The sequence below is a fragment of the Papaver somniferum genome, chromosome 2, assembly GCF_003573695.1.
Source record: "Papaver somniferum cultivar HN1 chromosome 2, ASM357369v1, whole genome shotgun sequence".
Lineage (NCBI taxonomy): Eukaryota > Viridiplantae > Streptophyta > Magnoliopsida > Ranunculales > Papaveraceae > Papaver > Papaver somniferum.
Genome location: NC_039359.1, coordinates 16,787,275 through 16,859,363, shown reverse-complemented (window position 1 = coordinate 16,859,363; position 72,089 = coordinate 16,787,275). Strand labels below are relative to the sequence as shown.

The 72,089-nt window shown below is 39.8% G+C and overlaps 3 protein-coding genes, 1 long non-coding RNA gene and 1 pseudogene across 5 annotated transcripts; 3 read left to right on the top strand and 2 right to left on the bottom strand.

The window, feature by feature from the left end:
* Positions 1-17,144: 17,144 nt before the first annotated feature.
* Positions 17,145-17,244, bottom strand: LOC113354760 (annotated as a pseudogene).
* A 12,841-nt stretch (positions 17,245-30,085) lies between these two features.
* Positions 30,086-34,089, top strand: LOC113347024 (novel plant SNARE 13-like). The gene is made up of 10 exons (XM_026590598.1): positions 30,086-30,410; positions 31,941-32,033; positions 32,147-32,240; positions 32,355-32,392; positions 32,634-32,731; positions 32,882-32,961; positions 33,045-33,101; positions 33,180-33,272; positions 33,491-33,565; positions 33,682-34,089. Exons 1-10 carry the CDS (start codon positions 30,334-30,336, stop codon positions 33,787-33,789), a joined length of 813 nt encoding a protein of 270 aa, XP_026446383.1. The 5' UTR covers positions 30,086-30,333; the 3' UTR covers positions 33,790-34,089.
* A 19,280-nt stretch (positions 34,090-53,369) lies between these two features.
* On the top strand, positions 53,370-54,396 carry LOC113353000. Its single transcript, XR_003361026.1, has 3 exons — positions 53,370-53,709; positions 53,822-53,886; positions 54,045-54,396. It is a non-coding gene; the product is annotated as an uncharacterized LOC113353000 (long non-coding RNA).
* A 3,462-nt stretch (positions 54,397-57,858) lies between these two features.
* On the top strand, positions 57,859-61,345 carry LOC113347023 (nuclear envelope-associated protein 2-like). Of its 2 annotated transcripts, XM_026590596.1 has the most exons (6): positions 57,859-58,203; positions 58,561-58,863; positions 58,957-59,064; positions 60,054-60,515; positions 60,625-60,726; positions 60,830-61,345. In XM_026590596.1, the coding sequence occupies exons 2-6, from the start codon at positions 58,681-58,683 to the stop codon at positions 60,995-60,997; spliced, it is 1,023 nt and encodes a 340-aa protein (XP_026446381.1). In that variant the 5' UTR covers positions 57,859-58,203; positions 58,561-58,680; the 3' UTR covers positions 60,998-61,345. The 2 variants fall into 2 exon arrangements, with proteins under 2 accessions (XP_026446381.1, XP_026446382.1); XM_026590597.1 differs by lacking the exon at positions 57,859-58,203 and having other exon boundaries at positions 58,723-58,863; positions 58,946-59,064.
* A 402-nt stretch (positions 61,346-61,747) lies between these two features.
* On the bottom strand, positions 61,748-64,567 carry LOC113347022 (anti-sigma-I factor RsgI2-like). The gene is made up of 4 exons (XM_026590595.1): positions 64,333-64,567; positions 62,644-64,128; positions 62,301-62,487; positions 61,748-62,194 (listed from the first exon to the last, which is right to left on the bottom strand). Exons 1-4 carry the CDS (start codon positions 64,418-64,420, stop codon positions 62,008-62,010), a joined length of 1,947 nt encoding a protein of 648 aa, XP_026446380.1. The 5' UTR covers positions 64,421-64,567; the 3' UTR covers positions 61,748-62,007.
* Positions 64,568-72,089: the final 7,522 nt, after the last annotated feature.

Genomic DNA, 72,089 nt, shown 5'->3' with positions numbered 1-72,089 from the left:
CAATCAAGTGAAGATGGATCCCTCAGACGCCAAAAAGACTTCCTTCCAAACTCCTTATGGCAACTTCTATTATGTGGTAATGCCATTTGGCCTGAAGAATGCTGGCGCCACGTACCAACGCGCCATGACGTCCATATTCCATGACTTGCTTCACCAAATGGTGGAAGTATACATCAATGACATCGTGGTCAAGACACAAGAAGCCGAGGATCATATCTTTCACTTGAAAACAACTTTTGAAAGGTGCGGAAAATTCAAACTCAAGATGAACCCACTCAAGTACGCCTTTGGAGTGACATCCGGGAATTTCCTAGGCTTCATAGTAACTAACGAAGGAATCCAAGTGGGTCCAAGCAAAGTGGAGGCGACCACAACGATGGCATCGCCATCCATCACCAAAGAGATGCAAGCTTTCATAGGGAGGATATCATATTTGCGACGTTTTGTTCCTGGTTTAGCGCAGCTAATGACTGTGTTCCTTCCTCTCCTAAAGAATGGTACTCCCTTTGTGTGGGGAAAAATACAATGCACCGCGTTCGAAAGGTTAAAAGAATGCCTCGTCAGCCCCATAATCCTCAGGCTCCCAATACGAGGAGTCCCTCTCTATCTATACACGACCTTCACTGCTTCAGCAATAGGCGCGTTCCTTGCACAGGACATGGGAGGAGAAGAGTTGTCGCCTATCTATTATGTTATCCGAGTTCTGCGAGATGCAGAATTAAGGTACCCACGTGTAGAACATGCGTGTCTAGCTTTCATGTATGCGACGCAGAAGTTGAGGCCCTATCTCTTGACACACGAGACTATCGTGGTGGCGGCGGCGAACCCCATAGCCTACCTAGCCTCGAAACCTGTTTTAACAAGAAGAACCGCCCGATTCCTGCTACATCTATCAGAATTCGATCTCAAATACCAACGCCTGAACGTGGTGAGGGGACAATCAATAACCGATGGCAATGTTCCCAGGAGAAGGCGACGATGAGGTACACGAATACATACCCGTAGAAGTGGAAACCGCAGATATTGATAAACGTTGGACAATGTTCTTTGACGGGTCATCATATGGTACTGTCGGAGAAGTCGGGTTGGTATTTGAAGCACCACAAGGAGAACTGCTCTCGTATTCGTTTAAATTGGACTTCCCGTGCAGTAACAATGTCGCGGAATATGAAGCCTTGATTTTAGGACTTCGAATGGCAAATGAGCTCAATCTGGGAATCTTGGAAATCATAGGTGATTCAAGACTCGTGACAAACCAAGTGAATGGCGACTTTCATGTCAAAGAGCCGCATTTATCGCCCTATCTGGCAGAGTCCCAAAGATTGATGAACCAAACGGGGTCGACCCTGGATAATACAGGAAGGGGTGGAAACAAGCACGCAGATGCTCTGGCAACCCTGGCAAGCAAAGTGCAATTGAATGGCGAGGAAGAGGGTACTGTCACAATAAAGAGAAATGAGTTACCTAGCACTTGGAAAGAAGACTTGACCTTCGAGGAAGCGGACGACTGGAGACGAGTGTATATTGAAGACCTGACTCGTATGGATGAAGAATGAGTGATACCCACCCAAGCTATCAAGCAGTTCATTGTGATACAAGGAGCTTTGTATTACAGGGCGACCGGAGGATCTTTCCCGAGGTGTGTAAATAAAAGAGAAGCCGAGAAGTTGCTCCAGGAATTACACGTGGAAACATGTGGACAAACTGGTGCCGTTCACCTTTACAGGAAACTTCAGAGGAATGGCGTGTACTGTCCAAGTATGTCAGCGCAAGCATCAACACTCCAAGATAGCTACACCGATTGCCAAGCACCACCGCAACCCGCGGAAGTCTGCACCATGGAAGAAGTATGTTGGAGGCAACCCTACTTCGATTTTATCCAGCACGGGAAGTTACCAAGTGAAAGACAGGCGGCCCTCAAAATCCAAAGGAAAGCGACGCGTTTTTTCATACACGGGGGTGTTCTTTATCGCAGAAGCTATGGTAACGCTACGTTATGATGTCCGTCAAACCAGGAAGCGGTAGAAGTCATGACCCGATCCCATGATGCTGAACATCAAGAAATGCGGAAACTGTTCCTACAGTTATACGAAGGAGGCTTCTACTGGCCAACCATGGAGAGTGATACCGCGGAACACGTCCGAAAATGCTTACACTGCCAAACATACGGAAATATGATCCAAGCGCCTCATGCCCTACTACATAATAAAATAACACCCTTACCATTCCATAGTTGGGGACTTAACCTCATAGGACCGATCAACCCAACGTCCTCAAAGCGTCATAAATATATAATAACAACAACGGAATATGCGTCCAAATGGGTCGAAGCAATACCCCTCAAAGATTACTCTGGAGCCACAATAGCCGCGCTCATCAAGGAACACATCATTTGAAGGTTCGGCGCGCCCATGATAATTAGGGCAGACAACGCTAAGTCGTTCGTGATTAAAGACGTGATCGACTTGCTCTGTCAGTACAACACAAGGCTTCACACGTCAACCCCTTATTATCCCAAAGGGAATGGGCAGGCGGAAGCAACAAACAAAATACTTATCCGCATCCTTAGCAGAATAATGCATGATCATCACAGAGAATGGCACGAACTACTACCATTAGCGCTTTGGGCATATAGGATTTCAAAACGCAGCTCTACAGGAGCATCACCTTATTCACTGGTTTATGGGGAGGATGCAACACTACCTGCAGAGATAGCGATCCCGTCTGCAAGAATAGCAATGGCTAGCCACACCATACCCGACGAGATAAGCCGCTTCGCTCATTTAGACACACTAGAGGAAAGGAGAACACGAGCAGAGAGATTTGCAGAATCTTATAGAAAGCGCACAGCTAATTACTACAACCAGAGCGTTAAGGAAAGAACATTCAAGATGGATGAGCTGGTTTTAAAAATCTCCGCGTGTGCAAAGGAACGCCAGCGCCGATAAGTTCGCTACCAATGGGAAGGCCCGTTCATGATAAGGAGAGTGGAAGAAAGCGGGTACTATAAGCTCAAGCGTATGAACAGAACCAAAGTCAAAACGCCTACCAATGGAAAGTGGTTGAAAAAATTCTACGCATAAGTCACACCATGTAAACATCCGTCCAGAGCAATAAAAGTAAGTTTGTGAAAACGCTGCACCCGCAAAAGGTCTCAGGGCAGCCAAAGGCGCCTGATCGACTGACAAATTCACAAAAGGTCTCAGGTAGCCAAAGGTGCCTGATCGACTAACAAATTCATAAAAGGTCTCAGGCAGCCAAAGGCGCCTGATTGACTGACAAATCCACAAAAGGTCTCAGGCAGCCAAAGGCGCCTGATTGGGTGACAAATCCACAAAAGGTCTCAGGCAGCCAAAGGTGCCCGATCGACTGACAAATTCACAAATGGTCTCGGAACCAAAGGCGCCCGATTGACTAATGCCCAAAGGGGGGGTGAGTAGATGTGTTTCACTAACGCCCACTCCACCCAACCCCCTTTTTAACAAAAGAGGGGGTAGGCGTGTTTCACTAACTTCCACTCCACCCAACAGCCTTTCAACAAAAAGAGGGGGGAGTAGGCGCGTTTCACCAACGCTCACCCCACCCAACACCCTTTCAACAGAAAGAGGGGGTAGTAGGCGCGTTCCACTAAACGCCCATCCCACCCAATACCTTTTCAACAAAAAGAGGGGGGAGTAGGCGCGTTTCACTAACGCCCACCCCACCCAACCCCCTTTTTTAACAAAATAGGGGGAATAGGCATGTTTCACTAAACGCCCACCCCACCCAACACCCTTTCAACAGAAAGAGTGGCGAATAGGCGCGTTTCACTAACACTCACCCCACCCAACCCCTTTTAAATAAAAGAGAGGGGAGTAGGCGCGTTTCACCAATGCTTACCCCACCCAACACCCTTTCAACAAAAAGAGGGGGGAGTAGGCGTGTTTCACCAACGACACCATCTCAATAAATAAATAAAAGAGGGGGAGGGGAGAGTAGGAGCATTCCACAAGACGATAACCCTCTTTTATCAGTGGTACCCCCCTCATAAAAGGAGGAAGCGCGCACACCCTTCTCATAAAGAAAAACATGAGAGGGAGGGAGTGAACACATTCAAAAAAAGGGGAAGGGGGAAGAAAACAACACTCCAACTTAAAAAGCAAAAACTATTCATACTGATTGAGAATAAACACAAAAGGGAAACCAAGCATCAAAATAAAAATACAACCCTGCAGAGGGACACGCAACCTAATCATCCGTTAACGCCTGACAACGAGCAATATCCGCATCCAAAACTTCCACTATCAAACGCCCTTCATCAGCTTCATGCACCAAATGATGGATGCCTTGAATAACGTCACCCCCAGCCCCGGCTTCACGAGCAAGTGAAAGAGTGTCCTCATGATCATCGTACTCTTTACGAGCTTTAATCCGACGAATTAACCAAAGCGTCCACAACAAACCCACTTCTTCTTTTAAAACTAATAAGCGCGCCAACTCATCCTCAATATAGGGTTAAGGTACGAGTGTAGACACAGCCGCCAAGGTCAGTGTATGTCCAAGAAGCGGTAAGGCTATCTGATCAGAAATCCAGAGATGGCAATCAGAGATGGCGCGATCTATAGTAGCCATCAACATCACAGAATCTGAGAATAACTGATTGGACGCGTCGCGAGCGGTAGTGGCCTCATCCAGTGCTCCCTGGATCTCTAATGGCACGCGACCTGACGGTTCAGCTTGCCGAGCAGTCTGGTATGCCTCATGTTGTAACCTGAAGTTCCCTCGCTTGGCATCTCTATTTACCTTCCTCTGCCTTTGAAGCTCCTCGATTTCAGACTTCACAAGCAGAAGTCGCTTCAATTCACAACGTCTGAATCTTTCTGAAACCAACATGGGAATAAGCGCCAAAGATAACACATATCCATGAAGAGAGTTGGTCATACATGCAATACAATTGACCAAGAGAAGGATAAAATGAAACCAAAAACTAGTAAGAGTACTAGGGAGAAGAACCATATATAAAGGTAAGGGGCGTGACCCACGATGCAGTTACCATCCATACATGTAGAAGACACGTGTTGATCCATATTGAAAATGAAGTACAGGAGACAATGCCTCCCCAGACAGCACTGGGATACCTCCTAGAGGGAAGGCAAACTTGAAATGAGTCCTGGGGACTCAGAGACCAAAGACTAATAGAGCAATACCCGCAACACAAGAAAGGCAGGGAAAGAAGCATAGAGACAAGAAATAAATAGTATTAATATCAAAAAGAAGTCCGCAAGAGACGGAATCCCAAAATAAGTGTATGAAAAGAAAAGCTAGCAAAGTAAGTCGCCTCAAAACGACACACAACATTGACCGACTATCATCTCACGACAACGAGCAATGTCCATATCCACGGCTTCCGCCATTAAACGCCCCTCGTCACACTGAATGACGGCCTGAGATAGTTCCCAGTTAGCCTCGCTTACCAACCTGCGGATGTCCCGCATAACTTTGCCCCTGCCTCTTGCATTACGTGCGAACGTGAGAGTGCCTTCATGTTCATCATGCTCCCTACGTGATTTGTCTAAACGAGCCTTCCTAAGAACCCACAGTACCTCCACCTCCGCTCTTAACGCCAGTAGACGCGCGAGCTCATCTTTGGGATAGAGCAAATTTACGATCGCTGAGACAGCCGCTAAGGACAGAGTGTACCCAGGGAGCCGCGGAGTCACTTGATCAGAGGTACATGAACGACAATCAGCGATGGCTTGGTCTATAGTCGATGCCATTAGTGAGGACTCCATGGGAAGCGAATCAGCAGCATACCGAGTTGTGACAGCGTCATTTAAAGCATGTTGAAGTGTAGATGTCATGCGTCCGACCCTCTGAGCCGCCTGATGCACCTCATGGCATTCCGAAAATTGAACACGCATGGAGTCCCTCCTCGCTAATCTGTGATTACGAAGCGCCTCAACTTCGGCCTTTACTAACAACAGGCGCTCCAGTTCCGCCTATTTGAACATCGAGACCAGTGCAGGAATAAACGCTAAGGTTAAAACTTATCCATGAAGGAAATGAACCATCTAAATAAAGTGTCCTGCAGAGAGAAGCAAAAATGGAAAATAATCGAATATAAGGAACAACATCTATATTTAGAGGAAGCGTCATCATAAGCGACATAGCAACCGTCCCGATGTTTGTGACGCGTGGTGATCGAGAGTAAAGGATGATTTGACTATTGGGTAATTTAACAATTGACTCAATAGTCAGGGGACTAATATTGATATATGAAAAATATCAACCCTTTAGTCGGGTTAGTGTGCCCTCAAAGAGGACGCAAGTCCAACATGAGACATGGGGACTTAGGGGCTAAATCCCAAGTCCAACAAGAAAGTGTCTATTAGATGGAAAGGACAAGGGAGGAATTAATAGGAAAGAAGGAGGTTTCATTAGAGAAGGAATGACATTAGTAGTAATTAAAGAAGTTCAGGACACATGGCATGATGTCATAAAAGGAAGGGGCTTTTGGAAAGTCTATATAAAGAAGGACAAGGTACAATGGAAAGGAAACTCTCTCTCTCTCTTACTATTATTAACAAAGGTGAGGTCGTTTGACTAGCTAGGATGGGTAGAACCTAACGAGAATTTGGGTATTAACAGTAGTTACTTTCCTTTTCGTTTTCTTTTGGATATTCTGCGCAGGTGATAAATCTTCATTGGAATCATGGATGTTCCGACATGAGTATGGAGCAATCTTTTTCCAAGAGAGATTATCAAATCTCCACGTATGATAAAACCGCAATCTTTTCGATATCAACCTATGCAAGGCACACCTTGTGTAATCTAGTACAGACACGAATTTCCAATAAGATTACTTAAACAACATGCAGATTTGGTATATAGCTGTTTGAGAGTGAAAACGGTTTCTGCTGGTTTCGGAAATTTCGTGTGTTGTGGGTGGGAAACGAGTCTAAAACCTAAACAATGTACTGAAAGGGAGTACTTCAGATTCGAGAGATCAATCTGTACAAATCCGGTATAAACCAAGAAATGGTCGTTCCAGACTTGCTTCGGTCACAAAGTGAAGGAGAAGGGTTGATTTTGGGGAGGGAAGCGAAGAGAGTGTTGAAACCAGAATAGTTGATTCTAGAAGAGCAGTTGTTTTGACTTGTATCAGAAAGCGTAAGCTAACAGATGGGAAAGCTAACAGGTGATTTCTGAGTGTTGTATGCTCCTGACCAAAACTTGTTGTTCGGTGGTAATAGGTAAGACCTATTTATACAAGTCGAAGTGAAACGTACTCTGGTCTCATAAGAAATGGAAACAGATGAGTAAATAGGAGGAGGTGGTAACCGGTAATGCCTGGAATTGATGTTCCATAATGAAGGAAAGTGTTTCACCATTACTCCCTGTATTTACTAACCGCCTCATTCTTATGACACTGTCTTGTAACGGGCGTAGTGTACGCCGCACGCTGTAAACCGCCAAACGAATACCCTAATGAGCATCCCCCAGTTTGTGATATGTGTTGATGTCTCGAGTGTTTTCATGGAAAACATGTAGCATGTTGCTGCTGTTTGGAAAGTTGAGCTTGGGAGACTTGCCGTCTCGGAGGTGACTCTCGACGGTCGAGATTTGCATCTTGAGAGGAAGGGTAGCCGTTAATTATTGCAACCCTTCGTTTGGTATCCAGCGGCATGAAAGCATGGACGGCATGGCTTTGACATGGTTAGGCGTGTCCAAGCTTGGATTTTGGCATAGTTTAGGCGCGGCCAAGAACTAGGGTCTTGGCATAGTTTGGGTGCGGCCAAAATTAGGGCTTGGCGTTGGGCCAAAGGTCGCCACACGTTAGCTGGTGACCTTGGACGGCTAAGAGCTGCATCTTAAATGGAAGGTGACCATTGATTGTCGCAACCCTTCGTTTTGGAAGCCAACAACACGGAGACGTGGCTGGCATGCCTTGGCGCGGAGACGTAGCTGGCATGGTTTTCCATTGGCACGGAGGCGCGGCTGGCATGGTTGGCATGCCTTGGCGCGGAGACGTGGATGGCATGGTTTTCCATTGGCATGGAGGCGTGGATGGCATGGTTGGCATGCCTTGGCGCAGAGACGTGGCTGGCATGGTTTGCCATTGGCACGGAGGCGCGACTGGCATGGTTGGCATGCCTTGGCGCGGAGACGTGGCTGGCATGGTTTGCCATTGGCACGGAGGAGCGGCTGGCATGGTTGGCATGCCTTGGCGCGGAGACGTCGCTGGCATGGTTTGCCATTGGCACGTGTGGTGTGATAATTAGGGTTTGGTATGAAGATGATGTCGGTCAATACTAACGGTTCTGTCGTGGAACATGACAAAAAAAAGGTACCCTGGTAATTCTTACGTAGGCATGTTGAATGATTCAATAAATGCGCTATGGGCCGTAGTGACGTCATGTCAGATGTAAGGTTTTACGATTTTAACCCTAAACTAAAAACCACCATCAACATTAAGTCCCCTACTTAGCTCGGAACAGGAGCACTGTTACGAGGTAAGCATAAGATGGTGACAGGCAAGGACAAAATCGAAACGGAAAGTCATGAAAAGATGGTCAGGAAGACCCGACTAACCTTTTTCGAGAGGTAAGGAGAATTCATGATTCTTTTGTTGGCGGCCTTGTGTAAATTCTACTCGTGGTGTTGTTGGCTAGACCGTGAAGTGGTGAGATGTAGACTGTCAACTTGGATTGGTCCCACGTCATCTGTGCTGGGCTAGGGAACGCGGAGGTATTGTCTTAGCGATTTGTTGGCGTTGCTTGGCTCGGAATAGGAGCCGTCAGCGTAGTATTGGCTTGGAATGGAGCCGCCAGCGTAGTATTGGCTTGGAATGGAGCCGACAGCGTAGTATTGGCTTGGAATGGAGCCGCCAGCGTAGTATTAGCTTGGAATGGGGGCGTTAGCGTAGACTTGGCGTGGGCGTTGGCTTGGGCTCGGGCTTGGGCGCTGGCTCGGTGTGGCGTGGGCGTTGGCGCGGACTTGGCATGGTGCGGATTGCATGACAAGGTGTTGGCTTGGCATGGCGCGGGTTGTTGGAACGGTGAGGCAAGGCATGGCGCAGACTGTTTGAACGTGGTGGCTTGTCTCAAATAGGAAGTCCTTTCCTTATTCAAACTCCAAATTGTCACGCCTATAAAAGGGGTCGGCCTCTCCCTTTTATTTCACACCTTTGTTCTTACGTCCTGGCCGCGCGGTAACAATAAAGTGAGCAAGTGTATCCCGGGTATGTCTTCCAGCGTTTCCTCTTCAATTTGTTTTTATTGTTTTCTTGTGTTGGTGCAAACCCTAGCCATAAGTGTACCTTTCATGAACTTGTAGAAATATTGTTCTTCTGTATTGGTGTGACCCTAGCCGTAGATATACTTTCCATGAATTTGTAGAAATATTTTGGCGTGAATACCGTAGTAATGTTGGCCATCTTAATTATTACGCAAAGTAGGCATGCATGGGCAGGTAACTGCCACCCATTCCTTCCCCACGAAAACCTAGTTTTTAGGGTTTCCTCCCCTTCCTTGGTGTGGCCGTGCGTATAGTTTCCGCGGTGGAGCATGCTTTCTTGGTCGAGTGCGTACTTTCTGTTGCAAGGTACGGCTTCGCAGGGAGTGTGCTTTCCGTGGCTTCGTAGGGTTTGGTAGTCTCCATTTCTTCGGTTATGCATGTTATGACTTTGAAACCAAAACAAGTTGGTTCGCGTCTACAATGGATTATCCATTGCTGACAAAATAGCTTTTATGCACCTTGTAGTAACTTCCCTTTGTTTTGTTTTCAGTGTATTTACCTCGATAGCGAAAGCGTAAGAAACTTTCGTTAGGATGTCGCCTGAGAAAAGTCTTGTTGTACCAAAAGACGTTGGCAACTCCAAACCAAACATGGATGATGAATTCTTCACGATGTCTTCTGCCACAGCTAGGATAAATCATCCCAAGTATGTGCCGATTCTTATGACCGGTTCAGAAGATAAAAGCATGACACGGTCGTTCGACCAGAGGATGTAATACAGTTCCGTCTCCACAGAGGAGAGTACTCTGCTTCCCATATTGACTTTAAAATCAGTGTGAGTCCATTGTGTTCTTTCGGCAAATGGATGCGATTCATGATAAGACAAGACTGCGTAAGAGCCAGCTTGACCGGGGAGCAAATCATTGATGCTGTCGTGACCTCTGCAACGCTTCAAGTTAGGAAAGATATCCCGGGTCTGGTTGCTTTCATCTCTAGGTGGTGTCCAGGTACTCACACGGCTGCATGTAGGTGGGGATAAATGACTATCTCCTTAGAAAGTATGGCCGTTTTGCTGAATCTTCCCATAAAAGGAAACCTCGATATCAAGTTATCAGAAGATGAAGAAGAGACACGCACCGCTCTGGTTGCGAAGTCAAAAGGGTTCGTTCGGAAAGAAAATGAGACGAGGTGTTTCTACAGCTGTTGGGTGTCTCAATGGTTTCCCGATGAGTTGGATCCGTATCAAAAGAATAGTACACTTCATGTTGCGGCATTCTTGGCTTTTTGGTTATCCAGAGATATTTTCGATGATGGCTCTGGTAGGAAGGAGATAAGACCGGAACTTATCAAGATTGCCATAAAATTAGCGAAAGGCATCGTTCTCCCCATTGGCGGCTTGTTTCTTGGTTCTCTGTACACACACTTAGATTATCTGGTTACAGACATGCGCGCTTCAAATGGCTACATGAAAGTGGACTCATATGTCCACGCTTCTTTCCTCCAGGCATGGTTATGGGAGCATATCGAGAGATACGCTCCTAAACCGTTGGCTTCACTTTTCGAGGCTTGCAGCGGATCGAGGATACTGCGCTGCTCGAATAGGCGCCCAAGAGCCGGTTCAAACCTGGTTGATTTTCTCGACAATTCGTACGCGGTCAACTTTCACCCGTGGGCCCCGGTGTGCGCATCCATAGTTCAGGTTAACACTTTTGCTTCTGCTCCGAACATATCTTTGCTCTCTGACGAAAGGTATGTGAGTGTTCGAGAGGTTGTATTCATGCGAAGTTGCGTGCCTGGTTGTATACCGTCTTTCTTTCGAGGATCGTTCCAGGTAGTCTCCTGCAATATTGATCGGGCAGCTCGACACATGGCTTTGACCAAGGAGTCCCTCTTGCTCGTCAGCCGGTTGCTTCAGAGAATCCGTTGCCCGCCGTTCTCGATCCAGTGCCCTTGCACCGGGTAAAAGTCTCCCCTTCTTGTCCTTGGAAAGAAACCCATCGATAACTTCCAAGTATAATGCGTTATGGCAGGATGAGTTCCTTGCTATCCAAGGTTTCGTGAATAATACAGTGGAGAATACCCGCGGTAAACCCTCTCCTGAGGTTTTGGCAAAGCACCCGCTGTTGAGGGATCCTTCTTCAACTAAGCGAAAGTTCCCTAGTCGGGATGCAGACATTCCCCAAGTGAAGGAACGAAGGTCAAAGAATCGTGCAGGTGGATTTCGGTCAGGTCCGGCAGATCCCGCGGCTCTCGTGACTTTCAGCTCTTTCAATATCCGGGTATGCGTCATATTCTCCCCGGCTTAGATGTATTGTATAAATCTTCATTTCATTTCTGAATTTCCGTCTTGGCGCTTTGTTCAGGGTCTCAGCAATGTGAACGCCTTTACCGGAATTGCGCGTCGTCAGAAAGCGGCACCTCTTGAGGCGGAGGGTGGCAATGCTGAACTTGCACGTCGTCAGAAGGCGGCACTTCTTGAGGCAGGGGATGGCAATGTTGAACCTTCCCACGCTGAAGAGGAATTCGAAAAGGAGGAAAGCTCTAATCTGAATCTCGTGATGACGAGAATAGCTCTTCCGACGGCAGTGCTGAGTCTTCTCCTGAAAGCGGATCAGTGAGTCTTCTGTGCATCTTTCTTTCTTCCTATTCTTTTTTTTTGAAAGTTTCTAACTCGTGACATTACAGGAAGGATCCGCTTCTGGAAATGGCCCTGAAGTGGAGGCTCGTGGAGATACAGTTTTACCTCTAACCGCGGAAGCTACATATGGAAATCTGGAAACGGAGGTTAATCAAGCTGAAAGTGTTGTTGCGACTCAAATAACAGAGAGCATTCCCGTGTCTACAGGCACAATTGTAGTTGGGAATCCCTTGCAGGTCACTGGTCCAGTTGCTGGCGCCACTTTTGCTCATCCATACTTGGTTCCTTATCCGGATCATGTGTTGATCGGGGGCATAAGCGTGACAGCCAAATATGAAACGTTATATGCCAAGATATGGGAAAGGTACGGACACATTGCCACAACCAAAAAGGTCACTAGTTAGTTTGCGCTAGCCAAACGTGTGGAGGAAGCTTTATCTTCGATTGATGATATGTGCAAAGTGACTGGCCGCACCGTTTCTGAGGACGTGATTACAAGTTGGAATTTTTATCGTGATATGTGCGTAGACCATGAGTTCAACGTCTCCTGGTTTGTCGAAGGCTTGCTGAGATTGAAAAGTTGAAAGTCATAGCGGTCGAAGGCCCTTCTGTGGATGAAATCACACGGCAGGAGGCGGAAATCGAAAAGCTGTCCAGGAAGCTAAATCTGAAAAGGGAGGCTCTCGAAAGCGCGAGGGAAGATTTCTCCAAGAAGAGCAAGCCGTCACTGGATAGTTTTCCTTAAATGCACTCATGTCTTCTGAACTTCTTTATTTAGGTTTTTTTTTTTTGAAAGGCAGATGAAACGCCTGGTTTATGGTTTTGGTTTGAATTGATAGATAACTGTTATCTATGAGGGTTTTGAATTGCTCTTTTTGAATGAATTATTTTAGAATAATGTTGTCTTGGTTACGATTGCAAGTGACGCAAACATCCCAGGAAAACCATAAACTGTGAGCGTTGCATGTCGGTAGGGAGCATGAGATGAGACATAACATGGCTATCGGTTTTATCATTCCCGCGAAAACTTGAAGTAGTAAACCATGTATTTTGTATAGGAAAGACTTACTCGAGTTTTTCGGAACTCTTGACGAAAAATGAATCTTCCAGGTGTAATTCCAAGTTTTGTGTGAAACACCGCCGTGATTGTGGAAAGTAGCCAGTCGTACCTGAGTCACCTGATAACCGAGTCGTCGATCCCTGGGCGAATCGTTTGCTTCTACCATCTTGGAAGTCCACCGTCACCTCTTGTCGTGTCATGACTGGTAACTGAGTCTTCGATGCCTGAGCGGATCGTTTGCTTCTACCACCTTGATGTCTGGGTTGAAGTATGGGATTGTGAGTTGGAAATCGATATTGTAACCGAGAGATTAATCTCCCACTGTGGTCGCCAATTGTTTGAGGGTGAAAACAGTTTCTGCTGGTTCCGGTAATTTCGTGTGTTGTGGGTTGAGAAACGAGTCTAAACCCTAAACAATGTACTTCAAGGGAGTACTTTAGATTCAAGAGATCAATCTGTACAAATCCGGCCTAAACCAATAAATGGTCGCTCCAGACTTGCTTCAGTCACAAACTGAAGAAGAAGGGTTGGTTTTCGGAAGGGAAGCGAAGAGAGTGTTGAGACCAGAATAGTTGATTCTGGAAGAGTAGTTGTTTTGACTTGTATCAGAAAGCGTAAGCTAACAGATGGGAAAGCTAACATGTGATTTCTGAGTGTTGTATGCTCCTGACCAAAACTTGTTGTTCGGTGGTAATAGGTAACACCTATTTATACAAGTCGAAGTGAAACGTACTCTGGTCTCGTAAGAAATGCAAACGGATGAGTAAATGGGAGGAGGTGGTAACCGGTAACGCCTGGAATTGATGTTCCATAATGAAGGAAAACGTTTCACCATTACTCACTGTATTTACTAACCGCCTCATTCTTATGACACTGTCTTGTAACGGGCGTAGTGTACGCCGCACGCTGTAAACCGCCAAACCAATACCCTAATGAGCATCCCCCAGTTTGTGACATGTGTTGATGTCTCGAGTGGTTTCGTGGAAAACATGTAGCATGTTGCTGCTGTTTGGCAAGTTGAGCTTGGGAGACTTGTGATAGACACATTTTTGTGTCCGATTTGTCTCGATTCTATATATTGTTAGGGCTCATTTTTGTACTTATTATGGTGTTTTATTTATTTGTAGGTATTTTTGGCCAATAAACATTTTTGGAAAAATTTGGCTCGAAAAGTTGTCGGAAAGCACCCAGAGGACATTTGCTATTCGGACTCTCACTTTGGATAAGGGGTAACCTAATTACTAAAGGGCATCCCATTTCCAGGCAGTTGCTAATCGCACCCCTACCCTGGATAAGGGGAAACCATCTTCAACATTTCAAAAACCAGGTTTTGGCGGGAAAATAGGTGCAGTGAAGAACAATTTTGGCAATCGTGATTTGAAGGAGTTTGAGGTCGATTAAACCTCTGATTTTCACAGGATAGACTCCTTATGGGTCTAGGAATCTGATATGGGTGTTTAAATCGATTAGACTGGGCTCAATCGACGGATTTTTCTCACAACAGAAAATATGGAAAGTCACGTGTGTGACTTGTTTTAGGGAATTTTAGTGAGATTAAAGTGCTGAAAACTTTCCCAAAGATTTGTATCTATCTAAGGAAGAGTTTAGAATAAAAAGGAAATCTCAGAAACGCGTAGAAATTCAAAACAAGAAATTGCCGCAACTTGGCCGTGAAGAGAAGGAAAGAGATTTTGGAAGATTTGGGAGAGATTTAATCGGTATTTTTGATATAAATATATGTCTTGGGTCATATAGAAGAGGTGTCGAGAGTTTGGGAACATAAGGAGAGCCAGAGAAGAAGAAATCAGAGCTTTACCAAACTCTGTTTCTGCTGCTGCTGTTGCTGAAGAGGAAGAACGCGAAGAAGATTGACGCACAAGAGACAGTCGCAGAACAGTGTCGTTGTTTAACAGCTGAAGAACATTAAGCTGTGCAGGACAGTCGTATTCTAGGTTCTTAAAATCAGCGACAAAGCAACAGTATTTACAACAGTTTTCTGTAACAGTTCCATTGTAGCAGTTGTTTTGCAACACCAATGAACTGTTGCAAACAGTCTGCGTTATTACATTTCACTCTTTTAATCATCTTTTGAGCAACAAACACATATTTTGAGATCATGATTAATATGAGGAGCTAAACCCCATTGCTGAGGCGATAGAGGAAGTTATTTTTCCAACAAAAAGTGGTTTATTCTATTTTATCTTTTTCTTTGCAATAATTATATGATTATTTGCTTTGAACTATTATTGAATATGATTTTTATTTGAGTGATTGTGATCTATTTTGATGGAGTATGCTTAGTTTTAAGATTTTTGATGCTTCATACTTGGTATTTACAATTATTACTTTTGAAAATCTACTTGTTGCAATATTTTAGAATCAAATTAAACGAGAAAATTGCATAAATATAAATATTGGTTTAATCACTTTGAACTTGGAAAATAGTGGAATCTTAGCCTCAGTGTTTCTTTTAGTATTGATATCATCTTTGATTGAGTTTGCTATAATTTTTAGTGAGTTTTCTATTTTAATATTATAATTTAAGTCTAATTAATATCCTTCACAAGTCTGAGAATCGAACCACTTTTACCACTATCTACAAATCACATCAATTTTTGGCGCCGCCGACGCGGACTTGTTTTTAGGGTTTTAGATTTATTTTATTTTATTTTTTATTTATTTTATTTTATTATTTTTGTCCTTTTTTATGTTTTTGGGTATTTATCTTGTGTCTACAGGTTCTGGATCATAAAGAAAATTGAGCCCAGGAGTTTGGTGATTTCATAAAGACTTGGAGCTAAAGATTAAAGCAAAAAGAACAGAAAAGAAGACAATTTTATTTTAGGGTTTGTTTATTTTATTTAAAAAAAAAAAACTGTATTAGGATTTATTATTTTTGTAATTTTTCTTTATTTTTTTTTGGACTTTTGGACTTTGGGACATTATTTTTTTTATTACCCTACGGAAGGATACTTTAAATATAAATTGTTTGCAGAGAAGGAGGACAATTACGATATTGTCTCTGCACCTTGGGTTCGTACACTAGACATCGGAGTCAGTGGCCCGAGTCGACTACAACCGATTCATCCCCCGTCTGGAATGGGAGGTAAGATTCTAAGCACTCGTGAATCCCCTGTCAGCGAGTTACTGGACTCCTTCGTATGCATATATGTTGAGGACTGAATACGGACATTTATTTTTCTAGTAAAGGGCAAGGCCTGGCCATACAAGATAAGGGTTCGGATTTCATCACCGTTCTCTTCTTGCCCGCTTTAGGAACACGTAACCTACGCGAACCTAAGCCTAAAATTTTGACTAGAACGAGACTGATAGGGTAACGAGCTTAATAGGAAAGTCATTCGAAAAATATTGGTTACTCTTTTAAGCATACTTCGAAGTTCTTGACGGTTTCTGTAAGTTGAATGTGTGACTGCGCCGCCTTGTAATACCGGTGAGGCCTTGGATATCAAAGCTCCACCGAGCTTCCCTCGCCTCTATTCAACTTACGTTAACTCGGATTGATTCCAGAGGGGTTTGCTTAAATTGTAACGAATTCCCGTTCGAAGGATTAGAAGCTGGTCTAGAAACAATCTAAGTGGAGCCATCATGCTTTTTGTTTGCTAGAAATCAATAGGTTTGATTTGGTTGAGTCGGCCTTGATCTGTGTTTGCTTACCCTTCCAATTTAGAAAATTCTATTGTATGCCTGAACGTAAAAGAGATGCACTGGGTAGATTTGTTAAAGAGAAACTTAGTAGTTCGAAGCGTCTCGATTACCTTAATCTAGAAAGTCCGACTTTTGAAGAGTTTGTTTTTGAACGTCCTTTGACTGAGGAGAGAATCCTTGTTGCTCCGATAGCGCCAGAAATGGCAACTTTGAAAACTTTGTTGAATCCAACTAGGACTACCGGTCCTTCGTGTGTTAAGTTAGCTGAAACGGAGGCACCCTATGAAATGAAACCTGGGACCTTACAGATGTTCCCAATCTTTTTAGGGAAAGAAAATGAAAACCCTTATTACCATGTTTGGGATTTTGAGGAAATTTGTAGTACTCTAAGAATTAGAGGCTTAGATGATGATGCTTTGAAACTTAGGTTATTCCCATTTTCCCTGAAAGATAAGGCCAAGTCGTGGTTGTATAGTTTGGACTCCGAGTCAATTGAGACATATGAACAACTTACATCTGCCTTTTTCAATAAGTTTTTCCCTAGGCACAAAACATCGTGTATTAGGACGCAAATATGCACGTTTTCACAACAAGAGGGAGAATCTTTATATAGGTATTTGGAAAGGTTCAATGATTTATTATCTCAGTGTCCTCATCATGGTTTAGAAAAGGTTAGGCTAGTTCAGATCCTTTATGAGGGTTTAGATTATTCCACAACGGCCATGGTTGAGTCTCTATGCACTGGTGGATTTGAAAACCAAACTGTTGATGAGGCGATGGAATTTGTTAATGAAATCGCCGAAAAAACCCAGCAATGGGAAAATAGTAGGGCACCCCAGAAAACAATTCTTTTAAGTAGAGGAAACGTTAATAGGGTAGAAGGAGGCTATGAATCAGATGCCAAAATTGCTGCTATAGCAAAAAGGTTAGAAGCCTTAGAAGTGGGCCAGACTAGTGGTAGAGTGGAGCCTTTTTGGGAAGGCCAGAATATTGAAGAGCAGGCCAATGCTCTTTATAATAACACTAGATTTGATAACCGTCAAAAGATTGACCCATATTCAGAAACCTATAATCCTGGTTGGAGAAACCATCCGAACCTTTCGTGGTCTAAGGGCCAAAGTCAAGGTCAGTTTAGTAATTCTAATGCTCCCCCAGGTTTTGGCTATACTAAGAATCCTTCAGGACTAGCTCAGTTTCAGAATCAGTCAGATAAGAAAATCCTAAGTTTAGAGGAATCTCTCGCCTTGTTAACTCAGCAAACTGCAAAATTCCAGTTATCCGTAGAACAGAGTCTACAAGCTAGTAACAGGATAGGACAAGAAAATAGTCAGGCTATTTCCGAGTTAAAAACCCAGGTTGGTCTGATAAGTGATTCTTTGAGAGAAAAAGGTAAGTTTCCTAGTCAAACACAACCCAACCCTAGAGGAGTTCATGAATTAGGTGCAAAACCATCGAATCAATTGAATGTTGTTAGAACCCTTAGAAGTGGTAGAGTTGTAGACAATAAGGTAACCATGCCCGATAGTGAACATACTGTAGTTCACCCCTCAGGATCTCACCTCTCAGGACCAGTAGCTGAAGAGACTGATAAAGTTTCTGATGATGTGAATTCGGTTCCTGAAAGGTCTGATTTTAGGCCTAGAGCCCCATTTCCTCAGCTATTAGTACCAACAAAGAAGGAATCGAACTTTAATGACATAGTGGAGGTTTTTAAGCAAGTTACCATAAACCTTCCCTTATTAGATGCAATTAGGCAAATTCCTGCTTATGCCAAGTTCCTTAAGGATATGTGTACGCGAAAGCGAAAACTTAGCGTCCATAAGAAAGCCTTTTTAGCTAGTCACGTAAGTTCAATCATTCAGAACACCACAACTCCAAAGTACAAAGACCCAGGTTCTCCTACCATTGCTTGCACAATAGGTAACTTCCGGGTAGAAAAAGCTTTACTTGACTTAGGAGCCAGTGTGAACTTACTGCCATTCCATGTATACTTACAGCTAGGACTTGGTGAAATGAAACCTACTCAGATGACACTGCAGTTAGCTGATAGGTCTGTTAAAATCCCTCGAGGTGTTATCGAGGATGTTCTTATTGAGGTCGACAAGTTTATTTATCCAGTGGATTTCGTGGTCCTAGATACCCAACCTGTCCCTGACCCAGAGAACCAGATACCTGTGATTTTAGGTCGCCCATTTTTAGCTACGTCTAATGCGATCATTAACTGTCGAAATGGTGTGATGAGTTTATCTTTTGGTAATATGACTATGGAGATGAACATTTTTAATGTCAGTAAGCAACCTCATGAGCTAGATGACACATGTGTTGAGGAGGTGAACATGATAGAAGCCTTAGTTCAGGAGTCATTACCAAACATCTTGTCTGAAGACCCATTAGAAAGTTGTCTATCCCATTTTGGTTTAGATTTTGACGACGATAGCACTATTGAACAGGTGAATGCTCTATTAGATTCTACCCCTGTGTTAGACACTGATAGATGGAAAGCTAGGTTCGAACCGTTACCAGTTTCTGAGACTACCCTAATTCCTTCTTTAGAAGAGCCCCCAAAGTTGGACCTTAAACCACTACCCGATACTCTAAAGTATGTGTTTTTAGGCCCATCTGAGACTTTACCTGTGATTGTAGCTTCCAATTTGGATAGTGATCAGGAAAGTAGGCTAGTAAATGTACTTCAAGACAATAAGGAAGCTTTAGGGTGGACTATAGCAGACATTAAGGGTATAAGTCCTACTGTGTGTATGCATCAGATTCATTTAGAGGAAGACTCCAAACCTTCTAGGGAGATGCAACGTCGACTGAACCCTAACATGAAAGAGGTAGTTCGAAAAGAGGTGCTTAAGTTGTTAGATGCGGGTATTATTTACCCAATTTCAGACAGTAAGTGGGTCAGCCCTGTTCAGGTTGTCCCCAAGAAATCAGGTATCACTGTAGTCCAGAATGATAATAATGAATTAATCCCAACCCGAGTGACCACGGGATGGCGTGTGTGTATTGACTATAGGAAATTGAACAAGGTCACAAGGAAGGATCACTTTCCCCTTCCTTTTATCGACCAAATGCTAGAGCGATTAGCTGGACATAGTCACTATTGCTTCTTAGATGGCTACTCCGGTTATAATCAGATCGTTATTGCCCCAGAAGACCAAGAGAAAACCACTTTTACCTGTCCCTTTGGTACCTTTGCGTATAGACGCATGCCTTTCGGGCTATGTAATGCCCCTGCAACTTTTCAGCGTTGTATGATGAGCATATTTTCTGATATGGTAGAACGGTTCTTAGAGGTCTTTATGGATGATTTTTCAGTGTTTGGTTCATCTTTCGATGAGTGCTTGCATCATTTGACATTAGTGTTGACTAGGTGTAAGGAAAAAAATTTAGTGCTTAATTGGGAAAAATGCCATTTCATGGTTAAATCAGGAATTGTATTAGGGCACATCGTCTCTTCAAAGGGTATAGAGGTAGACAAAGCCAAAGTTGACCTTATTAAGACTTTACAGGTCCCAAAAACCGTAAAATATTAGGTCATTCCTAGGGCATGCAGGTTTTTACCGTCGATTCATTAAGGATTTTAGCTTGATTTCTAGACCTCTTTGCAATTTGCTTGCAAAAGATGTTAAGTTTGTCTTTGATGATGCTTGTTTAGAGGCTTTTGAGAAGCTTAAAACTTTACTCACTACTGCCCCGATAGTCCAGGCACCTAACTGGAACCTACCCTTTGAGATTATGTGTGATTCTTCAGATTATGCTATAGGCGTCGTTTTAGGACAACGAGAAAACAAATTACTTCATGTGATTTATTATGCTAGCAAAACTCTGAATGATGCCCAAATGAACTACACAACTACCGAGAAGGAACTTTTAGCCATCGTGTTTGCCTTGGATAAGTTTAGGTCCTACCTATTAGGTTCTAAGATCATAATCTATACAGATCATGCTGCTTTGAAATACCTTTTATCTAAGAAGGATACCAAACCTAGATTGATTAGATGGATCCTATTGTTACAGGAATTTTCCCCAGACATTAGAGACAAAAAGGGTGCAGAAAATGTAGTAGCAGACACTTGTCTAGGCTAGTTGTTAGTTCCCCTAGTGATTCCCTTCCTATAAGGGATAGCTTTCCTGATGAACAATTGTTCTCTGTTTCCCAATCACCTTGGTATGCAAATATAGTGAATTATCTTGTTACTGGTCGAACCCCTCAACATTGGGGTAAGCAAGATCGTTCTAGGTTTTTAGCCGAGGTTAAGCATTTCTTTTGGGACGATCCTTATCTGTTTAAGTATTGTCCGGACCAGATTATTAGGAGATGTGTATCTGAGAGTGACCAGTCTAGTATTATCTCCTTTTGTCATGAACATGCATGTGGGGGTCATTTTAGTGCTAAGAAGACTGCTGCTAAGATTTTGCAGTGTGGATTTTACTGGCCTTCGTTGTTTAAAGATTCCCATAGTCATTGTGTTTCTTGTGAGCGTTGCCAGAAGTTAGGAACCATTTCCCGTAGAAATATGATGCCTTTGAACCCTATTTTAGTGATTGAGGTCTTTGATGTGTGGGGCATTGATTTTATGGGTCCATTTCCTATTTCGTTTGGTTATCTTTACATACTTGTCGTGTAGACTATGTGTCTAAGTGGGTTGAGGCGGTTCCGTGTAAACGAATGACCACAGGGTCGTAGTCCAGTTTTTGAAAGAGAATATACTTACACGTTTTGGTACGCCGCGAGCTATAATTAGTGATGGAGGTTCACACTTTTGTAATAGACCGTTTTCTCTTTTAATGAAACAATACGGTATTACCCATAAAGTAGCAACCCCATATCACCCTCAGACTAGTGGTCAGGTAGAGGTTTCCAATAGGGAAATTAAACGTATTCTAGAGAAAACAGTTAATCCAAATAGGAAAGACTGGTCGTCGAGGCTTACTGATGCCTTATGGGCTTACCGTACTGCGTTTAAGACACCCATTGGAATGTCACCTTATCGTTTAGTGTTTGGCAAGGCATGTCACCTGCCTGTTGAGTTAGAGCATCGAGCCTATTGGGCTATTAAGAACTTAAACTTTTCACTTGACAAGGCAGGAGCTCAAAGAAAGCTCCAGCTCAATGAGTTGGACGAGATTCGTAGAGATGCATACGATAGTGCTAAGGAGTATAAGAACAAAATGAAACTTGTGCATGATAGGAATATTTTACGAAAGTCATTTTCTCCAGGTCAAAAAGTTCTTCTGTATGACACTCGTTTGCATCTATTCCCCGGGAAGTTGCGCTCTCGGTGGACCGGTCCTTTTGTGGTCCGTACTGTTTTTCCTCATGGCGTGTTGAGATTGAGACACCAGATGGTAGTAGTTCTTCGAAGGTTAACGGTCAGCGATTGAAGCCCTTTTTAGAGCCTTTTCCTACAGGTGATGTTGAGGAGGTCCCTCTGGAGGACCCTGTTTACCTTGATTGACCATCGAGGCGATTTTGTATGTTGTATAATATTTTTGTAGGTTTTTGGTTACACTTCACCCAGGTACTATCTTTCCGACTTCTCTCTTTACTATTTCCTCATGTTACTTATATTTTTGGTACTGTTCTTTGATTAGAAACATTGAGGACAATGTTAGATTTAAGTTTGGGGGTGGGGTAGAACTTTTTGTTACCTTTTCGTTGCAATAAATAAACTCCAGAGCCTAGAAATTTATCCCTATTAAGGATGGCACTAACCAATCTAAGTGGATGGAAGCATTTTGGTTGTAGGAGTTGAGGAACCAATCTGACTAGATGGCAACATCTAAAGAGTCTATTCATAAAAGCACAGAGCTCAGGTGTTAGAAATAACATGATAGTTTCACCATATCTCGTTGAGTCCTTTTCACTTCTGTTTTTTTTTGTTTTGTTTTTAAACTATGTTTCTCTAAGTGATTAGGTGGGGCTCACGATTCAAGTTGTTACCAATGCTAGGGTGAATTAGAGTGATTGAGATACAAAAAAAAAAAAAAAAAAAGAGACCAGACCATCAGACCAACTGGAATAAATTCAATAAAGTCGACCACTGGAACCCTTGTATATGCCAGTTGTGTTGACCTAGAGTTAGGATTATCACACTGGTTCCCTTGTATATGCCAGTGTGTTGATATTAGTCAGACCGTATCTCAGTCCATTAGGATAGGTTCATTTTGGCGGAGGCCTTCAGACAGATATGAGAAACACCGTTCACCTAGTAAACATCAAAACCATCTATGTTTTTTATATCCATCTTCTTGATCTATCCATGTGATTAGTTTTGACTCCGGATATTGCGACTATCTGAGTAGAGCTCTGTCACTTCATATGAATTTTAGTATGCTTGAGTGCAAACTCGTGTACAACAATTGGAATTTCGCATCAGGGTACTTCCTCCTGTAGTCAATAAGTATGCCAACCAAGGAGATTCTTTAGTGCCTTCCAAGGTTCTGTGTAGATAGCTAGGGTCTGGAGTATAAAGGTTTTGTGGGTATACCTCTGGTAAGCCCTCCGGAGACAACACTCCGCCACTAGGGACACCTAGGGGTTTAAAGGCTTATTGCATACGCTAAATGCAATCGACGATGCCTGCGACAGTGAGTTAGGATTTTATTTCTATTTTATTTTTGCTCGAGGACTAGCAAAATAGGTTTGGGGGTATTTGATAGACACATTTTTGTGTCCGATTTGTCTCGATTCTATATATTGTTAGGGCTCATTTTTGTACTTATTATGGTGTTTTATTTATTTGTAGGTATTTTTGGCCAATAAACATTTTTGGAAAAATTGGCTCGAAAAGTTGTCGGAAAGCACCCGGAGGACATTTGCTATTCGGACTCTCACTTTGGATAAGGGGTAACCTAATTACTAAGGGGCATCCCATTTCCAGGCAGTTGCTAATCGCACCCCTACTCTGGATAAGGGGCAACCATCTTCAACATTCAAAAACCAGGTTTTGGCGGGAAAATAGTGCAGTGAAAACAGTTTTGGCAATCGTGATTTGGAGGAGTTTGAGGTCGATTAAACCTCTGATTTTCATAGGATAGACTCCTTATGGGTCTAGGAATCTGATATGGGTGTTTAAATCGATTAGACTGGGCTCAATCGACGGATTTTTCTCACAACAAAAATATGGAAAGTCACGTGTGTGACCTGTTTTAGGGAATTTTAGAGAGATTAAAGCTGTAAACCTTCCCAAAGATTTGTATCTATCTAAGGAAGAGTTTAGAATAAAAAGGAAAGCTCAGAAACGCGTAGAAATCTAAAAAAGAAATTGCCGCAACTTGGCCGTGAAGAGAAGGAAAGAGATTTTGGAAGATTTGGGAGAGATTTAATCGGTATTTTTGATATAAATAGATGTCTTGGGTCATATAGAAGAGGTGTCGAGAGTTTGGGAACCTAAGGAGAGCCAGAGAAGAAGAAATCAGAGCTTTACCAAACTCTGTTTCTGCTCTGCTGCTGCTGAAGAGGAAGAACGCGAAGAACATTGACGCACGGAAACAGTCGCAGAACAGTGTCGTTGTTTAACAGCTGAAGAACATTAAGCTGTTCAGGGCAGTCTATTCTAGGGTCTTAAAATCAGCGACAAAGCAACAATTTCGTTTTGTAACAGTTCCATTGTAACTGTTTTGCAACACCAATACACTGTTGCAAACAGTCTGTGTTATTACTTTTCACTCTTTTAATCATCTTTTGAGCAACAAACACATATTTTGAGATCATGATTAATATGAGGAGCTAAACCCCATTGCTGAGGCGATAGAGGAAGCTATTTTTCCAACAAAAAGTGGTATATTCTATTTTATCTTTTTATTTGCAATAATTATATGATTATTTGCCTTGAACTATTATTGAATATGATTTTTATTTGAGTGATTGTGATCTATTTTGATGGAGTATGCTTAGTTTTAAGACTTTTGATGCTTCATACTTGGTATTTACAATTATTACTTTTGAAAATCTACTTGTTGCAATATTTTAGAATCAAATTAAACGAGAAAATTGCATAAATATAAGTATTGGTTTAATCACTTTGAACTTGAAAAATAGTGGAATCTTAGCCTCGGTGTTTCTTTTAGTATTTTTTATCATCTTTGATTGAGTTTGCTATAATTTTTAGTGAGTTTTCTATTTTAATATTAGAATTTAAGTCTAATTAATATCCTTCACAAGTCTGAGAATCGAACCACTTTTACAACTATCTACAAATCACATCAACTTTCCGGCTCGGAGGTGACTCTCGACAGTCGAGATTTTCATCTTGAGAGGAAGGGTAGTCGTTGATTATTGCAACCCCTCATTTGGCAGCCAGCGGCATGAAAGCATGGCCAAGCTTGGATTTTGGCATAGTTTAGGCGCAGCCAAGAACTAGAGTTTTGGCATAGTTTGGGCGCGGCCAAAATTAGGGCTTGGCGTTGGGCCAAAGGTCGCCAGGCGTTAGCTGGTGACCTTGGACGGCTAAGATCTGCATCTTAAATGGAAGGGTGGCCATTGATTGTCGCAACCCTTCGTTTTGGCAGCCAACGACATGGAGAAAGTCTGGCATGGCTTTGGCACAACGGTGGGCTGACATGGTTGGCATTCCTTGGCGCGGAGATGTGCCTGGCATGCCATTTTCACATGTGGAGCGCCGACATGGTTGGTATGCTTGTCCGCGGAGATGTGGCGCGGCATGTCGTTGGCACATGCGACATGGTTGGCATGCCTTGGCGCGGAAAGGTTGCACTGCATGCCATTGGCACATGTGGCATGGTTGGCATGCCTTGGCGTGGAGATGCAGCTGACACGGCATGCCATTGGCACATGTGGAACGGTTGGCATGCCTTGGCGTGCAAAGGTTGCACGGCATGCCATTGGCACATGTGGTGCGGATGGCATGCCTTGGCGTGGAGATGCGGCTGACACGGCGTGCCATTGGCACATGTGGCACGGTTGGCATGCCTTGGCGCGGAAAGGTTGCACGGAATGCCATTGGCACATGTGGTGCGGCTGGCATGGTTTAGGCGTGGCCAAGCTAGGATTTTGGCATAGTTTAGGCGCGGCCAAAAACTAGGGTTTTGGCATAGTTTGGGCGCGACCAAAATTGGGGCTTGGCGTTGGACCAAAGGTTACCACGCGTTAGCTGGCGACCTTGGACGGCTAAGATTTTCATCTTAGATGGAAGGGTAGCCGTTGATTATTGCAACCCTTCGTTTTGGCAGTCGTGAAGGAAAGGCCGGTCATGGCATGATTTAGGCGTGGACAAGCTAGGATTTTGGCATAGTTTAGGTGCGGCCAAAAACTAGGGTTTTGGCATAGTTTGGGCGCGGCCAAAATTATGGCTTGAAGTTGGGCCAAAGGTTATCACGCGTTAGCTGGCGACCTTGAACGGCTAAGATTTTCATCTTATATGGAAGGGTGGACATTGATTGTTGCAACCCTTCGTTTTGGCAGCCAGCGGCATGTAGTAGGGCCAACATGGTCTTGCCATGGAGACGTAGCTGGCATGGTTTGCCATTGGCACGGTGGCGCGGCTGGCATGGTTGGAATTACTTGGCGTGAAGACGTGGATGGCATGGTTGGCATGCCTTGGCGCGGAGACGTGGCTGGCATGGTTTGGCATGGTTTGCATGCCTTGGCGCGGAGACGCGGCTGGCATGGTTGGCATGCCTTGGCGCAGAGACGTGGCTGGCATGGTTTTCCATTGGCACGGAGGCGCGACTGGCATGGTTGGCATGCCTTGGCGCGAAGACGTGGCTGGCATAGTTTGCCATTAGCATGGTGGCGCGACTGGCATGGTTGGCATGCCTTGACGCGGAGACGTGGATGGCATGGTTTTCCATTGGAACGGAGGCGCGCCTGGCATGGTTGGCATACCTTGGCGCGGAGACGAGCTGGCATGGTTGGCATGCTTTGGCGCGGAGACGTGGCTGGCATGGTTTGCCATTGGCACGGAGGCGCGGCTGGCATGGTTGGCATGCCTTGGCGCGGAGACGTAGCTGGCATGGTTTGCCATTGGCACGGAGGCGCGGCTGGCATGGTTTGCCATTGGCATATGTGGTGTGAGAATTAGGGTTTGGTATGAAGATAATGTCGGTCAATACTAAGGGTTATGTCGTGGAACATGACAAAAAAAGGTACCCTGGTAATTCTTACGTAGGCATGTTGAATGATTCAATCAATGCGCTAGTGGTCGTAGTGACGTCATGTCAGATGTAAGGTTTTACGATTTTAACCCTAAGCTAAAAACCACCCTCAACAATAGCATAAGTTCGAATCCGAACCAATCTATGAGATCGAACCAAGGGTTGATTAACGTACAACGATGTTACTTTAATTATAACTATAAAAATAACTATAATGCGGAAAGTAAAGTAAAGGGACATGTTCAAATAACATATATATATCTAGCTTATGAACTTTCCGTATTGAACAAACTACATTTTCGACAGCTATGCAAACCGTAAGATAATAGCCAAACCAAAAATTGTCTATTTTGGTTAACCTAAAGATCTGTCCTGCTAGGAAAATAAGGGATTAATTGGTCCTAGTAGTAATCCTTGCAACTGATCCTAGTAGATATCCTTGGTGAGGGATCAGTCCTACTAGAGATCATTGGTAAGGTGTCGGTCCTACTAGATCCTTGTTTAAGAGATCGTTAGTATAATAGATTCTTTGATGCTTTTCAACAACGAAACTAGTTTCGGATGTCTACTTCCTTAAACTCATGAAATCAAACATAGTCTTCGAGGTATGGAATCAATCTGAAAGTTCAACAAACTAAATAACAAGTTATCAATTAGTGTTATGTCGAATATGCCAAGTTCAAATAACTAAACTATAGTTTGTAATCCAATATACTAAAGTTGTGTAAAATAACTAGTATCTGCTTCCTTGACACTTTGACCATAATGAAATTATAAAGTCACCAATACTAGAGATTCATAAATAAACTTTGCATGTTAAGTTTTCAATATAAATGACTTGAAAGAAACGAAGATAAAAAAAAGTAAGAGTCAAGTCTGTGTTACTAACCTCGAACGAAAGGATGATGTGTATGTTGATGGTCTTCGGGTTCTTCAGAGTAACACGAGCGAGTCTCGACATTTCTATCGTTACTAGTCTAACCTAACGAAGTTGGCCCTAGTAATCAAATCAAGCAGCCTCAAGTTTGGGAACTAAAATACCACAACCAAGCTGGACATACCAACGCTTGGTGGGTTCAGTTGCTCTAACATATACAAACAGAAAAGGTTTATCCATTATGTTATATGGATGATCATAGTTTGATGCAATGCTACCAGATGTATTTTTAGCGTCCACAAATAGGTTGTTCCGGCATCAAAATGGTCAAGGAATCACAACAGGAAAATATTAGGTATTTGCAATTTCGACATCCTAACTGTCTTGAAGAATCACAGTTTATAGATGATGTTGTGAAAGCTAAAGAAGATGCAAAGGTGGTAGCATTGTACAAAAACTTTGAACTGAAAGACAAATTGAAGAAGTTACATTGCGACCATTGTGGAGAAGATTATTACTAAAACAAAACAAAAAAAAATTGTCCGCGCAGAAAATGCAATGCTTACATGCATATACACACTTTTACAAGAAAATATACAAATTGAGTGGACTCATTAAGTGTGTGAACTGATTAAGTACCATTTTATGTTTTAGTTAAGTGTTATGATATGATATGTTTAATCAATGAAAATGTGTCATTTTATGTTTTAGTTTAATGTTATCTTATGTTGTGTTTAATCAATGAGAATATCCTTGTATTTACCATCAATGTACTTTAAAACTATTTTATTTTAAAGCCAACTACAAATATTTAATCTACTTCACTACTTTTGGTTAAAATTATATGAAAAAAACATCATAATAATCCATTACATTCAATTAAAACTAACTTATATCTCGTTAATCAACGTCCTCATTCATCTAGAGGTGGGGTACCTTCTTGCAACCAAAAAGGGTTGAATTTGTGGAGCCTTGTAAAATGGTTTTGATACAAGCAATGTTAATGAAAGGTTTGTCGTTAGATAACCATCATACCTATAGAGTTCTCCGTACCTGTAATTTCACGATAAATAAATAAATAAATTAAGTATCGAGGTAAGTTAAAGTTGGTTGAGAATTTCAGTAAAAAGGGTTAATTTTTACATACCACTTCCTTATCGGTTTCACCATTCTATTTATAGCGGTTAGTGTGTATTATTAGAGCTACAAATTGCATGACTTCCTTACTAATCGTGTGAAAATGATTCGACAATCCTCGAGCATCATGTCTTCTCGGGTTTCACGTTTCTTTAGGGAACATTGCCAAAATATTGTGCCAAAAACGCAAATTTGTCGTTGTTTCATCATTTCGGGTAGCTTCTCTTGATTGAAAAATTTAAGCTCTACAAATAGATAAATCCTCTTCTTGAGTATACTTAGGACCACAAACTTTAGGAGGCATTTTTCGTGATAAGATTGAAATTAACAAAAAATAAAAGTGAAATTAGAGTATACTAGAGTATACCCGTCTTAAGTATACTTCCTCAAAAGTTTGATTTGATGTGCTCCAGGAGCTCTCAGGTTCGAATCCCCGATGGCGCAATATTGCAGAATTTGACATGGAAGGTAGAGTTAGGTTGTCCCTAGCGACATAATCTGCCCTCCTATCCGCTTCGACTCCCTTGACTGGTTTCTCACGAGGCTCGCTGGAATGCTAGCACGACAACATGTTCAACTAATGTAATAGTATGCTGTTAGAACTTAGCTTATTAGGCTTCCAACTAGTTTCTTGTAATTATACTCCTTAAAGTGAAATTAAAAAAAAAACTATAGATGTAAAGTGTATTGGAAGGTCTTATTTTGGAAGCGAAAATAATTGAACTTATGGATGAAAAACTTAGAGTCGTCCGATAAACAAGTCGTTATCGGCCCAGTCTAGGGGCCGATCATCGGCATAACCTTGAGCGATCGGCTAAGATTCAACTGCTCGTCTCAAATTGAACGAATGGAGTCAACTTGAAACGAGATGGGCAAAATGCTCCAATTTCCCACTTTCTCGGTCCAGTTCGTTACTTTGCTTCTCCGGTGTGAGATGAGAACGGACTTGCCCTGAGACGTGAGAGGATAATATTTGAAAAAATTTGGGGTACAAATGCACGGAGGGAGAGACTAGAGAGAGAGCAAAAAGACAATCTTTGTTCTAGTTTTTGTACGACGGGACCCAGTCATCTTGACCGGACAGCGCATTCCAACTCACCCGCCAATCATCTTTTCAAATGTGGTCTACTTTCCTAAATGATGCCGATGCATATCCAATTTGACACAGTCCAATTACTCCTTAACCGAGATACAGAAGTGACGAGTTCCCATAATATATCAAACATTAAAACGTCAGTTCAGGGTTTGTACATATTTTTTCGGTCAGAGATGTGAGTAGAATTGTTGCGGAACCTGCAGGCAAATTCACGCGATAATATGACTCCTCAAATATGTACAAGAACTGGCATTGTGTCCCACCAGCGTATTTTAGCAAAAAGTTCCCAACCAACAACTCATAACATGATCAACATCATCAACTGCTTCTCTTTTTCTCTTCTTCTTCTTCCTCCAAAATCAACTCTTTCTTAGTACATTTTTAGGGTTAGGGTTTACATTTTTCACCTAATATAACGTTCCAGTAATCAAATTTGGGGGGGTTTTGAAGTTGAAGCTTGATTATGATTTAAGGTCTGAAAAATCATTTGCCGGGTTAAGAAATAATTCCGGCTAAAAATGGCTAACGATTTACAAATGTCTCCTCAATTGGAACAGATCGATGGTGAAATTCAGGATCATTTTCGAGCTCTTGCGTAAGATTCATTACAATTTAACCTTTAAACCTCTTCGATTTGTCTAAAACACATGTGTGTTTTTCTTTTCGTGTGAATTTAGGTTTTTTTACTTTTGTAAGGTTGTGCAAAGATTTCCCTTCATTTGCTAGTATTTTTGCTTGTTGATGCAGTATGTAACTAATTCAAACATAAACATGAAAATGTGTTTCCATTGACACATTATCAGGAAAGCCCATTAGGAAATTTTGATTCATTGAAGAAAGCGTATAGCAACCATTATCCTAAGACTAACTAGGCACTGTTAGATTTTCAGATTTAACCCTAGTATTAACATGTACGACAGCTCACTGAAACTCCATATATACCTAGCATAATCATTTCATTAAACAACATACACAACATCATGTTCCGTGGCTTCATCACAATTAGTATGAACTGAGCTAGAAGAAGAAGTTGATAGATACTTTCTCTAGTAATTAGTTAATGACTTGAACATATACTTCTATTTTCTCGTGCTTGAAGGATGGATACAACTGGTTCTTTTTTTCTTATTGCAAGAGGCTAAAACAGGGTCTTTTTAATGCTTGCCACATGTCTGTCCAACCTTTCTATCACGAGTTAGGGAGACACACCTCATGGCTACACGGGACAGTTCACTAGTTAGCTTCAACTCATCAATCATTCACCTTAAGCTAGTGTTAAACACACCTTACTGCAGATAACTATTAATCCGGCATAACTTAATCTCATAGAGGATTAGCTTAGACTAATTTTCATTTGTTACACAAACCATGAAAAACCAACAGGCAGCTGATAGAACCGTATCGTTGTTTTATGCAACTCATTGTCATGAATATGCGGTTAATCTAATTTGATTCATTTACCATTCAAACCACATATTTTCTTTATGCAGTACTCTAGACTTGTCATTGTATATAGGTCAGACTTCCTTTGGTAGGCCTGAATTGGTCTTTGAGCATTTTACACTGCACCTGAGTTGTTTGCCTTCCTTTGATAAGTTGTACTGGATAGTCATGTGAGGGACCTTACTCTAATGTATTCCATCACTCTAATTCTTCCGTATCTGAATACATTTTAGTTTTAATGTTATGATTACTGAATGTGGTTAAAGTTAGCTTAAGATGATTCTAGTGTTTATAAGTTAACTTTTAATTGTTTGTATGATGTGGTAAGCTGTTATAGAATTAAGAGGTTTTTCTGTAAGTTTTCTCTCGTGTTGATTTAAGAGGAGTGTTGTATTTGTATAAAATGAGCCATCTAATTGGATAAACGTCCCCTTGAAACTGCACATTTGCTTTGTGCATTACTCTAGACTTGTTATTTATTTTATAGGTCAACCTTCCTTTGGGGAACATGGATTAATGTCAAGCCTTTTGTATAGGACATGAGTTATATGCCTCCTTTACTAAGCTGTTCCAATGAGGAATTTTGGTCGGATATGTGGGGTTATAGTTAGCATATAAGATAAAATAATAAAACCCTTGAATCCGTTATTAACTATAATGGTATTTTGCTATGCATTTGCAGAAATGGATTTCAGAAGCTGGGTAAGGTTAAAGATCCAAATAGACAAAGTAAGCAGTTGGAGGATCTTACAGGAAAGATGAGGGAGTGTAAGAGGTGAGTCGAATAACCATCTGGACAGTCCAGTATCTTCTAGTGATTGCAATACCGAACACCTTCCTTTGAATGCTAGGAATTTCACTTATCACTTACTTGGATGCTTTTGGCAGGCTGATCAAAGACTTCGATCGGGAAGTGAAAGATGAGGAGAGTCGAAATCCTCCTGAGGTCAATAAACAACTGAATGACAGAAAGCAATCCCTGGTTAGTTATTTGACATACTTTCTCATATTAGTTATTTACTATGTACAAATTGCAGTTATTTTAGCTTTTGCTAAATAGTCTCTTTGATTAACAGAATAAAGTACATTGTTTCAGATTAAAGAATTGAACTCGTATGTGGGTTTGAGAAAAACGTAAGATTCACAACCTCTTGAAATCTTTATAAATTCTTCATGAGAATGAATATTTTTTCTATAGATCAGTATTTTTTCTACTTGCGAGTGGGCACAGTGTCTAAATTCATCAAAAGCTCATTGTTATCTCAATTAGTAAGCCAGACTTATCGTCTGACACCTTTAACTTTCCACATGGTTCTCTTTGAGTCACCCCTGCTTATACGACGTCCATTAATGATGTGTCACTGGCACCCTGCAGGTTCATGAGTACCCTTGGCAATAAAAGAGTCGAGCTCTTTGATATGGGAGCTGGAGGTAGCGACCCTGTAGCTGAGGACAATGTACTAATGGCATCGGGTGAGATTTGACTACCCCAATTCTCTAAATGCAATGTCAATCTTTGCACTTCTAATGTCAATTTCCAATATTTAGTAACGTTGCGCCTTAGATTTTTTAATATTCAAGATGAATGATATGCTGATGTTTGCTGAACTGGCTACGCTCTAGAAATGTCCAATCAAGAGCTCATTGACGCTGGAAAGAAGCGAATGGATGAAACTGATCAGGCTATCGAGCGCTCAAAACAGGTGAAAATTTACCGCAAAGCTATTATTTTTCGTCGCACTCGGGGAGTACCGGTTTTTTCTTGACTTCAATGACCTATGTTTAGGTTGTGGAGCAAACAATTGAAGTTGGAGCTCAAACTGCAGGAACATTGAAGGGCCAAGTGAGTTGACAGAAAAAGAAAAGATTTCCTGTTGTCATTTCGTTTTTCCCTTGGCTCACTTTGACATCAAACTTACAGACTGAACAAATGGGTCGCATTGTGAACGAGCTGGACACCATTCACTTCTCAATCAAGAAGGCTTCTCAGCTGGTCAAGGAGATCGGTAGACAGGTTAGTGCTTAATTTTTATGATTTTCTTCTGTTATTATTTTTCTGATTTAAATTGGACGAGAAATCTTACGATGAAATCACTCTAATGGAAACTTGATGTGGTGACGAGCTTGGTCCAAATATGCCTCGAATGTCCGGTTTTTAACCACTCCAGTGTTCTATATTCAGTTCACCTATATCTTTCTAGTTAATTAATATAACGAAAATCTGTATTTTAGGTTGCTACGGATAAATGCATTATGATGTTCTTATTCCTCGTTGTGTGTGGTGTAATCGCAATTATTATTGTCAAGGTACTTTCTGTCTTTAGTGATGTGTAGACTCACATACATATCCACGTTTTCTTTCTTCTCCCTTCCGTTTCAAAAAATTTATCGTGCTCTAAGCACTGCCTTTCATATGTTTTTAGGTTGTTAACCCAAACAACAAAAACATCAGAGACATTCCAGGATTAGCACCCCCGGCCCCAGCATCCAGAAGATTACTTTCTCGGTCGACAATGGGACCTCTTTATTAGTATTTATCTCTCCTACTCTTGAACTGCTAATGAAAAGGATACAAATACAACTATTAAGGTCGCGGAAGAACATGGTGTGGAAGTTGGTTTGATGCTATGCTGGGATATCGACGTTTGGGTTTGGGGTGGCAGCTTTTGTGCAATTGTGTAATTATTGTTTTGCTGTGATGTGCATATACAACCCAATTGGTGATTCGTTCTTTTTTTCTTCTGCTTGTTGTAAATCATTAATCATGTTCCCCATTTTATTGTTTCCCATTTTATTTTATTTTATTTGGAAATTACTGGTCAAGGGTGTTCCATTTGCGTGCCGGACTGCCAGGGTACCTTTCTCTGGCAAACTGTTCTACTGCTTAAGAGATTATATACTCATCCTCTTTATTTACAGGCATAGCATTGTATCCAAGTTAAACCCCCTGTATGTGATATATGTACACATTGAGTTGCCCTTTAACCCACATAGTGGAGTAGGGGTTCACCAAGTGGATACTCTTATCCAAAAGGCTCTGTATTTGTCCAGAACCATTGTCTTCGGCCCTTGGCTGGTTATGACCCAGCACTTCCTCAAAGGCCAGGTATGGAGTCTACGGACAATTGTTTACAATTAAATATGAGTGTCCATGAAAACCATCTCCCAGTGGAGTGATATACCGTACTGACGTCCAAGTTGGAGCCTGGGAGGTGATGGCAAACCCTCGTACCCTCTTAAAAAGGCGCCAAATCCCAAAAGATCATATAGTATGAGTGTGTGTGAGAGAGAGGTATTCTAGTACTAATAATTCAGAACTTCCGAGATTGTAATAATTACTTCCTAGGAGGAAGAAGATGGCCTCATGGTACTTGGAGTATATTCTCTGTATATGTTTTTGGAGAGCTAAATCGGGCAACATCGTCAGGCCACCAGCCTAGTAACCCACCACCAACGCCAACTTCAACGGAAAATATAATTAAGACTTGCCCTAAAGGGAAATAATTGTCCTCACCTATCTGATCGGTCAGAATTCCAATGTCATTATGTTAGCTTAGCCCATATAATAGAGTCGGAGAGGATTAGATTAGACATCAAACTAACGATCAAGTACTAGTTTTCGAGGTGTCTATCTTCCAAGTTGTAGATTGGTTAGCATTTCCACATTTGGACGGGCCAATAGGGGAAGCAGGGAAAGCCCCACTTTTGGGGCAACAAGGTACGGGAGCAACAAATAGTTGTTCTGCTATTTGGTTTTTGTTAAAAACAAAAATATTTCAGGGGATTATTCATAATTGTGTTGTATACCAGACATAATATTGAATAATCAGTGCTAAAATGGAAGTGTTTTACCCATTCCATTGTATAATCATTACCGACGGATTATAAAAGAAAAGAAAAAAACAATCAGAACTTTTAGGATTCAGGAGTGTGAAGTTGTAAAGGTTTTCTAATTCTCATCTTCAATCTCTCATTTTTCATTTGTATGGTTGTATATGTTCATTCTCTTGATAGTTCACTATTATTATTGTTCGATCATTGTAGAAAAAAATGATCATTGATGTAATTATGGGGGCAACATAAAAATTGTACGCTTCAAGGCAAAAACAACTCAGGACAGGACCTGCATTTGGTATGGACCACGGAAGGGTTAGTTTTGTGGTTCAGACTTCAGATTTCAGACTAGTCAAAGCATCAAGTTATCCGACTCTGAGAGGCAAGTTAGTTGTAGCTCTTTCATTTTGTCTCTGTATAAGTCACTTGACGCTCCTAAAATGTCTGAAGTATGTGTATGTTTGCGTTGTCACCTTATAATAGTTCAATTACAGTTGAAATTCGTCGAAATCGAAAATATACATTAATTGATTATCTCAAGGATTTTCGGATTTGGTAATTCCTTATTGTCCAAGCAAGTTTTGGTCATAATAATATAAGTAGTGGAGCTTGTATTCTTATAAACTCATATCCCTTGACACATTGTTCAATCAGAATAAATTTTTGATGGGGCACAATATTGGTGAGGACGTGAGGAACAAACAAAAATATGCCTTTTTTCAATACAATTTATGGTGTCTAACGAAGTATTTCGGTGATTCTAAAAAAATTCTGGTAAAACACATTTATTATCACTCAAATATTAAAATTGTTGTGTTCTTCTCTAAATATATCGCCAGCTTTCATTCTTCTTCCTCTTTTCTCTCTAAATATATAATCCTCTTTCCTCCTACACCCAAAGATTGCTTGAACAACCTGTTTTTAATAACAAAAATTAAACAAATGAATAAAAAAAACTCTCTGATTTTTCCCCATCAATCAAATTCGTATAGAAAAAAAGGCAACACCCATAATTCTGATCATCTAATGAGATTATCTGATAGAGATGGAGAGCTTTTTCGAATCTCTTTAAAACCCTAAGTTTAAAGACGTTATCTTTCAAATTCATTTTACTCTCATCATCAATAATTTTCAAATCTATATATGCTAATATGCTAATCCTTGTCCAAATAGTGATATATATGACCATGAGTATGGTTAGCAATCAAAAGAATGAAGAAAGAGGAAAATTTGGGTGTGTGTATCTTCTTCAGAACTATGAAAATAAAAATTATTTTTGTTGATATGGGTTTCATTTATAATGGTGTTTAGCACTGTGGTTTTCTTTTAATTGAAAACTTTATAATTTTTTATATCGCAATGTGTTTGAGGTTTGGGAGTTGTGAAATCTTGGTTGCCATGGTTGTTGGGTGCTTAAGTTGTGTTTTAGGGTTAACTAAGATTTACAACTATGTAAAACAATATTCTGTTTCTTTCGACTATTTTTCCTTCCGCTCAGGATTAATAAGGAGATGATATGATTGAATATTGATAATGGGGAATTTAAGTCACTGAACCGACGATATTTAGAGAAGAAAAAGAAAAAGGTATAATCGAGGCCATAATTGATTTACACCGTAAATACCCTCCTCGTAAAATAACGAGAACTTTAATTCATTAGGTACCGTAGACTTAATTGAAAAAATGACAGCCCATATTTGTACCTTACTCCCCCATCCAATATTGCGCCCCATCAAAAACTTATTTGTTTAGTGGTCTGTGTGAGAAGCCAACTCGTAAATTAGGTGAAATCTCTTGCTTTGCCTTCATTTAAATTCTTCTTAGGGATCAAAAAGATTTTAGTAGTACTGCTAATGGAATACTAAATCGTATTTTCATTCTAGTTTTTAATTATTGATCTAATTGACTAACGGTGTAGTTATCCTTGATAGATCAAACTTGAGTATTTCATGGTCATTCTCTTTTGATATAAGGCCACTCAAGTTTGTTTGAGGATTGACTATTTCAGATACATATAAAGATAAAACTAATGATCATCCAATGTTAGCAGACTGATACTTTTAAGATTGAAGATTGAAAACTATAATTTTATTTTTGGTATTTTGAACTTTGTGATACTTCGTGCATATTTGATTCTAACAAGCAGTTTATTTCGATAACATCAAATTTGTGGAAAGATCGGGAAAATTGGTTAGTTGTTTTTCCTTATTGAATTGCTTGACTAGAGCTTACTGTTTGAGATAAATTATTTCTATAATATTTGTATTGGTATTGATCTTTGACAAAAGGAATTTATAATTGATAAACTGAAAAATCCGTTATACTCAATAGTCTTAATTTATCTCTAATCATTGTCGGGTATGAGAGGTACACGTTGAGGTGGTCACTGAAACAGGTTAGTCCTTTTACCTTTTCGGTTCACGATCCAAAGGAGTTTAGATACCAGAAGTATTCACAGCAGGTGAAGCAACTTGATATAATAGACTCTATCTTGGAATTCATGTACGTATATCGGATTGGTTGTAGGCGCAGGGATATACTAAAGGAAATGAGTAATTAGGAGTAGTTTCCTCGGTTTCAACTATACGAAGTTGGGGTAGTCAATTTGTGTAGATGTTTATTCTGAGAGTATTCAAAACTAGATTAGGTCCCAAGATTTTTCTGCCTTGTAATTTTTTTCGTTAACAAGATCTTGTGTGTTGTATTATTTACTTTAATTTCACATTATAGTTGTTATAGTTATAATTAAATTAAATATACCCCTACGTTAAATCCACTTGGTATCAATCCCATCATTAGTTCTGAACATACAACTATATATCAAGCTAACAACTTGTTGAAGTAATCTTTTGGCGATAATTATATCGATAAGATTACATAAGGTGTGTTTATAGTAATTTGATATAAAAGATTGTGGTACACTTGGTTCTCTCCTCGTTTCAACAACATTTGTTTGGATGACGGTCTTTTTTTATTATGGTACAAACTATTTATGGTATAATGAATTTATGGTTTTCAATTATGGTTTGCAATGGCGGTTCATGGTATAATTGATATATGCATGATTGGACTTATATTTTGTAATTACAAGCTTACAATTAATCGGTCGATAAGGCATTACATGTCAACTGATTCTACTGATTTCATCCCATAATTGGTTGATATAAATATTCATATATAACGATTATGTATAAGCCTAAAAAAACGTCAAATCTATGTTGATTTTGTAGACTACAACCAGTAGACGTGTGCAACCTTATCAACCGATTCTCACTAGTGGAATTTCAACTTTTTTGCTAATTTTAAGGCTATAATCCGTCGATATGCACATTCACGAGCGCTGTTTGTGCCAATAATTTCACCATCTTTCAATTTTTTCCGAATAAACTAGCCGTTGGGTCTTCCTCCAAGTAAGAATATCCTCTTTCTCAGCCCCATTTTGGCCTAAACTTACATTTGTTATTTACTCCTACTCCATCCACTTTAAACAACACACACCTAGTTTCGTGGACTCTACAAATTTCATTTCATTATCTACTTTATCATTATCATTCAATACCTTTACAAAAATGACATAATATGATTCAGTTAAAGATTTAGCCATAATCAAAACATGGTACAATGAAATCTGACGTGAAGATATCCAAGCCGAAAAAGTTATACCTGAAACCTTTTTCGGGGAGGGTGTATACCCGATATGTGACATGATTACGAAGGGAAGACCTCTGCGACAAATGTACCATAGGTATTAACTTATCCAAAAAAAGGGATAGTTAATTATATAGCCATACAACAACGTATAGTTTGCCGCATCATTTAGGCTTGTCGATCCAACAATTTGTAAGTATTTTTCAAGTTTTCTTTACATAACAAAGTATTGGTTGTGTTTTTTTGTAAGAACACGGTAAATTTGTTTGTGTTTTGTTTATGCTTGTGTAGGACAGAATCGCAAAAATGCACTGCTTTGAGGAAAATGGAAAAAAATTACAAATTCAAAGAAAAATTCCAGAGTATGCCCCGCACAATATTCATTCAATGATCTGGACGACGATTCCTCCGATAAATATCGAGACTGATAGAAGTTTTTAGTAGATTTTGTGGGTAGTCTCTATATATGTAAACGCTCAAAAAAGTATAACTCATCCACTAGAACCGCATAGGGTTAAAAAGTTTGTTGCACGTGCTAAGTGCAACCGTGATACATGCCTACTAAAGTAAGTTAGATTTATTTGAAATGAACGAATTTTTCTTTATGAAATTGTATTATAATCGGTTGATATGCGCTTATATATTCGTCGATTATTGAATGACAATTCTTCTACACATAAAAAAATATCTACCGATTTTTGGAGTTCTTGGTGGATGATGGTTTTTCAAATAGTAATTGTAGTAGTGGTAAAAACAGGGTCTTTTCAGACTTGTGAAGGTAACAAAATTTCTAGATTTAAATAAAATTTAGGAAAAATAGCAAACTGAAGTAAAATTTTATGGAGAAATAGGGGTTAAGATTCCACCAATCAACAATACTTATGTGATCTAAATTTTTTTTACTATGCAATTTAAATAATTGGGTTGATTCTAAATATTGCCAAGAGAAGATTTTCCAAAATATCAAATGTTAATCACAAGTATAATGCATCAAGAGTCTAAAACTAAGCCTGCATTATCAAGGGAAAACACAGTTGATTAATAAAAACCATTTAAATCATTTTTATCAATGCAATTAATCATATAAAAATATTGCATAAATTAATAAAATAGAGATTACCACATAATTATTGTGAGAATGGCTTCCTCTGTCACCCCTGGGATTGGGTTTAGCTCCTCATCTCAAAAACACACTCACAAGATGTATTCATGGCTAAATAAGTGTTTTTATTGATGAAAATAATTGATAATTGAAGTTTGTAACGCTGTTGTACTGTTGCAGCGTCACTGTTACAAACAGGTAGTGCTGAAAATAATCGATAGAACACAAGTGTTGTATAACAACGACACAGAGAGCTCGCTGTTTGCACTGTTGAAGAACTACGACCAGCAGTGGACAGTCGATGTCACTGTTGATAAACGACGGCCTTGGAGAGTCTGTTCTTCACGTTCTTCCTCCTCGCAGCAGCAGCAACAACAATCAATGGTATCTTCCTTGTTTCGGCTCTGAACTCTCTCCTCTTTCTCTCTAAACTTTTCTAACCCTTTTTATGACTTGAAACCACTCTTATATATCCCACAGACCCCAAATATCTCGTATAAATTCCGACTTTTTCTTTTCTTTTTCTTCTCTGCGTTGTTGAGAGAATAATCCCTTCTGTTGAGCTTTTTCACGTGCTGTTAGCTATAAAATAGCTACCAAACTCTTCCCTAGACTTGAATAAGACCGTGTACATGTTAATCCATCGTCAAAGTCCTCCAGAAATCTCTCAAAAATCTTTGAAAGTGCACAACAGGACACGTCTCTCTGTTTTAACTTTGATTGCTTCTCCCGGATATTCTAGCCCAATTAAGCCCATGAAATCATCCATACTAGAATTTTATATCCATATCACGTCCAGCCCAATCAATTTCCGGTGTTTAATCTCCCTAAAACAGCTCCAACAATCAGATCAAAATTCAACAGCGATATGCATGGCCTTTCCCGCCAAAAACCAGTATTTGAAATTTGAAGAAGACCTCCCCCTATCCAGTTCTGGTGTCCCTTTAGCAGCTGCCTGGAAATGGGTCACCCCTTAGTAATTAGGTTACCCCTTATCCAAAGTGAGAGTCTGTATAGTAATTTTCTCCCACGAGCGCAAAAACCACTTTCTTAGCCAATTTCGCCGCAAAAGCTTATTTCTCCGGAAATACCTACAGGGACATAAAAAGCCATAATAAGTACAAAAATGGGTACTAACACATATACAATGGGGCTATATTAGACACATAAATGCGTCTATCAAATACCCCCAAACTTATTTGCTAGTCCCGAGCAAATCAAATAGAAAATAAAATCCTAACTCACTGTCGCAGGCATCGTCGATTGCATTTAGCGTATGCAATAAGCCTTTAAACCCCTAGGTGGCCCTAGTGGCCGAGTTATAGTCTCGGGAGGGCTTACCAGAGATATACCCACAAAACCTTAATACTCCAGACCTTAGCTATCTACGCAGAACCTTGGAAGGCACTAAAGAATCTCCTTGGTTGGCATACTTATTGACTACAGGAAGAAGTACCCTGATGCGAAATTCCAATTGCTGTACACGAGTTTGCACTCAAGCATACTAAAATTCATATAAAGTGACAGAGCTCTACTCAGATAGTTGCACTATGGACATCATATTCGGAGTCAAAACTAATCACATGGATAGATCAAGAAGATGGATATAGAAAACATAGATGGTTTTGATGTTTACTAAGTGAACGACGTTTCCCATATCTGTCTGAAGGCCTCCGCCAAAATGAACCTATCCTAATGGATTGAGATACTAGTCTGACTAATATCAACACACTGGCATATACAAGGGTACCAGTGGTCGATAACCTAACTCTAGGTCAACACAACTGGCATATACAAGGGTACCAGTGGTCGACTTTATTGAATTTATTCCTTTTGGTCAAATGGTCTGGTCTCAATTTTTTTTTTTTTCATCTCTTTTTTTTTCAATTTTTTTTTTCTTTTTTTTTTTTCATGGTATCTCAATCACTCTAATTCACCCTAGCATTGGTAACAACTTGAATCGTGGGCCCCACCCATCACTTAGAGAAACATAGTTTAAAAACAAAATAAAATAAAAATAGAAGTGAAAAGGACTCAACGAGATATGGTGAAACTATCATGTTATTTCTAACACCTGAGCTCTGTGCTTTTATGAATAGACTCTTTTAGATGTTTCCATCTAATCAGATTGGTTCCTCAAACTCCTACAATCAAAATGCTTCCATCCACTTAGATTAGTTAGTGCAATCCTCAATAGGCATAAATTTCTAGGCTCTGGAGTTTATTTATTTATTGCAACTAAAAGCTAACAAAAAGTTTCTTCCCCACCCCCAAACTTAAATCTAACATTGTCCTCAATGTTTCTCATGAAAGAACAGTACCAAGAATATAAGTAACATGAGGAAATAGTAAAGAGAGAGTTCGGAAAGTTAGTACCTGAGTGAAGTGAAACCAAAAACTGAATATAGAAATTATACAACATACAAATCACCTCGATGGTCAATCAAGGGTAAACAGGGTCCTCCAGAGGGACCTCCTCAACATCACCTGTAGGAAAAGGCTCTAAAAAGGGCTTCAATCGCTGACCGTTAACCTTTGAAGAACTACTACCATCCAGTGTCTCGATTTCAACAGCTCCATGAGGAAAAACAGTACGGACCACAAAAGGACCGGTCCACCGAGAGCGCAGTTTCCCGGGGAATAGATGCAAACGAGTGTCATACAGAAGAACTTTTGACCTGGAGAAAATGACTTCCGTAATATGTTTCTATCATGCACAAGTTTCATTTTGTTCTTATACTCCTTCGCACTATCGTAAGCATCTATACGAATTTCGTCCAACTCATTGAGCTGGAGTTTCCTATGGGCTCCTGCGTTGTCAAGTGAAAAATTTAGCTGCTTAACAGCCCAATAAGCTCTTGTTCTAACTCAACAGGTAAGTGACATGCCTTGCCATAAACAAGCCGATAAGGCGACATTCCAATGGGGGTCTTAAACGCAGTACGGTAAGCCCATAAGGCATCAGTAAGCCTAGACGACCAGTCTTTCCGATTAGGATTAACTGTTTTCTCTAATATACGTTTTATCTCCCTATTGGAAACCTCTACCTGACCACTAGTCTGTGGATGATACGGGGTAGATATCTTATGTGTAATACCATATTTCTTCATCAGAAGTCTAAAAGTCCCATTACAAAAGTGCGACCCTCCATCACTAATTATAGCTCGCGGTGTACCAAAACGTGTAAGTATATTATTTTCAAGAACTCAATCACAACCCTATGGTCATTGGTTACACGCAACCGCCTCAATCCACTTAGAGGACATAGTCTACGGCGACAAGGATGTATAGGTTACCAAAAGATTAGGAAACGGACCCATAAAGTCAATACCCACACTCAGACCTCAACAATTAAAATAGGTTCAAGGGCATCATTCCTACGGGAAATGGTTCCTAATTTCTGGCATCGTTCACAAGTAACGCAGTAACTGTGGGAATCTTTAAACAACGAAGGCCAATAGAATCCACACTGCAATATCTTAGCAGCAGTTTTCTTAGCACTAAAGTGACCCCCACAAGCATGATCATGACAAAAGGAAATAATACTGGACTGGTCACTCTCAGGTATACATCTCCTAATAATCTGGTCTGGGCAATACTTAAATAAATAAGGATCATCCCAAAAGAAGTGCTTAACCTCAGCTAAAAATCTAGAACGATCTTGTTTACCCCAATGTTGGGGCATTCGACCAGTAACAAGATAGTTCACTATATTCGCATACCAAGGGAATTGGGTAACAAAGAACAATTGTTCATCAGGAAAGCTATCCCTTATAGGAAGGGAATCATCTGGGGAACTAACAACTAGCCTAGACAAGTGATCTGCTACAACATTTTCGGCACCCTTTTTGTCTCTAATGTCTGGAAAAACTCTTGCAACAACAGAATCCACCTAATCAATCTAGGTTTAGTATCCTTCTTAGACAAAAGATATTTTAAAGCAGCATGATCAGTATATATGATGATCTTAGAACCTAAGAGATAGGGTCTAAACTTGTCTAAGGCAAACACAATGGCTAATAGTTCCTTCTCGGTAGTGGTATAGTTCAACTGGGCATCATTCAGAGTTTTGCTAGCATAGTAAATCACATGAAGTAACTTATTTTCTCGCTGACCTAGCACAACACCAATAGCATAATCTGAAGCATCACACATGATCTCAAAGGGTAGGTTCCAGTTGGGTGCCTGGACTATGGGGGCGGTAGTGAGTAATGACTTAAGCTTCTCAAAAGCCTCTAAACAAGCATCATCAAAAACAAACTTAACATCTTTTGCAAGCAAATTGCAAAGAGGTCTAGACATCAAGCTAAAATCCTTAATGAAACGACGATAAAAACCAGCATGTCCTAAGAATGACCTAATATCTCTTACGGTTTTTGGGACCGGTAAAGTTTTAATAAGGTCAACTTTTGCTCTATCCACCTCTATACCCTTTGAAGATACAATATGCCCTAGAACAATTCCTGAACGAACCATAAAGTGACATTTCTCCCAATTAAGCACTAAATTCTTTTCCTTACACCTAGTCAAAACTAATGACAAATGATGCAAGCACTCATCGAAAGACGAACCAAACACTGAAAAATCATCCATAAAGACCTCTAAGAACCGTTCTACCATGTCAGAAAATATGCTCATCATGCAACGCTGAAAAGTCGCTGGGGCATTACATAGCCCGAAAGGCATGCGTCTATACGCAAAGGTACCAAAGGGACAGGTAAAAGTGGTTTTCTCCTGGTCTTCTGGGGCAATAACGATCTGATTATATCCAGAGTAGCCATCTAAAAAGCAGTAGTGACTATGTCCAGCTAATCTCTCTAGCATCTGGTCGATGAAGGGAAGGGGAAAGTGGTCCTTCCTAGTGACCTTGTTCAATTTCCTATAGTCAATACAAACACGCCAACCGTGGTCATTCGGGTCGGGATTAACTCATTGTTATTATTCTGGACTACAGTAATACCAGATTTCTTGGGAACAACCTGAACGGGGCTGACCCACTTACTGTCTGAAATAGGGTAGATAATTCCTGCATCTAATAGCTTAAGAACCTCAGTTCGAACTACTTCTTTCATATTGGGGTTTAGTCGACGTTGCATCTCCCTAGAAGGTTTGGTGTCTTCCTCTAAATAGATCTGATGCATACAAACAGTAGGACTTATACCCTTAATGTCTGCTATGGTCCACCCTAAAGCTTCCTTGTTGTTTTGAATGACGGTTACTAGCCTACTTTCTTGATCTCTATCCAAGTCGGAAGAAACAATCACAGGTAAAGTCTCAGACGGGCCTAAAAACACATACTTCAGGGTATCTGGCAATGGTTTTAGGTCCAACTTAGGAGGCTTTCTAAAGAAGGAACTAGGGTAGACTTAGAAACTGGTAGTGGTTCGAACTTAGGTTTCCATCCATTACTAGTATCTAACAAAGGGTTGAATCTAACAAAGCATTCACCTCATTAATTACATTATCATCATCAAAATCAATCCCAAAGTGAGCTAGGCATTTTTCTAATGGATCTTCTAACAAAGTGTTTGGTAATGACTCCTCGACTAATGTTCCTATCATGTTCACCTCTTCTATATTCGAGTCATCTAGTTCAGAGGGTAGCTTACTAATATTAAAAATATTCAGCTCAATAGTCATATTACCAAAAGACAATTCATAATACCATTTCGACAGTTAATGATCGCATTGGATGTAGCTAAAAACGGGCGACCTAAAATCACTGGTATTTGGTTCTCTGGGTCAGGGACAGGTTGGGTATCTAGGATAACAAAATCCACTGGATAAATAAACTTGTCAACCTCTATGAGAACATCCTCGATCACACCACGAGGAATTTAACGGACCTATCAGCTAACTGAGTGTTATCTGGGTAGGTTTCATCTCACCAAGTCCTAGCTTAAGGTACACATGTATGGCAGTAAGTTCACACTGGCTCCTAAGTCAAGCAACGCTTTCTCAACACGGTACTTACCTATTGTACAAGAAATGGTAGGGGAACCTGGGTCTTTATACTTAGGAGTAGTGGTATTCTGAATAATAGAACTCACATGACTAGCTATGAAGGCTTTCTTCTGGACACTGAGCTTACGCTTTCGCGTACACAAGTCCTTAAGGAACTTGGCATAAGAGGGAATCTGCCTAATTGCATCTAATAATGGAAGGTTGATATTAACCTGCTTAAAAACCTCCAATATATCATTAAAGTTGGACTCCCTCTTAGTCGGAACTAGCAGCTGGGGAAACGGGGCTCTAGGAACAAAGCCGGGCTTAACAGGACCCTCATTGGTCTCTTTGGAGACTCTATCAGTCTCCTCATTTTCTGGCTCAGCAGGGTGAATTACAGCATGTTCACTATCAGGCATGGCGACCTTGTTGTCAACTTTCTTTCCACTCCTAAGGGTTGTGACAGCATTCACATGATTGTACGATTTCTCTCCTTTTGGGTTGGGATCAGTACGACTAGGGAACCTTCCATCTTCTCTCTCACTTATGAACTTAGCTATTTGTCCTACTTGAAGTTCTAATTTGGCAAGACTCTGGGAATTATTCTTCAATTCTTGCCTAGTTTCTTGTTGAAAGCTCATGTGGTTCTTTGTTAGCATTTCATGGTTATTTGCTAACATAGTGAGAGTATCCTCTAAGGTAGAGATCTTTTTCTCGGAAGTGTTCTGAAACTGGGTTTGACCTGAAGAGTTCTTAAAACCAAAACCTGGGGGAGGCTGAGAATTGCTAGACTGGCCTTGACTCTGGCCCTTAGACCAAGAGAAATTAGGATGGTTTCTCCAACCAGGGTTGTAGGTTTCTGAGTATGGGTCAAACTTCTGACGGTTCTCAAACCTAGCATTGTTATAGACAGCATGGGCTTGCTCTTCACTAACCTGACCTTCCCAAAATGAATTATCGGCTCTATTCCACAACTAGAGACTTGAGAGGCTCTATTAGGTTCAACAAGGGACCTATTTTTAGACTGGCCCATTTCCAAAGCTTCTAACCTTCTGATAAAGCAGCAAACTTAGCATCTGAACCAAAACTCGTATCTACCACATTGGTGCTACTTCTATTGACCAAGAGTCTTTTAGGGGGTTCAACACAAGATTCCCACTGTTGGGATTTTTCAGCGATAGCTCCTAAGAAGGTAAAAGCATCATCAGCATTTTTACTAGTGAACTCACCAGCGCACATAGACTCAACCATGGCTTTGGTCGAATAGTCTAAACCATCATAAATAATCTGTACAAGTTTCATATTATCAAATCCATGGTGAGGACACTGAGATAGGAGATCATTGAATCGCTCTAAAAACCTATAAAGAGACTCTCCCTCTTGTTGCACACTAGCACTAATTTTCTGCCTAACAGCTGCAGTTTTATGCTTAGGGTAGAATTTCATATAGAAGGCAGCGATAAGTTCCTGCCATGTTTCTATGGATTCAGACGGTAGGTTGTTAAGCCAGGTCTTGGCTTTATCTCTCAAGGAAAAGGGAAACATCTTAAGTTTCAAGACTTCATCGTAAGGTCCTTTATCCTAATTGTCCCACAGATTTCCTCAAAGTCCCTAATATGAAAATAAGGGTTCTCATCATCTTTTCCTAAGAATATAGGGATCATTGAAGAATACTAGGTTTTATCTCAAAATTAGCCGTAGTGGCTGGCAATTTAATGCATGAAGCTCGGTTGGTCCTAGTTGGGAACATGTAATCTTTCAAAGTTGCCATAGCTGGCACAACAGAAGTACTAGGGTACTTTCCTCACAAAGAGACAGATTCTCAAAACAGAAGTTTCCAAAAACAGGGCTCTCAAAAGAAGAATCTTCGAGCTCCCTGCTTAAATCAGAAGAACTACTAGGTTTTTCGCTAATCAATCGACCTAGAGTATCTCTTTTCCAAGCCCTAACAAAATCGGGCATACACTAAAAAGAATTCAAAAAGAAAAAAAATCCTAACAGGAAGGTTCTAGCAAACACACAGCAGGCTGACTCGACTTTACCACAGCAAACCTAAAGATTTCTAGCAAACAACAAGCATGATGGCTCCACTTAGATTGTTTCTAGACCAGCTTCTAATCCTTCGAAAGGGAATTCGTTACAATTTGAGCAAACCCCTCTGGAATCAATCCGAGTTAAAGCAAGTTGAATCGAGGCGAGGGAAGCTCAGAGCTTTGATACCCAAAACCTCACCGATCCAATGCGGCGCAGTCACGCATTCAACTCGCAGAAACCTTCAAGAACTTCGAGGTGTGCTTAAAAGAGTAACCAATATTTTTCGAATGATTGTCCTGTTAAGCTCGATACCCTATAGGTCTCTTTCTAGTCCAAATTTTAGGCTTAGGTTCGCTTTAGGTTTCGTTTTCCTAAGGCGGGCAAGAAGGGAGCGGTGATGAAATCCGAACCCTTATCTTATATGGTCCAGTCCTTGCCCTTTACTAGGAATTTAAAAACAGTCCATATTCAAGTCCTCAGCATATATTCACCTTAAGGAGTCCAGTAACCCGCTTGCAGGAGATTCGCGGGTGTTTAGAATTTTACCTCCCGTACCAGACGGGCGAAGAACCGCTGAAGTCGACTCGGGCCACGACTCCTATGCCGTGTGCGAACCCGAGGGGCCGAGACGATATTGTAATCGTCGTCCTTCCCTGCAAACAGTTTATATTTAAGGGTACCCTTCCGTAGGGTTTAAAAATAAAAATAAAAATGTCCCAAAATTAATGTCCAAAGTCCATAAAAAAAATACAAAAGAAAAGAAAGTCTAATAAAAAAAAAATTACAAAAAAAATGTCTCTCTTTTTTTTTCTCTTTTTTCAAAATAAATAAATAAAATTCTTCTTCTTTCGCTCCTTTAGCTTTGCTTTTCGCTCCCAAACTTTAAGTAAATCACCACAAGCTTTGGCAAAATTGTCTTTAGCTCCAATCTTCAAAAATCTGCAAGGAAACAAAAAAAAAAAAAAAACGTAAAGAAGAACAAAAATAATAAAAATAATAAAAATCTAAAAAAAAATGCTAACTAAACACAGGTCCGCGTCGGCGGCGCCAAAAATTTGATGGTTTTTCAAATAGTAATTGTAGTAGTGGTAAAAACAGGGTCTTTTCAGACTTGTGAAGGTAACAAAATTTCTAGATTTAAATAAAATTTAGGAAAAATAGCAAACTGAAGTAAAATTTTATGGAGAAATAGGGGTTAAGATTCCACCAATCAACAATACTTATGTGATCTAATTTTTTTTTACTATGCAATTTAAATAATTGGGTTGATTCTAAATATTGCCAAGAGCAGATTTTCCAAAATATCAAATGTTAATCACAAGTATAATGCATCAAGAGTCTAAAACTAAGCCTGCATTATCAAGGGAAAACACAGTTGATTAATAAAAACCATTTAAATCATTTTTATCAATGCAATTAATCATATAAAAATATTGCATAAATTAATAAAATAGAGATTACCACATAATTATTGTGAGAATGGCTTCCTCTGTCACCCCTGGGATTGGGTTTAGCTCCTCATCTCAAAAACACACTCACAAGATGTATTCATGGCTAAATAAGTGTTTTTATTGATGAAAATAATTGATAATTGAAGTTTGTAACGCTGTTGTACTGTTGCAGCGTCACTGTTACAAAGGGGTAGTGCTGAAAATAATCGATAGAACACAAGTGTTGTATAACAACGACACAGAGAGCTCGCTGTTTGCACTGTTGAGGAACTACGACCCGCAGTGGACAGTCGATGTCACTGTTGATAAACGACGGCCTTGGAGAGTCTGTTCTTCACGTTCTTCCTCCTCGCAGCAGCAGCAGCAACAATCAATGGTATCTTCCTTGTTTCGGCTCTGAACTCTCTCCTCTTTCTCTCTAAACTTTTCTAACCCTTTTTATGACTTGAAACCACTCTTATATATCCGACAGACCCCAAATATCTCGTATAAATTCCGACTTTTTCTTTTCTTTTTCTTCTCTGCGCTGTTGAGAGAATAATCCCTTCTGTTGAGCTTTTTCACGTGCTGTTAGCTATAAAATAGCTACCAAACTCTTCCCTAGACTTGAATAAGACCGTGTACATGTTAATCCATCGTCAAAGTCCTCCAGAAATCTCTCAAAAATCTTTGAAAGTGCACAACAGGACACGTCTCTCTGTTTTAACTTTGATTGCTTCTCCCGGATATTCTAGCCCAATTAAGCCCATGAAATCATCCATACTAGAATTTTATATCCATATCACGTCCAGCCCAATCAATTTCCGGTGTTTAATCTCCCTAAAACAGCTCCAACAATCGGATCAAAATTCAACAGCGATATGCATGGCCTTTCCCGCCAAAAACCAGTATTTGAAATTTGAAGAAGACCTCCCCCTATCCAGTTCTGGTGTCCCTTTAGCAGCTGCCTGGAAATGGGTCACCCCTTAGTAATTAGGTTACCCCTTATCCAAAGTGAGAGTCCGTATAGTAATTTTCTCCCACGAGCGCAAAAACCACTTTCTTAGCCAATTTCGCCGCAAAAGCTTATTTCTCCGGAAATACCTACAGGGACATAAAAAGCCATAATAAGTACAAAAATGGGTACTAACACAATATACAATGGGGCTATATTAGATACATAAATGCGTCTATCAGATGAAGATCACCGACCCAGAATCAGTATACGCGTGCCATCTTATCCACCGATTATGGGTTGGTGTTTTTAAAAAAAAAAATCAAAAATTTTAATTTGCCTTATATTTTGAAATTTGATTAACCCTAGTCAATTTAACAACTAACACAAATCAAAACTAAAACTAATCAATCAAAAATAAATTAACCATTAAATAAAATAGTTGGTTAAGGAGTCTTTGATTTTACTTTAAAACGACTGCTTTTAGCTTTTAGTGGTATAACTCAAGTAAATGTGTAAACCTCAAACTAACGAGGCAAATAAAACTCCATGTTTGAGGATATTAAGGAAGTTTTTTCTCGTCCCTCACTCTCCGTCTTCTTTTTCCTTTTTCAAAAAAATAAAAAAACGCTGAAGGGCCGTCATATCATTCTTGCTCAGATTTAGTCCTTTTGAATCAGATCTGAGTAAGGATTTTTTTTTTTTTTTAATCTTTAGGTAATAGTTAATTGAGTAAGACGTTTTTTACATTGGTTTTGGTGCCCTTCAACATATTTATTCGGTGTTTTGGGGCGATTTTTCTTCGTCGTTGTGGGGCGAGTTCTTCAAACTTTGATCACTGGTTCGTGTCTTGCTCGATTTAAAAACATCGACGACTCATTACGCCGTCGGTTTGGTCTATACCCAAAAAATTTAGGGTATCCGAGTTCGTGTGGATCTACAAATTTATGGGCTAAGTACTCTTTTATTTTAGGACCATCTCTTGTCGAAGAAGAATACAATCATATAGATGATGTAGTTGGTTCCGAAGTATATCACCATCACTTCCTTATACATAGACAAAAATTATATATCTTACCGATTGTTGCTTTATCTCTTCGCGATCTACTTGGGACTATGAATTGAAATTTGTTGATCGTTAATAAAATGAAAAATATAAAATAAATTATCTGGTTGGATTAGTCCCCAGGTAGTACGGGGGCTGCTCGGTCAATTGGACAAAGCATGAAGCATGGAAAATATATGATACATGCATGCATGGAAGGTAAGTCACGAAAAATTAAATATGAATTCATGTGAGCACCACATTTCTGGCTTGTGGGGAAGAGAAAGCTAATTATAATCAAAATTCCGAACCAATTAACCAAACCTAGCTAACTCTTATTCATACTCAACCACACATGGGATCTTGCTTGATTGGATTACAATAATATAAGACATAATTAATTAATTAATTATTGATTAACCTAATTCATCATACTATAATACGTGTTGATGTTTTGATAACGGTATCTCTCTCATTGATCCATCCTCATTATGTTTTCTTTCAACGAACGAACAAGTACCGCAGTTCAAGCTCGATACATCTTTGACATTTCCTAAATCACCCTTAAGCTAATGATATAGTGCAAAATAAGGCTTGAAACTTCAAGGAAGTCACATGTTAGGTTGTGAGTCATACATACGTATCATTAATTTTTCTAGCTCGTATTTGTCTGTAAGGCAGGGCACAAATAGACTCTCTAATTCGTTTATTTATTACGATTATTATGAGATCATTTTTTGTTAGAACAAGTTTTATGGTGGAATTCATCCATCTTCCACGCCATCTCAATATTTGGAATTGTGGATGGAAGCGCAAGTATAATGGTGGAATAGTAGAAACACTATTATTAATGGAGCTAAAAAAACGCAATTAAGAATGAAGTTTTTTTTCAGCCGTTAGATTTTTAAATCTACGGATAAAAAAAAACAATTTTTAATTACGTTTTTTTAGCTTCATTCTTAATTGCGTTTAACACTATTTTTATTGACGTTTAGATCAGATTTCACGGACCCTTCCACCAAACCATAGAACCTTGCTTGGATTTTTTGTGGAAAACCCCAACTTAGAAGCCATTAGATTTGACATTCCATGAATTTTCCACACTTGGAATAGATTGGATTCACCATGGGACTTGCTCTGAATTAAAATTAATGAAAATCAGAATTCAAGCTTATACATTTTACGTGGAGACTATGTCGATCATATTAATAGGATGTGACTTGTCATGTGACCGGAAGTTTAATACGGTCTGTTTGATTTGGATGTAAATTATTGACATTTCCTGGGAAGTTTGAGGCGGATCTTCTTCTGGCTGATATTCAAATTATGTGGAGAAAGATTGATTCGAGGAAACATGGAATAGGTAGGGTTGTGTTCTCGAGGATATTTCTCTAGGACTAACTTTTAGTCTTCTTTCTAGGTTCTGTTTCACCCTCTCGGTCTCTCTAGCACAGAACTTATTCCCATATCGTCACGTAATCTGCCCGTTGTTCGAGCTACTTCCTTCATGTGTCATTCGGTGTTTTACACGTAAGCTGATATTGGACTCTGGAGTCTGGTCGACTCAACAGTTCTATTTTCACAGTGACAATTTTGCCCTTTTGTTTTTCACGTTATGTCGAATTGTCGACCATGTTTCATAGTTTGTGGTATCTGACCCTAAAAATAGAAGCATATTATAAGGGCACTAACCAAATGGTTTTGAGGGCTCACATAATGATAAAATTGGGTCACGAAATAGTAATTTGGAACAACCGTTGTATGGGATTCATGATGGTGAGAGGATAATTAGGAAAGAAATGGTGAGATTTAATTCTTAAGCTTTAATTCTACCTATTATTTGGTAAGTCTTTCAGGCATGCACGGTAAGCTTTAATTTTTAAATCTGTATCGTTGCCGAGTTGAAATGGTGAGATTTAATCCTAAATCTTAGCCGTGCATGCCCATACACTATCTGGTTAGGTAAGTATTTCAAAAAATATAACTTTAGGGGTGCATGTCCACATAAAATTAGGTAAGTATTTCAAATGGTGAGATTTAATCCTTATTTAGTCGTGCCTTCCCTAAGTATTAGCTCCATTTATTATGAGTAAAAATTCATATCTTTTAATAACGTTTCCTTCTCGGTCTCTCTTTCTTTGTAAAACTATTCTTATTCTTATATCATTCCAACAAAATAATCTTTATCAATCAGAATGAGAAATTGGTTTCAAAAAATGTAAAAATTTTAAGAAAAATGTTTTTGAAGATCATCCATTCTTCATCTTTCTAGCTGCAAAGTTTCCTCAAAATAGTCTACGAACATATATTTATTCCCAAGGAGATTTCTGCAGCGTTTCCTTTCTAAGCATATATTTTTCTAAAGTTCTTTGTTCTTTGGGTTTTACATATGGAAACTCCAATGTTATTTTTGGCTATTTTTTTTTTTTTTGGGATTTACATATTACAAATCCCAAGGTATTGCACTCCATGTAACTTTCCTCACCTTACTCGATTGTTCCGTTTTTTTAAAGTTCTTTGTTATTTGGGTTTTAGATATGGCAACTCTAATGTTGTTTTTATTTTGAAGGTTGATTAAGGTTGGCTTATTCGATTGCAATTGTTTTTGGAGTTTTACATATTACAACTCCCAAGGTATTGCACTCCACGTAACTTTCCTCACCTTACTCGATTGTTCCATTTGTTCAATGAGTACAATGGAAATTATGCTTTGTATTTTTGAATTTTTTCATGAGCAGAATAAAAACTATTCATATTATTTTTAAAAAGAATATATTGTTTGTGTTTTGCAGATTATTGAAGATTGGCACTTTTTTCTTTTTTTGAAGACATGGTTAAAAGTTATTGTAGCATTTATATTTCAATTTTTTTTGTTTGTAATGCTAACATTTAATGGTTGTAACGTTTATTTGAAGAGGAAGTAATTAAGAGGGCTATAGGGGGGTACAAACACCACAGCCGCTAGATGTCTTTTGCTAGGATGAGACCGGGGTGGTCGGATCACATGTTTGTCTCTCAAAATGTTATCTGACCGTCCAAGGCTCAAAAACTTATGCTGTTTTGTATTATAGATTATCAATTCATTAGTGTTAATAATTGATTAACTAAATGAGAAAGTTATTTTGATATCAAAATTTAAATATATATAAAAATAGATCACAACGTTTTTATTTTTTATTTTTTTTTATGAGAATTGAACTTACGGTTGGGAAACCTAACCGTAAATACAATATACGGTTGGGAGTTCATATATTTCATCCGTAGATAAATCCAGGATAACTTACGGTTGGAAAATTTTGAAGAAATGTTTTTTGAAAATTTGAAATATGGTTGGGACTTCATGTTTTCCCAACTGTAGACACATGCAAGAAAAATTTTGGAAAAAAAAGAAAGAATTGAAAATTGATAATACGATTGGGTTTCCTAACCGTAAATCATAAATACGGTTGGGAGTTCATGTTTTCCCAAGCATACAAATTTTCTACAGTTTGGAATATATGAAATTCCAAACCGTATGATTGGTTTACAGTTACCGTATTAAGTTCTAAAACTAATTTCTAAATCCCTCGTTTCATCAAATCTAACCTAACCATGAACCAAAAATAATACAAAAAGGTCGGTTTTGCAATTTTTACCCAAATGAAACCATTATTGGTTGAGATAATCGTAGTTGAAGAAGGAAAAAATGGAAGAAGAAGAGATAAAGAATAAGGGAGGAGGAGAAGAGAAAAAAAGAAAGTCAAAGACAGACGTGTTTTTTGTTTTAGGCCTTAGCTTTTGGTTTTAATTAGATTTAGTATCTCCTGTATCATTTAAAACCCATGAAATATCGATCCTACATACAATACAACGACCTTGGAGTATATATAATAATTTTTTTCTTTCTCTTATTTATGTATTTTTATCGAAAGCACGGGAAAAAATCTCATGGTTTGTCGTATTTGCCGATACCGGCATGTATCTTTCTTATCGTATTTTTATATGTTGCTAGTGACATAATTCCGAGGACAAAGCTTTTTATATGAAAATTTGCCAAAAGTATAATCCGCTTAAGAGAAAGGATTAATAGGAGAATTTCCAAAGAAAATACCAGTTATAAAAGTGGTGTCGGAACCACAATGCATATTCTCGATTGTTCATATGCAAAGGGTGTCTGGCTTGGTGTTGACATCGCTATCAGTCCTCTATCCTACTACAGGTGCCGCGACAACTTTTCCAAAGTCCGAACGACTGTCGACCACCAGATTCGATGGTATGCTATATAGGTTCATGCTACCTAACCAGCAGTGGTCTCTACCTAAGGATTGAATATCGACTTGGATTAATAATTCTACAGAGAAGTGGTCGAAAAGATGGTTGTTATTTGTTGGCATCTATGGAAGGATATATAGATGTTGTGTGGTTTTCAACAACAACTTTTCGACCCCTCAAAATACTATTCACCGCATTAACTCTTTCTTACATGACAAGGCTTCTGTTAATAGACTTACCAATATATTTGTTAGGGTTTATGTCACTCCTAAATGGTCACCATCTGACAAAGATGTTGTAAAGATGAATACCTATGTTTCATTTTGTCATAGAACTTATATTGGTGGTTCCGTACCTTCTGGTTAAAAATTTCAAAATTTTGCAGGTGCATACGTAGCCTCGAGAACATCTGGAATGTCTAGCAGTCTTGTAGTCTATCAAAACATCTGGAATGTCTAGCAGTCTTGTAGTCTATCAAATTGGCATTGTAACTAGAGTTCAAGAAAATTATCATTGAAATAGACTATCAGGCGTTAGTCAAAGCAATCAAGGAAAAAAAACTAATATACCATGGGAGTTAAAAGGAATAATTGAACATATACATATTTATTTTCTTTTAGTTTCGTTTGAGAGTTGGTCATGTTCGCACACAAATAGACTAGCTAATAAATGTACCGATGAATTACCTAAATATGCTTGTAAAGAAGGTATCTCTAGTACATGAATTAGAGATCCTCTTACATTCTTGTTAAACTTTATTCAGCACGATGATAACTAATTAATCTATCTTTCGATTACATTAAAAAAACTGTTGCTAGTGACAATGATCCAAGATCCTTTTATTTATATCCCGAGTACTCAATACGTATTTTTCGGTACAGACTGTACCTATGTCGTATCATACCTACCGATGCACGGATACGGCATGATACCAACGAATCATGTCGAATATAAAAAAGATATAAACGTTAAGGCATGCTTTAATTTATATACCAGCCTGAATTTTTATTTTATTTTATTGGTCGACCCTTTGTCATCACTCGTACACGTTCATGCCAATGTAGTTGATCTTGGATCTCGGTCCTTCTCGATTGGAACCGAGACACTGAGTCAACTTTATCTCGGTGAAATATCACTCTTTTTATTTTTATATTTAGGTTATACCCTTTATATGTATGCCATGCATTTTGCACACTATACATAAGTTAAATGAACTTATATAGAGTAAAGAAACAATGACAATTTTTTAGAAAAATAAAAATAATAACTTTTTTTCTTCTTTTTAGGTTGGATTTGATTTTATTACTAAATTTTCACGTGTAAAACTTGTATCGGCGAGATCCCGACCGTATCTCCATGGAATATCTTCGGTCGTCTCGATGGAATATCTGAAATTCAGCTTGGATCGGTTTTGATACTCTTGAACCAATCATTTAACATTCATGTTGGAGTAGATATACATACGAAGAAAATGATAGTTATGGAATTAGGAACGAAAGTAAAGACGTGCTAAATGATCATTTGAGATAACATAATTTTGTAGGTACTCAAGATCAAAATTACAGTACTAGACGATATGATCCTTATATATTTTACAGCGTAACCTTAATATTCGAGATGATACATACTCCTAGTATTCATGTGATAAATATAATTTCAGAAATAGCTTTTTCGTATCAGTCAGTTTATTATATTATCCAACTCTAATAGTCAAGATTACGCGCAATCCTAATATCCATGTAATAGATATAATACGAGATATAATTCAATCAGTATCGATATGTATCGTCAATACCACCGTATCATATCTTTATCTGAGAGGATTTACACGATACGATATACTCTCTCTGTTTCAAAATAATAGGCAGGTTTGTGTATAACCTCTATCCAATTATTTTAAAGTAGTATCAAGACCAATACCTAATACCACGGAGCATGGTATAACTAGATTTCTTAGTGCTTCAAAAACACACACAAAAAAAAAAATCTTAGTAACTAAAGTAACAGTAACACATAGTTAACTGGAATATATATACGCCAGTTGCCGGAAAGATGATCAGATCATCGGCCTTACTACCGGTTGTACCAACAAAAAATCATTCAATTTTCTTTGTACTGATGGAAAGGTCAAGATAGGCATTCTGCAAGTCATGAACAGAGTGTGGTCACTTTCAAATTTCAAACCTTGAGGAGGTGGAGGTCTGATGCTCTTCCGGACGCTTATCCAATCACAAGCTACATCCATCAACGGCTGTTAGCAATTAACCCGAAGTTTTGAATTGCCGCGCTTGATGTCAAAATGATGCGAACCTTAGGTTCGGAGTACCCAAACCAACTGTCTTAACTCCAAACCTTCTCTCTCTGTTTTAATATCACCACCATTACTTCAAAATCACTAAAAAAACAAATATCTTCTCTGTAACACTTTTCAAAACCCTAAGTTTCAAATGATCCTGAAGAAAATCTCTTTCTTCTTTGTTTATGTTATGATCTAAAAGAAGCTTTTATTTTAGTAGTGTTGGCTCAGATTTCATCTCCGTTGTGTTTGTTTCATTGTTTAAGAGCTTCATTTGAATGAAGTGCTCTGTTATTGTTACTGTTGAAGAAGAAGGTTAATATTCTCAAAGTAGACATTTTTCTTTCTGGGTTTTCCTCCATTGGTTCATTTTCTCTATACCAGCTGCAGAAGAGAAACCACTGGTATGAATCTTGTGATGTGTTCTTTTTTTTTTTTTTGAATATTAGTAGAAAATATAATAATAAATCCTTTTTCATTTCTATTGAGTTAGAATCAAAGATTTCTCGTGATTATAAACACCAACCAAGGATTCTTGGCTCAAATACTCTGACCGAGAACTTTCTTTACCTGTAACTTTCATGTGTCAAACACTTGTTTCTTTAGTCAGATTTATTTTTTTGGAATTACATAATTTTTTTAAAATGACTCTTTTTCTAAATTTTTATGAAGTCTCGTGAACAATAAATGCAAAACCCATTTTCTATACGGAAATAAGATGAGCATTCAAAGCTAATTATGGCAGTAATTACAACTTGCAGAATCCAAAGGAAGAAGATGAAGAGCTAGGAAAAAAAGGGAGAAACGCTTGAGGAGGAAAAATATTGTATTTTTTTGAAGAGTTTGAAGGAATTTATATTGAAGAATAGCATCTAATCTCTATGTCGATTACTACAACAGAAGAACAATCTGTGAGAGAATTAGATCCATTGTTGAAGGATTTAAGTGAAAGGAAACATGATTTCAGAAGAAATGTTGCCAAATTAGCATCTGAACTTAAAGATGTTAGAAATAAACTTGCTTTGAAAGAAGGATCTTTTGTTAGAGAAGCCTTAAGTAGACAGGTATGGTGCAATTTTCATTTCTTGATCCAAAAGAAGTTCCTTTTGTTAAAATTTGAAGTATGGATTTGAGACAATAAATTAGGGCTTGTGCAGAAAGCGGAGACAAAGGCAAGGAGTTTGGAGGACGAGATTACCAAATTACAGAAGAACTTGGAAGAAAGTAATGGGCAGTTGCAGAATTCAACATCCACAGCTCAACAGGTCAGAACCAACATCAAAGTTTTTTCATTTTTTTGGTCTAGATCTTTCGATTTAGGGTTTCCTTTGGTTGATTATTTTTGTTCATACTTGGCATCTGGATTCTAGATCTCATCATAAAGTTGTTTAATTTGAAATTTTATTTTTGGAATCATGTTCTTTTTGTTCATACTTGTTAGAAATTAGAATATTTGGTGGAGCCATAGAAAGATTGTTTGTAGTATTATTTATGAGGTGTTAGAAAAATGTCAATTAGTGATAATTTGTTTGTTGTTACTACTATAAACAATGCTTTTTTAGTTTCAGGTATATGGTTTTGTTAGTTGTCTTATTCTCTCATGTGAATAATTCAAGTTTGTTATTTCCCTTGTGACCATCATATTCACCAAACTTTGTGTAATCAGCATAGCCACATATTAAGTCGCAACAGCTAGATAGAACTAGAATCGCCTTGGTTCCACCTGATTAACTAACTTTGTGTTTATTCCGTGTGCTACACATATTTCCTCGATGGGTTCATGTATCCAATACGACAAGTCTTTTTCAAATTATGGTTAGGCTCAGCATAAGTATGGTTTGACTCTTACATTAATGATAATATATCTGAGAAATGTCTGTGCTAACTCATGTTGATTTACTAATCTACCAAAATAGATAAATGTGGATCACATAGTAGTAACTGCAGCTGATGTATGTTGGTAGTTTTATTTAATTCCACATCATGAGAAGTGGACCACAGAAACCTTTGTTGCTTGTGTGTATGGGTAAGTCTACTTTAGCATTTTATCAGTGTGACTTGTTTCGCAAATTTTTGATAATTTGGATGGTAAACCCACTTGGTATACTAGTACAGTACTTGTCATCATAATCGTAAACACATGTTATCTTCTGCTGTAGATTTACACTCATCTGTCTTGTCTACTTTCTTATTAATTGTTCTTTTTTTTTCTAATTCAAACTTTCTTAAAAATTATTCATTTTGTGCAATGTAGTACCTCAAAGACTTGGCTGATTTAAGGATGCAGCTCTCAGATACTCGAGCAACAGCAGATGCAAGTGCTGCTGCTGCTGAATCAGCTCAGCTTCAATGTGTTAATCTATTAAAAGAATTAGATGAGAAAAACAATATAATCAAAGACCATGAGGATCACGTCCGTAGGCTGGGAGAGCAACTGGATCATCTACAGAAAGACCTTCAGACAAGGGAGGTTTCGCAGAACCAACTTAAAAGTGAAGTATTGAGAATTGAGCAAGAAATTATGCAAGCAGTTGCAAAAGCTGGAGCTAGCAAGGAGTGCGAGCTAAGAAAAATACTTGATGAGGTGTCGCCCAAGAACATTGAGAAGCTTAATAAGCTTATAGCTGCGAAGGATGAAGAGATAGTGAAACTGAAAGATGAGATGAGGGTTATGACTGCTCATTGGAAGCTAAAAACTAGAGAACTGGAAGCACAGGTATATGTCCTTTTCAACACTATCTAAAACTTACATTCTATCTGAGTTTATACTTCACTCTAAAGCTTCCATCCATGCTTAATTATGAATTGTATGTTCTGTGATACAGTTGGAGAAACATCGGAGAGCTGATCAAGATCTGAAAAAGAGGGTACTGAAGTTGGAATTCTGTCTTCAGGAAGCTCGAGCACAGACTCGGAAGCTGCAGAGGGTATTAAATCATACTTCTGTGAATTTCTTTTAATAGTGTTGAAAGAAAATGAAGTTCTGTGTTCCTATTATCTTTTCAACTCTATGTTGTTGTGTTTTGGCAGACTGGAGAGAAAAGGGACAAGATTTTGAAGGAACTCAGAGATCAGTTGGCTACAAAGCAACAAGGATTATTTGGAGGTGGTGACAAACAGAATTTCTGGGACAGCTCCGGTTTCAAATTTGTTGCTTCAATGTCGATGTTGATCCTGGTAGTGTTTTCGAAACGGTGAAAGCTTTATCAAGTTAGCGTCATATATGTAAAGGAAATTAGGGACCCCAACTGTTATCTTTTAGTGTAGGATTAAGAAGTTTAGTGTAGAGGTAGAGCCTCAGTTGATTGTGTAAAAAAAAGGGCAGTAGTAGTACGTAGTAGCCATTAGGATCGATTTTTTTATATTTTTTTTACTAAGTTAGTAGGATACTAGGATCTATCTCTGGTTGTGTAATCAACATCAGCTCTAGAACCTGTTTCCGGGAAATTTAGATTTTAGTTTTTAGCACTACCGCAGACGAAATATATCTAAGTCGTTGGTAATGTGTACCTCCAGATTTTAAGAAGAATTTTTGTTTCATTTCTTGTTCGTAAAACACTTTCATCACTTGCTTGTATAGTTACAAGTTCAAATGACATGCACTGTTTCGTAGGGAATGCTAGTCAGTATTCTTGAGCAGGTTGTTTTTATGCCTGATCAAGGCAACTGAAAACTAACTTCCTTCAAGAAAATATCACTTACTTGCTGTCAGAAAAACAATCGAAAGCACCATTGCAACCTTTGATGTATCACAACATGATCTTTTGAGTGCATCATCATTCCTTCCCATAAGAGTCCACACTAAGCCAACCCCACAAGCATGCCTATTGGAGGGTCACCTTGCATTTTGCAAGGTTCATTAAATTGGCCGCTGACCAGACTGAGCAACCCATTTGATGAAACCACAACTTGGGAATAAAGGATTGAATTCATTCAGGACCTGATTAGTTAGAGTGATAATAGTGAGAGCATCCAATCTGCATTTAGTTCAAAACTTATATGGATATAGTGCAAGATATATATACACGATGAGTTAGAATACAGCGATACGTCTATCTATTTCATAGAGATATTAAAGTGAGGCAAAGGATATGACACTGCATATGTAATATATCCAACGCCTTACTGCTCACCCTAAGCTAGCTTCAAAGAGAACAATCTGAAAATCTCATCTACCCTGGCCGCTCCTTCAAAAGAGTATTAGTTTACTACGCTAACAAAAGTTTACCAATGACAAAGGATGTCGCTAGTGTAATCAGAGTACTTAGCGGCTGTAACCCAGATGCTACCGAAGGCGCTAACGTGTTATCTCCTGGAGGGGGTTGAGATCCAAACATGTTTGTCATAGGTGAGGTAGGATAACTTGAATTTAATGCCGTTGGAGGTGTATCATAACTGCAAATAAAAGATGTCAGATAATGAAGCTCATTAGTAACACAACCCTTAAACTAACATAGTCATGGCTGAAAAACTTGTATAACTCCATGACCAACTCTCTTACCTTGTTCCTCCTCCTACCCCTCCATCTGGTGTAAATGTTGATGGGGGTGACGTTGATGCTGGCATAGGTACTGGTACTGGTGTCGCTGTTGAGATTGGTATTGGTGAAGGCGTCGATACTGGTATTGGTGTTGGTGTTGATGATGGTAATGAGGATGTGGATGATTGAAATACACAAGATCCGGTACCTAAGAAGAAATTCAAGAGAATATGTAATTTCCATTAGCTATCATGGAGCCAATTAGAAAATAAAGATTCACAGCTGACAAGTTGTCAGCAAAGAAATTTGTTTAAGAAGCTAAAAACAGGATGAATTAATCTGTATAAGCTTTTAAATATCTTACTTGGGTTGGCATTAACAAGCATCGCAGCACCTCCAAAATCACAGCTAGTAGGTACTGGATTCTTCTGATAGTAGCTGTTAAACGCATATGAAGCATGACTCTGAAGTGTATTTGGGTTATAGCAGTTTCCGGAGGATTGGATTGCTGAGCAAGCTGTGGGATTAATCCCACATGCATAATCAAGTGCAGCTTGAAGTGTACTCACTGGAGCTCCAGTCTTTGCTACACACCAACTCTGTCCTGAAATAGGATTTGTAGGTGGATTATTTGTCACTGGAGTTGTTGTCACAGGAGATGTCACTGGATTTGTCGTCACAGGAGTTGTAACTGGATTTGTTACTGGAACATTGACTGGAGGTGGTAATGGATTAGTTATAGGGTTGTCCATAGGTGGTGTGACTGGAACTGTGACAGGTGTTGTAATCCCTGGAACCAATGGATTCGTAGCGGGTACAGTAATGGGTGTGGTGACTGGATTTATAGGAGTCATAGTGGGCAATGGATTTGTTGATGGGACTGGAACTGGGATGGCAGTAGGATTCGTCGGCATTACGGTAACAGGATTTGTAGAAGGCACTGTAACAATTGTTGGTGTAGTTGGGTTCACAGTAGGAAAGGTAATAGGTGTAAAAGGAGTGATGTCTGTGATGTCTTCATGTAAAAGGAGTTCTCTATGGGAAGAATGAAATATCTGTTCCTCTTCTCTATTGAGCTCATTTTGCTTAAACTCTTCAATGGGATGAATTTCGGCAAAAAGTCCCGAAACTTTATCTTTGATATGAGAATGACTTCCTAAAGATTTCATCACCTTCTCAGAGAATTCAGCCACTTCTATATCACTTGGAATAACTGAGCTCTTAATGTTCAAAACCATAGAAACATCTTTTCCATGAATAACATTAGCTGCACAAAGAGCTGATTTGGTCACCAATCCAATGAACTGATCTCCCATACTGAGTTCTCCACCAACAACTATTTCCACCATAACAAATGATCTATATTTCTGAATCAATCTCAAGACCCTACCCAACTCTCTTTTATACTGTTTGCGTAGTTTCTCCAAAACCGAAAGCTGGAACACTACAGATACCTTCACTTTCTTTTCAAGTTTCAAACACTTAAGTGCTGAATTCAATGAATTCAAAGTGGGTATAAGCAGAGACAAGCGTTTCTGTTCTACCAAGTTGGTACTACTAGTACTCACCATAATACTAGTGATGTTTAAGTTTGGGTGAAAGTGGGTGTTTAGCCATGAAATAGCTAAATCTTTGGATATTGCTTGATTCTCAAACACACTAAGGTTGATGTAAAGATCAATAGGGATTCTAGTGTTAAGTAATGCATTAAAATTCTTAGGTTCTGCAACAAACACCCTAATCTGAGATGGAGACACCTTGTTTTGTTTCAGGAAGGATAATGTTGTTGCAGCAGGTAATGCAGATTTACTGTTTCTCCTAGCATCAATGGAGAAACCCACAAGTGTTCCTGAAAATATTTGATACCTTTATCAAGATCCAAAGCTAGCTCCTCAAAAAAGAAGACATACTTAAGATTCACAAAATATTCTTAGGACTACAAAAGTAAAAAAATAAAAATAAAAATGAAACATAAACCAAAACTAAAACATGGGTTTTATTGCATTTCACTTAATGTGAAAGTGTAAAAGAAAAGATTTCAAGCTCTACTTACCAGAAGAAGATACTAAGCAACAAGAGATGAAGAACAACAAGAAGCAGCAGCAGTATGATAAGCTGAGGTTAATGCACCCCATTGCCATAAAAATTGAGATTTTTTTTTTGTTATTTTGAGGGTTAGAAGAAACTCTAACTGGAATTTTTATGTGATTTCTCTGGCAAAAATAGTTTAAAAATCATTCCATAAAGCAAACAGTGGTTTCAGACAGATAGGGAGGTGAAGGGAAAAAAAAAAAGCATCACTGAAAAAAGTAAGGGTGTGTAGGAAAAAAAAGGTGGTTTTGTTGGGATAACAAATAAAAGTTATTTACTTTGAGATGAAGGGTAAGGATTGATTTTGTTTATGTTCTTACTTTCCTCATTAAAGGGGCATAAGTACTAAGAATCAAACAACATTGCTTTTCTCTTCCAGTTGATGAGTTGATACTTGATACTCTTTTCTTTTATCTTTACAAATGTTTAGATGAAGATATAAAGTACTAGCATTTAGCAATAGTTGGGACATGGACAAAGAAGCACAGGAAACAGTGGGTGTCATGTACAGTTACAGTGAGCAGGCACAGGCACACATGGGCTCATATAAAAAATTATGCAAATGTTGATTACATTTATTCATTCTAGTATTCTACACAGCTATAAATGCACACAAGACATTCTTCCAAGTAGATTTACGCGAACCAATAGGTTAAATAAGCATTTTTCCTGCTTTCAGTATGGGTTTGTTGATCTTGATCCTTACAAAACCAGGTGCTTAAGTTTAGATTTTGCAAAACATGCTGACCTCCTCTTCAGCTACAGACATAAACTATCTAAAGGGATGTATCCCGGATTGTATTTCAAGATGCTAATTGTATGTTGCGTTTGCCCTGCCTGTACACCCATAAACTAGATTTGTAGTTTGTCTTTGTTGTGGTGGTCAAAAGAAGTCCTAAATGTTAAGCTGCAAGTAGGTTTAACTTCTGACTACTTGCATCACGTAGAGTCGCTAAAAAGCCTGAATTAAGGCAGTGGGTATAATGTTTTTTGCATGTTATGGATATACTAGTCTATTCAAGGCTTCCTCTGTAGGACTTGTCATTGGCGACACAATATCTAGAATTCCAAAAGCCCAAAAATGTATCAAAAGCATCTTTGTCTGACTAGATTTTCCAGCCAAGAGAAATAGAAAGATGGCACCCATGTGATAAGGTTTTAAGGGGGGTATAAATAAGCACTTTTCGGCAATCAACTTGAACATGTCTCTCATTGAGAAAAAAGAAACGCTAGTAGTTATCTTAGATATGGTTTTCAAATTTCAATCAACTTTACAACCTTTGCGATTTGTCTTTGTGATGACAACTTTTAGACTTGTGAACATACTTTGAATATCTTAATTTTAGAGGGCTAGTGCCTTTAACTTTCTTGGGATTAGCTCATTACAAACAATTAAAATACGAACAAGATGTGCAAGATATACCATGTGAGAGAGCCCATGTTTGCTACAACATTAACCAATTTACTACAACATTAACCAAAATTTCAAAAACTTTACTCTAACTGCATGTTAGCATATCAGTTACATGGGTTACATTGATAGTTTTGTTAGTTAGTTAGTTGTGTCTACAAATCATATAGTCTTTGTTGAGGGGCGTTCATGTTGACCGAGTCTCTTTTTTTTTTTCTACGCTACATAAACGTTTTGTGTATCTCCCTTTTGATCTTAATCAAAAAAGATAATCAGAGCCTTGTCCACCGACTTATAGCTTTTGACATGGTATCAAAGCAATCTTTGATTTCCAAACCCTAAATCCATTAAATTTTTTCGATCTTTGTTCATTTCTTTAAAACAATTTTAAGTTTTTCTCTCGTTTCTTCAAGATCCCCTTCTTCAAATCCATCAAAACTCAGTATTTCTCATCCAACAAAACTTAATTCTACAATTTTTTTTGTCATGGAAGTCTCAGATTGCTTTATTTTTAAGAAGTTTTGATTTGTACAAATATGTGGATGGATCTATACTTACTTGAACCTGCTGAACTTGTTCGAGATTCAACAACACATGTTCCAATTAACAATCCACCTTACTTACGGTGGATTCAACAAAATTACCTCCTTCTTTCATGCCTTTCCCGTGCGTATCGGATGAAACTATTTTTTATGTTCTTGGTCATACCACATCTCTGAATGTATGGCGAACTTTAGAGAATAATTACAATTCTACACTAAAATTCTCGTCTAATGCAGTTAAAGAATGACCTACAACACCTAAAGAAGGGATCCGAATCAATGCAAGCTTATTTTAGTCGTGCTAAATCTATTGCTCATCATCTTGCTCAAGTAAGTATGCTTGTTCTTCATGAAGATATTGTTTTTCATATCCTGAATGGCTTGCCTTCTGAATTCAATGTATTTCGAACCTCTATTATAGTTGCAGGAAATCCCACAACTAACATCTAAGTAAATACTCAAGATGAATCTAAGACATTGTGAGAAAAACACTAAATCATTTTATTAAAAGATAGAACAAATACAATATGTATGTATGAAAACCCTAACTTGGTGTTGATGGTGGTTTTTAGCTTAGGGTTAAAATCGTAAAAACTTGCATCTGACGTCACTCTGCAAGGAAACAGTACGGTGAGTGCTAACCCCTCCACCAGCATATTTATTGAGCCATTCAATATATTTACATGAAATTTATCCAGACTGGAGAATGTAGCAACCATCCCAAACACTCTGTAAATTTCGGCATCTCTCCAATACAAGACTCACTGAGTACTTTCCTGTGCTATGTTCCCCGACAGAACCCTTAATATCGGTACGGCATGATGGATTTATGTTCACTCGCAGCGGAGTATCATGAACCTCCAAGTACCAAAGTGAAGGCCATCGCACGAAATGCTCAGACGGAAGGCACACAACATTCTGTAGATAAGGATTTTTGTGGCAGCATACAAAATCCAGCCAGTTATTGTGATAACTCACAAAAAACTCATAAACCCGACTAATTTGTAAAATCAGGGTTTCGCGCCCCGCGCAATACACTAGACCCCGTTGGTCGAAAAACTACGCTTAGCCAAACTAGGCGATTAAATCCGCCACATCGCATTGGCAGTGTGGCCACGCCCTAGCTTGTCGACCCCATTTCCCATCGACCAATCAGGTAGCTTTAAATCCGCCACATCGCACTGGAAGTGTGGCCACGCCCTAGATTGCCGGCCCCACTTCCCATCGACCAATCAAGTCGCTTTAAATCCGCCACAACGCACTGGAAGTGTGGCCACGCCCTAGCTTTCCGGCCCCACTTCCCGTCGACCAACCAGGTCGCTCTAAACCCGCCACACTCACACAGAAGTGTATCCACGCCCATGCTTGGCCGGCCCTCTTACATTAACCAATCAGGTTGCTTCAAACTCGCCACAACGTTGAAAAAGTGGAAACCACGCCAGATGGTCGCAAAGCCAATTGGCTTCCCAAAAACCGCGCCAAACAAGCATGCCAGACGTACATGCCAATCGGCATGCCAAACATGCCAAGCAGAATGCCAAACGCGCATGCCAGGCACACATGCCAAACATGCCAAGCAGCATTCCAAACTCGCCAAACGCGCATGCCAGGCGCACATGCCAATCGGCATTCCTAACTTGCCAAACGTGCATGCCAGGCGCACATGCCAAACGACATGCCATATATGCTAATTAGGGTTTCGGCATGCTAAAACCTAATTTAGAAAAAGTTACCAGGAGCCGACAGAAGGTAGCCATAATCAACGACTATCCTTCCTCACGAGATGCAATCTCAGCCATCCAAGTTCGCCACCGAGATGACAGACTTGTGGCAACTTTCAGGCGACCAACCGCTTAAAACTAATGGCCATGGCTACGCCAGGCGCCACTGGCATGCACGAGCCGTGCCAGCCATGCCGCATTGCCACTGGCGTGCACCAAAAACGCCACTGCGCCATCTTCAGGCGCCAACGTAAGGTAGCCATAATCAACGGCTACCCTTCCTCCTGAGATGCAATCTCAGCCATCCAAGTTCGCCACCGAGTTGTCAGGCTCGTGGAAAGTTTCAGGCGACTATCCAAGACAAGCCTAATAACATCACATGCTATTTTCCTACGACAGGCCTCTCGACTTTAACTTGCCACACGTAGCAAAGTGCTACATGTTTTCCACGAAAACACTCGATACATCAAAACATGTCACAAAATGGGGGATACTCATCAGGGTATTGGTATGGCGGTTTACAACGTGCGGCGTGCAATACGCCCGTTACAAGAAAGTGTCATAAAGCGAGGCGGTTAGTAATGGAAAGAAGTAATGGTGAAACGTATCCTTGCGTTACCCGTTACTCTTTTATTCCAACACTCAACCGTTTCCACTTCCTACGAGACCAGGGTACGTTTTGTTGCGACTTGTATAAATAGGTCTCACCTATTTTCCACCAAAGAACAAGTTTTGGTCAGGAAAACAATACAACATTCAGAAATCACCTAATAGCATTTTTATTCAGCTAAGCAGTCCAATTTTCTGATACAAGTCACAAAACACCCACACTTCCAGAACGACGATTCTGGTCTAAACACTTTCTTCGCTTCCTTCCCTAAGACCAACCCTTCTCCTTCACTTTGTGACCGAAGCAAGTTTGGAATGACCATTTCTTGGTTTAGGCCAGATTTGTACAGATTGATCTCTCGAATCAAAAGTACTCCCATGCAGTACATTGTTTAGGGTTTAGACTCGTTTCTCATCCACACACACGAATTTACCAAAATCAGCAGAAACTGTTTTCACCCACAAACAATTGGCGACCACAGTGGGAGATTAATCTCTCGGTTGCAAAATAAATTTTCAATTTCCATTTCCCAATTTCCAATTCCCAATTTCATTTTTCAATTCCGATCTCAAGATGATAGAACTCAGATCTGGATCAGCAACAAACCCTGTAAACACTAGCGCTGAAATAATCTTCGATGTTAACGTTTCTTCCAATGACATTAATGGGCCACCTGCTAACACCAGCGGTGCGAAATATGTCCCTTCAGGCACTACACCTCTGATCACCAGAGCCAGAGCCACTGCTGCCACCCCCCAATGTTTCTTCAAGTGTGACAGTTTCAACCGTCACCAGAGCCGCTGCTACTCCACCACCAGGAAAAGAGACTGGAGAAGCCAGAATAATCCGACCTCCTCTTACCACTGTTGATTTGATGGAAAGACAAAAGGTTCTCGTAAGACTCAGACAGACATGGCTACAACTCGGAAAGAGATACCTATTTTCCTCAAGACACTAATGGATCGGCCACCACAAGAGTCACGTCAACCCCAGATGTAGCTGACAAGGAATACTTTTAACATCCGGCCCAGGCACTTCAGCAAGACGCGCGTTTATAGATGAAGAGGCTCGCGTTGCTCTTGAACGCCCAGTAGACGGGAATCAGCAATCCAATTTCATCACACGTGAAGATCAGGAACGACTATTCCAAAATCGAGGCACAAAAAATCAGCAACCCTCCTGAGTTCACGAAGACCCTCTTCCCATCAGGAGCTGCATGATTTCTGGGGACTTGGCCCACAAACTTGTGCAGTCCATAATGAAGCATTTGTGTGAGATTTTGTATTTCTCCAAAGCGCAGCGTCAAAACATATTTGCATCCCTCAACCGCACTGTATCAGGAAAACAGCTCTTTCCAGCCAGGGAAGACATTCCCAAACCCCAACCCCTCCTGGAAAGCACGATTGATAGATGAAACTGGGGACTCCTAACCATTGTTCACTTAAAGGAATTCGAGTTTGACAGCGGTGCGGCCTCCGACTTCACCATTGTAACCGTCAAGACACTGAGAGTTGCAAGGGAAAATCAAATGGAAGAAGCGTATTCTTTCCCATGAGGAGAAAAAACACGACTTGCCTACCAGCACTATTTGTATGCCGTCTTCCCATATGCCATATCGTATCAACTCGTTCTTCGAAGTCAAGGGTTAATGGCGCCTTCACTAGAGTTCTCTCCAGAAGCCGCTTCAACATTCTCTCGAGAAACCGCTCCGCTTCCAGAGCCAGAAGCCGCACCGCTTCAACGTTTCGCTCCAGAAGCCGCTTCAACATTCTCTCGAGAAGCCGCTCCGCTTCTAGAGCCATAAGCCGCTCTGCTTCAACGTTTCGCCCCAGAAGCCGCTTCAACATTCTCTCGAGAAGCCGCTACGCTTCTAGAGCCAAAAGCCTCTACGCTTCAACGTTTCGCTCCAGAAGCCGCTTCAACATTCTCTCGAGAAGCTGCCCCGCTTCAATGTTCCGCTCCAGAAACCGCTTCAACGTTCTCTCCAGAAGTCGCCACTCTTCCCTGTCAGGGATCGTTATCACAACCAGCCAAGCTTCATAGTTGTGGCCATTTTTTGATCCATCTCTCCAAAGCTCGTGATCGTGGACAGTTTACTCGCTTATGCATCCAGCCAATCTCTTTGCTTCATGGACGCCCATACAATTCTAGCCAACCTACTTTGTTCCCTCGACAATGTAGTCTCTTCCGATCACTTCCGCTGCCAAGAACTGTTTCCGCTCGTTTGTTGATACCAGCCAGAGCTTCACCATAGCAACAATCACTACAAAGGTAACCCCTACTCCTCCATATTTTAGTTTCACGTGGAAGAAGTAACAAAGTCACCAGTACAAATGCAAGATGGTGATACCTTTATCATGGTCAACTCACCGACCATACAAGATAGAAAAATGTAAACGACTCTTGGGGACTGAGGCTCTACACGGAGTTCCTTCACTGTCAAAGCTCAGAAGACACGGTCAACCAAAAGGTCATTGCCACTATAAGGTCATCTACTCTTCAAGGGTGTAGCATAAGGATATCATCACCTCTCTGTTTAGAAGGCGCCTGCAACACTTTACAAGGCCGTGGCGGATCCAAAGGTTGCTCATAGAAATTAACCTCAGAAACTAAAGATAAGTGCGACTGGGGACTGCTCATCGCAGTCCATCCCGACAACCATAAAAGATTCATGAGATAACTCCAGAGACGCAGCTGAAACATTTTCTTGAAGAAACAGAGAAAGCCATGATTAACAACATAATACTCTCACTTCTACCTATTCGTCGTCCAGAATATTTCGTCCATGCGACGCAATTAAAGTAGGTTGCACATGGGGACTACCAGCATGGGATGCTTTCAGTCCCCTCAACCAGGTTAAAGCCGTACGCGTGCATCAAAGACTCCAAAAGCACGCCACAGAGACACATTCACATATCCGGCCACACCATCGGATCTAACACAAGTGTAACTGGGGACTGCTTACCGCATCCGATTCCATACAATAGTCCAAGATTCAGAAGGTGGATGTCGCTTGGAACGAAGTCCTTGAAGACTTGATAGAAACACATCGGTAACGGAACGTCTCTCAACTCATATACTTCACTCAATGAAGATTTCGACCATACAAGCATCCACAACATGTCATCATCTCAATCAGAAAGTCCAGACACCAAATAACCTAAAGTCAAGGATGGACCAACAACGCAACCACGATCTCCAAGATTAGCCCTGACATTATTTCATCCATCCATCCCAAGAGTGCAATATAGTTTGGTAAATTTTGAAATTCACTGGAGAGGTTAGATACTCATTCTTCTAGAGTCAGAACCTTATTACACATTCTAGAGAAGATCGGCGCTACTTTTGGGTGGCTACATGCGAGGGCACCTACCTTGAGTTCTCCTGGACCGCGTTGCTACTGATTATAACTATTGGAGATTGCTTTATTGCCGT

Excerpts from the sequence above, each read along its gene's own strand:
- LOC113347024 (XM_026590598.1), top strand. The coding sequence starts at position 30,334 with ATGGCTAACGATTTACAAATGTCTCCTCAATTGGAACAGATCGATGGT. Across the intron at positions 32,241-32,354 it reads ATGACAGAAAGCAATCCCTG|ATTAAAGAATTGAACTCGTA; the intron begins GTTAGTTATTTG and ends ACATTGTTTCAG. Across the intron at positions 33,102-33,179 it reads CAGGAACATTGAAGGGCCAA|ACTGAACAAATGGGTCGCAT; the intron begins GTGAGTTGACAG and ends TCAAACTTACAG.
- LOC113347023 (XM_026590596.1), top strand. The coding sequence starts at position 58,681 with ATGTCGATTACTACAACAGAAGAACAATCTGTGAGAGAATTAGATCCA. Across the intron at positions 59,065-60,053 it reads CAACATCCACAGCTCAACAG|TACCTCAAAGACTTGGCTGA; the intron begins GTCAGAACCAAC and ends TGTGCAATGTAG. Across the intron at positions 60,727-60,829 it reads AGACTCGGAAGCTGCAGAGG|ACTGGAGAGAAAAGGGACAA; the intron begins GTATTAAATCAT and ends GTGTTTTGGCAG.
- LOC113347022 (XM_026590595.1), bottom strand. The coding sequence starts at position 64,420 with ATGGCAATGGGGTGCATTAACCTCAGCTTATCATACTGCTGCTGCTTC. Across the intron at positions 64,129-64,332 it reads TTGCTTAGTATCTTCTTCTG|GAACACTTGTGGGTTTCTCC; the intron begins GTAAGTAGAGCT and ends AAATATTTTCAG. Across the intron at positions 62,488-62,643 it reads GCTTGTTAATGCCAACCCAA|GTACCGGATCTTGTGTATTT; the intron begins GTAAGATATTTA and ends ATTTCTTCTTAG.